The sequence below is a fragment of the Narcine bancroftii genome, chromosome 5 (genome assembly GCF_036971445.1).
Source record: "Narcine bancroftii isolate sNarBan1 chromosome 5, sNarBan1.hap1, whole genome shotgun sequence".
Classification (NCBI taxonomy): domain Eukaryota; kingdom Metazoa; phylum Chordata; class Chondrichthyes; order Torpediniformes; family Narcinidae; genus Narcine; species Narcine bancroftii.
The window spans coordinates 242,130,819-242,202,907 of record NC_091473.1 but is presented as its reverse complement, the minus strand read 5'-3'; the positions used below and the strand labels follow the sequence as shown (position 1 = coordinate 242,202,907).

Sequence of the window (72,089 nt, the reverse complement as noted above, 5' to 3'; positions counted from 1 at the left end):
AAGCCTGCAGAAGATTTGAATTCAGCCATATTAAGCAGCATCAGATATTTTCCCAGCTCCCTATCAGGTGAAAAAGAGTTCATCGGAGTTTATTGCCACTGATTGAACTACCCTAAATAATCAGACCAGTCTCTTGAAATACTTCCTCTATGCTTAGTTTGGATTTGTCCAATTCCACTGAGAGATTATTCTGTCAAATACCATTTAAATTTATTAGTTTGCAATCACATCAATGCAGTCTTTAAATTGTGAAAGTCAGATATAGAACTCTAGCAAAGTTAAAGGGAACTGGAAAAATACCATTTTTAAATAGGAATATGTAATATTGTTAGTTCAAAGTAAATTAAATTAATTCAGGCAAATATATACCATATATTTATATATATTTAAATCTAAATTTGACATAAGCGCTCCCGTCTCTTTACATTGCAACGTCTCAAATTTCAGATTTCAGATTTATTGTCAGAGTACAGACATGACATCACATACAACCCTGAGATTCCTTTTTCCTGTGGGAGCAGCAGAATTGCCACTAAGTGGTAGTGCAAAAAAATAAACAGCATAAACATGTAAACAATCAAAGAACTGTAAAATGATAGCAAATGTAAACAAATGCCATGCAGAGAGAGCAAAAAGAAAATCAATAAAGTGCACAAGTAAGAGTCCTCAAATGAGTCTCTGATGAACCTGGTGGTGTGAGTCTAGTGGCACCTATACCACTTTCCAGATGGCAGAAGCAAGAACAGGCATGTGCTGGGTTGTGTGGATCCTTGATGATTGTTGTGGCCTCTGACGGCAGCGTTCCCTGTAGATGTAGTCAATTGTAAGAAGGGTTTTGCCTGTGATGCCCCTGGACTGTGGCCACTACCTTTTGGAGGGCTTTACGCTCGGGGTATTGGTGATGCAGCCGATCAGCACACTTTCCACCACAACTCTGTAGAAATTTGCTTGGGTTTTCGGTGTCATACCAAATGTAGAGGCGCTGATGGGCTTTCTTCACGATGCCATTGGTGTGCTGGGTCCAGGAAAGATCCTCTGAGATAGTGATTCTCAAGAACTTAAATTTATTTGTGGTTATTGGTCTTTCTCAGTGTTATAGTCTGTTCCCGAGGATGAAAGTCTTCCTACTTCTGCCTTTGTCCCTTTGTGTTTCATTTTGTAGAATGTAGAACAGTCTAGCACAGTACGGGCTCTTTAGCCCATGGTGTTGTGTCAACCCATCTAAACCTGGTCCACATCAGTCTAATCTTTTCCTCCCTTTAGCTCATAAGCCTCAATTTTTTTTAAATCCATGAGCCTATCTCAGAGACTTTGAAATGTCCCCATTTTATTTGCCTTCATCACCACCCACAATAATGTGTTCCAGCCATCCAACACACTCTGTGCTAAAATTATAATTATCCATCTGAATTTAATCAATTCCTGCAAGATTATGCATGCTTCCTTTGCATGATGGCCTGCAATCTGTTTTACCCCATTCTTGCTGTAACTCCTCTGGAGGACTGTTTATTCTTCTAGATTAAATCCTGTTCCACTAAATAATGATCAATTCGTTGTCATTATGGTCTGGCATCCAGTTCAGGCTCCTCTCATTATAACACCTCAAGCTGGCAGTCAATATCTCTGGATTACAGCCCACATCACTGCATTAAGTCCTATCTGCAAGAAGGCTGCTGCCTTCTTGACTCCCAGGCCACATCTCTAGTGCCCCTCCCCCAACTACAGAATGAATACACACCTCTTTCTTCTTGCCCACTCACCACCTCCCACCTCCACCCTCTCATTCCATAGCTGGCGCTCTGCGGGCCTCTCTCCTTCTCTCCTGGCGCTGACTCCTTTTGCCCCAGGTCTTTCTCTCCCTGTGCTCGGTACCTCCCTCCCTCCATCCACCCTTCCCCCTCCTCCCATTAACTCTCAACTTATTAAAAGGCCGAAGCCAAGTAAAACATGGCAGTGGCGTCGCTAGGTTTGGTGTTACCCAGTGCGGTAACTCATGGTGACACTCCCCCCCAACCCATGTTGGTGGCAGCGCTGAGCGGGTAGGGGGTTAGTGATGCTAGAGGTGAGGCCAGCTCTCATGAGACCTCCTTGTCGCCTTTTATTTTGCTCACTACTGCCATCCTGATCTGGCCACAGCGACAGACAGCCCTTCCGGAGACCGCGACGCCAGAAAATTACTGCGCTGGCTTCTTCATTAAACTTTGCAGTAGAGTTAGTAATAACAAGGCTGAAGGTTCGGACCACCCCCTTTTTCCTCACCACCCCCATGAATCTTTCCACTGCCCCCAGAGGAGTGGCACTGCCCACTTTGGGAATTACTACTCTAGATTATGTCCAATCCTAAATCACTGGAGCCTTTCGCTCAGGATTTTCCCTATTCCTGCTAAAGTACAGTATACCATTGGATTACAGCATACCCATCTGATTTATAATCTACCAAGGATTATGGCCTGTTTGTAGAGTGTGTCGAAAGAACCAAAGACTTGTTGATCCAAACCAAGGCTCTTATTAACTAAAAAACTGGAGCATATCACAAGTGGGTCGACCAGTCCAGAATAACCTGCTCTGGCTAGGAGCAATCCTTTAAGACCTGCCAGTAGGTGTGGCTACACTCTCAGCCAATCACAGTCATCCTACACTACAATCTGCACATATACACATTGGTGATAGAATCTGTATTATCACACTGTTTTTCTGAGTTATGGGCTGAACCCCTGTATTATGATCAGTACCTCTGGATTATGTCCTAGCCCTTTAAACTGTCACAGTTTTGTTTTATTGACTTGCATTAGTTAACTGAGTAGATAACAATCATTTGAAGGCAACAGAACCTTCCAAGTCAGAAACATCTGGATTATTATTAAAACTGATGTCCCTCAATACAAGGTGTCTGCCTAGTTCACCCTTTTGGCCTACAAGTGGTTGTTGGTAATCTGGTTGATTCTAAACTGCGTTTGAGAAAGCTATTCAAGGGCATTAGTGTTTGGTTGAGTTTAGTTCAGTTTAGATTATCGTTAGGTGCACAGATATAATGAAAATTAATTTTTGCCTGCTATCGAGGCACTGAAAAAAAAAGTTGCCGCTCTCCAATATTATTTTGGATAGGAAAACTCACAGAAAGCATAATGTGGTGGAACATGGTACTTTGGGCATTTACTCACTGGGCTGGGCAGGCTGGCCCGCCTTCTGTACCTGTAGCCCCTCCCTATAAGATCACCTAATAAAGGCCGAGAGCCCTAGTCTCTTCCTTCATACCTGCCTTGGAAGTGTGTAGAGGAATGTCTGGGTCTTCTGAACAATAAAGCCTTTGATTGCGTGCTTCGTGTCTGCGAGTGGTCATTGATCACGCCACACGCAGTGAAAGCCAAATAACATGATTAATCGTGAAAATGGTCATATTGGGTTTCTAGCATTTTCATAGATCAGATTCATTTCCAGTGGCTTCTTGTCATTTCCAGGAACCACTCCACCCTCGGAAGGTAGAAAGGCATATGGCACAAACAGTCACTCCGTCCTCTCAGCTAAAGTCCTGGCATTGTCTAACATTACTCCAGCAATTAACAAAAGTAACTGACCATCACCTTCTCGAGGACAAAAAGTGAGGAGAACATTCTGAAAAATTGAAGAGGAAATTCTGACAGAAAATAGCTCAGAGTATTGTGATGGATGTGACATTTTTTAGGATGTGTTTGGGAATTTAGTTAAGCATGTAAGTTGGCAAGGTGGACACACCCAGGCTTTTATAGAATAAGGTTAAGAAGGCAAAATGTCGTCTTCTACATCATAGCACTCCTCATTTCTCTACATAAGAAAGTTGGCGAGACAGAATCACTTAATATATTCTACTGCAAGATCACTAATTCAGAGTCAGTAGAATTCTCTTTCCTCAGTGCTGGACTGGCTATTTCAAGAATTTTCCCTTTTTACTTCATATTTCCAGAATCTGCAATATGTTTTTTTTTTATTTATAATTGTTCCAACTTTAATCTGAAATATTTCCAAGCATGCTGTGTCCAGAACTGGACACATTTCCACTCTCCACCATTGTTCTATGTAGCATCAATTTTAGCTGGAAATCTGCCAAGTTCATCTACCCGTCTGAATGATTCTTATAGCCTATTGTGAATGTCAGAACTCTTTCAAAATACACCTTGAAATTATAGTGATCTGCCTTAATCCCAGGCTGGTCTCTTGTTCCCAGGCTTGTACTTATTGCCCTAAAGCTAAAGTCCAGGCTGTTTCCTGTTACCCTCTTCTACCCTACCTCCAGATGATCTCTATGCCAAAGCTGGTCTCTTCTTGCCACTGTTGCCTAGTATCAGCCTGGTCCCAGGTACATCGATAAAACACAGAACACTTCACAAGGAATGGGCACACACCAAAAAAATCTATAAAAATACTAAGCTCTCCCTATGTAATAACCTTCTATTCTTCTTTCAGGTGCCTGTCTAAAAGTTTCTTAAATGCCCCTATTGTTCCAGCCTTCACCACCACCCCTGGCAATACATTCCAGTCATCCACAGCTCTCTGTGTAAAAAAATTACCCCTTATATTTCCCCTAAACTTTCCTCCCTTCACTTTGTGTAGCTGTCCTCTGGTGTTTGCTACCCCCGCCCAGAGAAACAAGAGTCAGCTGTCCACCTTATCTATGCCTCTCATAATCTTGTAGATCTATATCGTCATCTCTCATCCTTCTTCACTCAAAAGAGAAAAGCCCTAGCTCTGTTAACCATGCCTCATAAGACATATTTTCAGATCCAGGTAACATTCTGGTAAATCTCCTCTGCACCCTTTCTATTGCTTCTACATCTTTCCTGTAATGAGGTGACTAGTACTGAACAATACTCTAAGTATGGTCTCACCAGATATTTATGGATCTGCAATATTATCTCATGACTCCTGAACTCAATCCCTCAATTAATGAAGCTCAGCATACCATAGGCCTGCTTAACTGTCCTATGAACCTGCACAGTGACCTTGAGAGATCTATGAATTTAGACCCCAATGTATTCCACACTGCTAAGTATCCTACCATTAACCATGTACACTGCCTTCAGGTTTGACCTCCCAAAATGCATCACCTCACACTTATCCAGATTTGACTCCATCTGCCAAACTCCGCATCCTGTCTATGTCCTGTTGCAACCTGCAACAGCCTTTAGCACTATCCACAACACCTCCAAACTTTGTTTCATCTTCAGACATTGACTAATCCCTCTACTTCTTCGTCCAGGTATTTTTTTTTAAATCAGAAAGAGCATGGGTCCGAGAATAGATCCATGCAGAACTCCACTGGTCACTGACTTCCAGGGAGACCACTTTCCATCCACTACTCTCTGCTTTCTGTGGACACGCAGCCAAGGTCCCATGGATCCCATGCCTCATTACTTTCTGAATGAGTCTCCCATGGGGAACCTTGTCAAATGCCTTACTAAAGTCTAGATACGCCACATCAATTCATCAATTTATTTTGTCACTTTCTCAAAAAACTCCATTAGGCTCATGAGGCATGACCTTCCCCTTCACACAGCTATTCTGATGATCCCTGAGAAGACTGTACTTCCCTATATGTTTGAGTCCTGTCCCTAACCATCCTTTCAAACAGTTTGTCACCAGACTTACCAGTTCATAGTTCTCTGGATTCTCCCTATTAATGTTTTTAAACATTAAAAACATTTAAACATCCCCCTGTGGCCAAGGAGGATGCGAAGATCATTGCCAACGCCCCTGAAATCTCTTCTCTCCCTTCCCATAGCAACCTGGGGTTTTCTAGTTTTATTAACGTGATAGGATTAAAAAAAAAGATTTTTGCATTCTTCTCTCTCTAAATGCCTCACAATTTTACATGAGGGATATAGATCAATCATATATCCTCTTCACTTTCTCCACTCCAGAGAAAGGATATCTGGCTCCTCCAGTCTCATGGCATAATTAAAGTGCTCTATCCCAAGCCGCATCCTGGTGACTCTCCTCCGCACCCTCTCCAACATGATCATATTCTTTCAATAGTGTGTTGACCATAACTACGTACACTCAGTGCTCCAGCTGAGCTCTGACCATTTGTTTTATAAACTTGGAACATTACTTCCCTGCTTTTGAATTTCAGTGCCCTGACTATTGCAATCCTATATGCATTTCTAACCATTTTATCCTATGCTGCCATCTTCATGAACCTTTGAATTTGCACATCAAGGATCCTCTGTTTTACAATATTCCCAAGGACCTTACAATGTCCTGACCCCGTGCATATTCCCAAAGTGCATTGCCTCAGTTATCTGGATCAAACTCCTCCTGAAATTCTCAGCCCATTTCATCAACACTTCAATATCCCTTGTAACCCAAAACTACCCTTGACTCTGACAACAAATCCACCAATTTTCATGTCACCTGTGAACAGTGATCTTCCAGTTAAGGAGGTAAATTGTAGATGGCATCACCAACCATTAGTTTTAAGAAGCTGTGACTGTCAGGAGATGCCTCAACTCATGTCACTGTTGCAAGGGACAGACAACTTTCCTTTCAGATACTGGAAGTCCCAGAAAAAACTTGAATGCACATCTTGTTCTTGACCTCTCGAGAAATCCTCCACAGAATGTACAGCCTGACAAACATGAAACATGATGTATGACTCTACACCAACTGTGTGCGATTTATTCTTGGGCTTATCAAAGGCCAACTCTAGATGTTAAACTAAATTTTGTTTAAACCCAAGGAGCAGTTAGTCATGTTCCTTAAATAGGTGCCAGTCTTAAAGTAATGATCATTGTTCGCAGCCAATATTACAAATATTGCAATTAACTATAAAGTATCTTTTGGCATATTGATAATGGATTATGTTATTTGATTCAAGTTGCTTCTTTCTAATGGGGCGACACCTGAATCAACTCACTGCAATGTTATATTTGAATTTTAAAACAAAGATTGTCAATTCTAATTTGTGCACCTGACTAAATATAGATTTAAAGCTGATTGTATTGCAATTATTGCAATATTTTATCAATACCATATATACAATCCTCGTTTTTACCAGCAAACTTGATACCAACAAGATCATTTTGTTGTGTCCATTGGATCAGGTCTAAATCTTACTTTCAAAACAATGCAGTAATTCATCAACTGAAGTAAACCTTTGGCCATATGGTGTGAAATTTCTTTGAAATGCAGAGAAAATTAACAATGGCCGGTGCCTGTGAATTAAGTAAACAGCCTCACAAGCCTTTATCATCTTTCTTCAATTAATGTCCTCCACTGATTTGCTGTGAAGAACCTGAAGAAAGTGGGATTAAGTGGGGTTTACAGTACAAAAGCTTGTTAATCCTGATATCTAGGTATCTGAAGCAGGATACTCTGTGCAGGAATTATCGAAGGAATGTATTTAATTTAGTCTGTGCAAAGGAACAGAGTCCTGGATTTTTTACCACTGTGCAAAGACAAGAGATTTAGAGAAACCCTAAGAAACCTGAGATAAGACATGCATTCTCATTATATGCTCACAGCAGGGTTTGAACCTAACTCCCCAGTCGGAGGCACACCAGAGAATTAACACTTTCGGACAGAGAGTGTTGAATGACCAGAGCTTGCCCAATGTTGATACAAACCCTTTGAGCCCCAGAGAAGTTGTTTCCCTTCGTTTCCTCACTTGTGTCATGTTAAAGTTCCAGCTCCATTTGGCTATGACGAAACAGAGCCAGTGAGAGCACAGAACTAAGGCCATCACCTTACTGCCGGCAACCCATGATGAAGAAGCAGGCTGTGTGCTTGGTAAACCCAAACTTTTAGATTTCTTCTTCTTCCTCCTTCCATTTTAAACCCATGCTCTCTTTTGTTTAATACCTCAATCAAGGGGCGGGGGGAACCCTAATCTACCTTATCTTTACCCCATAAATTTATCAATTTCCTATCAGGTTATTCATAAGCCTCCTTTGTTCCAAGGAAACAAATTAAGTTTATCTAATCTCCTCCCACAACTAAAGTCCTCCAATTCAGGCAGTTTTCTGGGAAATCTCCTCTGCACTTTCTCCATTGCAATCACATCTTTCTTGTAGAGTGGCGACCAGATCTGCACTCAATCCTTCAAGTGTAGCCTCACCCTTGTTTTGTAACATTGCAACATAACATCCTAAATCGTAGTCTATGCCCTAAAATATGAAGGCAAGTGTGCCCTTTACCATCTTTCCATCCTATCTGGCAGGTTTGCACTTTAAGGGATCTATGAACTTGGTCCCCAAAGGTTTGTCTATTAATCAACATTCTTTAGAACCTCACTATTTACTGTAAATGATCTACTGCTATTTGACTTCCCAAAATTCATCATCTCACGCCTGTTGAGAATAAATTCCATCTGCCAAAGGCCTGCTCAAATTCCCATCTGATCTACATCCTACCTTGCACTATCTTCCTTTTCATACACATGAACAATTTTCATATCATCCACATGGTTGGCATAGCCGTTAGCGCAACGGCTTTACAGCACCAGTGATCAGGAATGGGTTTCAACTCCCGCGTTGTCTGTAAGGAGTTTGTACGTTCTCCCTCTGTCTATGTGGGTTATCCCCTGGGGCTCTGGTTTCTTCCCACTTTTTGAAACGCACCAGGGGTGTAATTAATTGGGTGTAAATTGGGCAGCACGGACTCATGCGCTGAAATGGCCTGTTACCGTGCTGTATGTCTGTATGGATGTCAAATATATCTCCTAAATTCAAATACAGATGTACTAATCTTACTACCTATGTTCACATTTCCTCACCTCCCTCTCATCTTACTGTCAATTACTTCACAATTTTTTGACACTCATTCAGAAAAGTTCCAAAATATACAAAAAGTATTAAAGGTCAAAAACAAGTTAAAAGAAACATAATAAATTTTCAAAAAAACACATAAATATTTAAAAGCAGAAGTATATTCAATTGATTCAATAGCATTCAAATTATGTCTTATTTACTTCACAGTGTTCGTGCACATTGAAATGAATGGACTTGCAGTTACGGTGTTTGGCTTATTATGCTGTAGATTCAGTGGGAAGATCCTCAATAGTAATAGCAAGTGATTTGTGACCTGTAGTGTCCAAACAAGAACACTACTCTGGGACCAACCTAAAGAGTAGTTTTGAATGCAATATTCAAACAGCACAATTTGGGCAGCTGCATCCGTGAGTACTTATTTATATTGATATTTACAGTAAAACACCTGTGGTGATTAGTAAGTGTATTTTCCAGCTCCTTGAGACATACTCCTACAATGCCTAACTAATACATCTCCATTAAGAATGAAGAGTTTAAAAGACAAAAATACTATACTGTACTTACACTGAGCAAACATCCATTGCATGAATATATAAACCTGAAAGCATTTTACTTTATTTTCAGTCACATTCTTGAAAAACATTTAACCATCACTGCATCTGCAGGTTCCTCCCCCTCCAGGGAGCTGCCCAAAAGACAAACAATAACAGTATAAATAATTAACTCCCCTTCTCACAAGTTTACAGAAATGCATGTGACCGGGGCAACTCTTACTAAGCAGGGACAAAGAAACACTTTAAGGGAGTCACCTCAATGGTGAGTGGCATCAACCGGCTCTTCATCCTGGGTGATGCCATTGCTGTTTTGCACAACTGGTACAAACAAAGCGCGACCAAGACACTCGCTGATTATTTGCTCCCATCTTCACCAAAGATTTATGTGTTATTTCAGAGAACATTTACTTTTACAATTTTAAATGTATGTATTTTAACTATTATTTTATTCTTATTTATTTGAATTTATTTTTTAATTATTTTCCTCAATTTTTTTGCTGTTTGCTTGAGGCAGGCGGTTGCTTGAATTCCAGATTCCAGGGGTTTCGCTATATTACCTCTTTTTCTCTCTGATGGCACATTGCATTAATTTAATTTATAGTTATTGTTGGTTCGTGTTTTTAATGTACCTGTGCAGCTACTGCAATATATGAAAATTGTACTTATGTATATATAAAACTCTCATTATTATCAAGTGCTTGTTCCTCCCACTGGACTGAGATATCCCACATACATATCAGAATGTATTAGAGGATTCGCTGGTTACCAGCAACCCGGAAGTTCAGAACTTCCAAAATCATATAGAATTTAGTGGCACTTATTTGGAAAAGTGCCACCAGTTCAGCTCAGTGATGCACATATTTCCAGTAAAGTTTGAGTCCATTCTGCTATAGAAACTAACAGAAAATAATGGATCAATGTCTGCCATTTCCTTATTTTCATTAACCGTAATATTCCCATCTGTATCCAATACATCTTCTAACTTTTGTCGATACTTGTTCTTCTAATATAACTGTTGCATTAATTTTCATATTTTCCATATATTTCTTAAATATGTTGCCACTATTTCAAATGCAGTTGGTTAATATAGATATAATAAAAATCACTAATTATTTCATACATTACCTATTAAAATTGATACCTTAAAAGTTTGTTGATAATAGATTATGAATTTTAAAACAGTTCTTAAAAATTCTGTTATCTTATAAATTATACAAATTAATGATCATGCAAATATTGCTAATTAATTTAGTTGTAAGTGCTGCTGTGGTTGTAAAGTTTGCTGGGTCGATCAAACAACATAGAACTAACTGCATAGATGTAGATCATTTGCTCCAACAGGTCACACTTGTGTTTAATATCTACACAGGCCTCCTCCACCCATGCTCAATTCCTTCTAACAGAGTTGAATTATCTTTTATTCTTCATCTATTTATCCAGCTGCATTTATGCTATTCACCTCTATCAATCCAGGCTCCATATTGAAGAACATTCTACTCAATCCCTATTGAATTTACAGTAAAATCCCCATTATCCGGAATTCAAGCAACCAACAGCCTCAAGTAACTGGCAAAAAAAAAAAATCATGGAAAATAAATAGTAGGTTAAAAACAACCCCACAAAATTTAAAATAGGCATGCCTCGCCATTAGTTCACTAATCACTCTAAATGTAAACTCAAGCAACCAGAAAATACACTTATCCAGCATATGGGCCACATACCAGGAGGTTTTACTGTGCTTGTATTTTGTGGCTTTAGGTCTGGGATTTTGCTGTACATCTTCATAAGCCTGCTGTCTCAACTCATGCATGATTTTTTTTTATTATCACGAGCTTCCCTTTCTAGCCTGTAGAATCTTTAGAAAATACCCAAACATCATGCACAAAATTTTCGAATAAGTAGCCAGATTCGGAAATTGCAGGTTGAGAGCGAGAAATCTTCAGGAACCATGCCTTCTTTTCAACCTGAAAAGGGGTCATTGTTCACATTCTACTTGTCCATCCACCTGGTCTGATTCATGTACCTGGCTGAGACCCAAATCTTCCAGTCCGATTGGCTCCTTCGAGTCCCTCACCTCCAGTCCAGGAGTCACTTTTTAAACGCTGGTCAGTGAATGAGCATTGTAGCCACCCTGTTACTTCTCAAATCCCATTTATGAAATCTTCAGAGATGAAAGATCAAGAGAGTAAAAGAACTCTCATTTGAATTTCACAGAAAATTCTGCTCCAAATTTTTTTAAAATCTTCACCATTCAGGCTGGCGAAGATGTCGAACTTGCAATGACCTATTATTGCAATCCAAAAATATCATGAGGTTTTTATGGTGCATGCACAATAAGTGACTGTACTGATGCTGAAGACTGACTGTGTTCACTTAGTATTTCAATCTACACCCACTGAGCACACAAGTAGTGTGTTACCATTAATTTTGCCTCCTTCTGTATTCTATTATATCAGAGCTGCTAACCTTAAAGGAGCACAGTAAAACAAAAAGAAAAGCTATTTTGTAATTTTGGAACAATTGCATTTGTTTAGACAGCAGCAAACATTTTGATGGGCTGAATTGGAACAAGAGAATAAAATAATATAAACTATTTATTCATAATACTCCAAGGTAAAACACAGGAGAATAACGAAAGTTGAGACAGTGAGGAAATCCACTGCTTTCTGGAGACCGTTCAAAGATCACATATAAACATCCTGCACTGAAAGCCCACAGAATCCTCTACTGGGGAGTATTAGATTCGTACAGATTTGCAAACAATCTATTTGGATTGCAAAGGTTCAGTTACGATTCTGATCCTTGAGTCAATGGCTTCAATTTAGCCTTGACTCAGTGAGTGGAGTTCTCATCACTGTTTAGATGCTCTGGTTGAAATCCAGAAACTGGAGATTTGATATCGAAGCTAACATTTGTGAAGTATCAATAAGGTGTTGCTCTATTAGATGGATCATTTCAGATTAAATGTTAAAATTTGCTGTTGGAGTCCATAGAAGTTTAATTACAATATTTTAATCCCTATGTCTTGGCCAATATTTATCTCTTATAGAATCATAGAACATTACAGCACAGAAAACAGGCCTTTAGCCCTTCTAATCTCTGCCAAACTATTATTCTCCCTAGTCTTACTGTCCTGCAGCCAATGCATAGTTTTCCAAACCCATCCCATCCATGTTCCTGTCCAAATTTTCCTTAAATGTAAAAATTTAGCCCACATTCATCACTTCAGCAGGGCTTCTTGTTCCAAACTCCCACCACTCTCTGTGTGAAGAAGTTCCCCCTAATATTCCCCGTAAACTTTTCCCCTTTCATCCTTAACCAATGTCATTAGGATTGTATCTCACCTTCCCTCTGTGCAAAAAGCTTACTTGCAATTACTCTATCTACACTCCTCATAATTTTGTATAACTCCCATTCTTCTTCACTCCTGGAAATAAAGTCCTAACCTGTTAAACCTTTCCCTCTCAGTAAAGATTACTTTGCTAACCATGGGATTTTTAGAAACCGGCTATTAAATTATATCTGAGATTGTAAAAGATGCCTTGTAAATTCAAGTCTGACTTTCCTTCTCTGAACACCATTCTCCACAGACCTGCAGATCTCTAATGTTAAACTGGGAGCCGTGTTTCAGATGCAATAATCCAAATGGACTCATGTTAGTGATCTGTCAGATTTAATTCCTGCACTTGCATCTGCTAAATATGGACAAACCCTAATGGAGCATTACTGATCAAAGATGTGATTTTAAGTCAATCAAAGCCAAGTATAATTAAACTGGAAAGGGTGTAAAGAATATTCACGAATATATTACTGAGACTGAAAGATCTGAAATATAGGGAGAGGCTGGATGGTCTAGGGCAGGGGTGTCAAACTCAAATTCACGGAGGGCCAAAATTAAAAATTATTGAAAATTTTCAACAACATCTGCATGTTTTCTCTTCTTTCAACATATGTAATGTTAAACTTTTTCTTATTAAAATAAATGTTTAATAATAGTTTTGGATAAACTCTTTCATTGTCATTGTCACTGGCCCATTTCCTTTGGAGCTCTGAAACCGTGCACATGACGAGTCAATGAGGGATGATTAAAGCAGTGGTCTTCAAACTTTTTCTTTCCACCCACAGACCACCTCAAGCAATCCATTACTAATCACAGAGCACCAATGGCACAGGGACGCGAGTGGAAAGAAAAAGGTTGAGAACTGTTGTATTGTGGTAACTCCACATCTGATTAGGTTAATTGTTAGGCAAGTGGTCAGAGAAGGATCCCCCCCACCACCCCAAGAAAGGCTTAAATCACAGGAACAAAATAAGCTTCCGTCTCACTGCTCCCAATCTTACACACAGTCCTGATGTGGAATGTGGGGTCGCAGCTCCACGTTCACCCGAGTTCAGGTGCTGTCTGTGTGGAGATTTTACGCTCTCCCCTTGTCTTGGACCAACAGGTCGGTCGCCTGACGAAGGCACCCGAACCCCCCCATTGAAACGCCAGCATCCGGGGCGGTGGAGGAATTGGCTGAGAAGAGCGCGTTGCTCCCACCCCCCTCCCACGGTTGGAGAGGGATTAAACTGCGATCTCACGGCGCCGGGCTCGTCTCCAACAAAAGGAGCGGGAGGCAGGGTCCGCCGCGCACGGAGCGAGGGGGCAGGCATCGCCAACGAGACGTTCGGTCCGGCGTCACCGCTGAAGCGCAGACCCAGCGAGGATGGTCCCCAACTCCAGCCGCGTCTGCGTGTCCGGGAGCCGGGCGGGCTGAGTGCGGCGCTCCGATCCCCAGGATTCGGGACCCTGAGATCCCTCCACACCTCCAGCGTCTTCATTTTCACCTTCAGTGTGCATGCGCTATACTGGCGCGGCGGCCAGCGGGTCAACTCTAATATTTATTTAATATGATCTTGCGGGCCAAATATAATTATATCGCGGGCCAAAGTTTGACATGTGTGGTCTAGGGTGTTTACCGCAGAATGTTGGGAGACGAAGGGTGACAGTATAGAAGTTTTCAAAATCATGAGGGGGGATAGATAACGTGAACAATCCTAGTTTTTTTCCAAAGGTGGGAGAGTCTAAAACCAGTGGGCATAATTTAAAGAGTGGAGGAAAAGATTTAAAAGAAATGAGGAGTATCATTACACGCTGGCAAAGGAAGGAGTCTAGGCAGGGTCAATTATGACATTGAAAATATATTTGGAAGGATATATGGATAAGAATGGAGTAGAGGGATATGGGCAAATTAGACAAGCTTAGATGAATAACTTGATCAGTGTGGAGAGTTGGACTGAAGATCCTGTTTCCTTGTTGTATGACTCCATGACTCAATAATTTGCTCCAAGTGGCCCTGGACTATAGAAGAATACAAACATTTGCAAATTAAAACAAATCTTAAAAATTAAAAATCGCATACCATCTTAAATGATCCCTTACTAACCACAGAGCATCTATGGCATCCTTGTCAAAATGGCCATCGGTGGTATGTGATTAGTAAAAGATTACTTAAAATGGTATAAAAATGGGGAAAAAAGTTGAGAACCACTGGATTAGATGGAGCTAGGTGCTATGCTATAATCCCAATCATCAAATCACTTGTTGGCATTCAATCTCTTGGTTAATATATAGCTAGAGGCTATACTAATGAGGTACTCTACTGTTCCAGTGATGAGTTAACAGAAATAAAGGAATCAAAGGGAAAGTTTTGTCCCCTCTCCTGTAAATCCAGACAATGAACTGGTCCTGCTCCAAGTGTATACAGTGAAACATGAAAATTTGCAGATGCTGTGATTTTAGTAAAAATGCACAGAAATGCTAGAGGAACTCAGCTGGTCTTGCAGTGTCCATAGGAGGTAACAATGTATTACCCAAGTTTCTGCCTGAGGCCTTCTTCAAGGAATAGAGACCTTGGCCCTTATATTACATGAACCACGGTAGTTGTGAGGTTGGTTAATGAAAGTGACTAAAGCCTTCACTGGAAGCCTAATCCAAAAGGCTCAGCAAAACGCCATTCAATCCAGAAAGGGTTAACTTAACAATGAATTATCGGACATAACAAAAGAGGAAAAGAGAGAGAAAAAAAGTTTGTTGTGCTTCAGTTCAGACGATGCCTGTCACTAAAGGTCAGCATCTGGCTGCCCAGAGTCAGTAGGTCACGAGGAGGTTACAGAAGTTGTTTTGAAAGATTTTCTAAAGGGGCCCACTGCTGTTGCATAGTCATGCCTGAGCAGACATTTGATCAAACGAGGTTGTGTCTGTCCGTACAGACAGCAGTCATTATCGCAATCAACAGCTTGCCCCAATTATGGTTTCCTCCTCGTTATGCCCTCAACCCGCAGCATAACTACAAGAAAATTAGCACAGTCCATCATGTTGCATAACTTAATTTAAAATGACAGGGTGTGACATAGGACCTTCAGTCTTTCAATTTTAAGCCTTTCCTGCGGTACTCTGTGCCAGCGAATGCGAACGGCTGCCAAAACAATCTCAACAACACAGCTGGTGGGGCTTCAGTTACAGCCATCCCGTCCCATATGGTGAACATTTATTCTCTTTATTTCCCCTCGACCTCTCCAGGTTCTTTGTGTGCATGTGTAGATGTACATGTGTGTGTATGTGTGTGTATATTATACATACACAGATACATACGCACACACACACACACACACACACACACACACACACACACACACACACACACACACACACACACACACACACACACACACACACACACACACACACACACACACACACACACACACACACACACACACATATATTTCCAAGAGAGAGAAATATATATATATATATATATATATATAGAGGAAAGATGAATAAAGATTTGACCTTCTTAATAAATTGACTCCTGTTGTCTGAGAGTTTTCACTCGTTCCAACGACAATGTAGCTTGAGGATATATAATTACCATTTTTTTAGAAGGAGTTGGGTAGATATGGGATGTTGTTCAAGAACCTCCATAAAGAATGAATTTCAGTTTTAGAACTAATCAGATTCCATATTTCAAATTTATTGTCAGAGTACATACATGACATCACATACAACCATGAGATTCTTTTCCTTGTGGGCGAGGCAGAATTACCACTTATTGGTAGTGCAAAAAAAATTCTGTACAAAATGTACACATGACACAAATAAAGAAATGTAAACAAACTGACGCAGCAATACAGAGAGGAAAAAAAATTAATAAATTGCAAAAGCAAGATCCTTAAATGATTGCCTGATTGAGTTTATTGTCTAATGATGGAGGGGTAGCAACCTGAACCTGGTTGTGCAAGTCTTATGTCACCTATACATCTTTTCTATTTGGTAGCAGTGAGAACAGAGTGCTTGCTGGGTGGTGTGAATCCTTGATGATTGCTGCTGCTCTCCAACAACAGCACTTCCTCTAGATCTTCTTGATGGCATGGAAGATTTTGCCTGTGATGTCCTGGGTTGTGTCCACTACCTTTGCAGGGCTTATGCTCAGGGGATTTGGTGTTCCTATACCAGGCAAAGAGATAAATTGGATATAACCCAATGGTAGTTGCATTATTTTGTGGTCTTCTTGGTATCTGACAAATAAAGGAGTGTTTTAAAGTTGAAAGGGTCAATAGGTTAAGGTTATAGAGGAATGTCATTGTTTACTGGTCAGCATAAGGGAAGACAGAAACAAAAAGCAAAAGAACCAGGGCAGGGGGAGATCTGAAATAAAAGCAGAAATACCTGGAAACTCACAGCAAGTTAGGAATTAGAGTTCGGAACCTGGTGTTAGAAATCAAACGTGCAGAGAAAGGGGAGGGGAGGAGAGAACAATTGTAATAGGCCAGACTCCCAGAGAAATTAAATGAATGACATGTTGATGAAGGTGTTGGTTGAGTGCTTGGAGGTGATCAATCTGGGTGGTCCATAAAAGGAGGTGAAGTGAGAGGGAAAAAAAGCAACACGGGAGTCATGAGATAGGAGGTACTTTACTGATGAGACAGTGGACATGAAACATGGTCAACACCTTATGCAAAACAAGCAGGAAAACAATAAATTATTGAGAGTGTAAGGGGTAAAAGAGACAAACAGAAATCCTATCATTAAAAGAAAATGAAAGAGAACTTTTGGAATTCAAAAATCAAAAGGATAAAAAGACAAATGGCTAAATGGGTGGAAAATGTTGCTCAGTCCATTCCATCAGTTATTCTTGAAGACTTCCACAAATGCTAGCCATATATTGTATATGGCTGTTCATCAGTGAACAAAAACCTTCCTGGTGATCTTCAAACAGAATTTGCAGATATGCTATTTACATGAGACTTTTAGACCCTTTTACTGTTGCAGGGACAAAATACAGTGCTATTGTTAACTTAGTGAGAGCTTGAAGCTACACCAGAGGGAATCAAAGAGAGAAGTTATTTTGAATCCAACCACAGGTATGCTATAGATCAGCAAAGCTTGAGACCAGATGGTAGATTCCACAGGCTTGCTTGAATCAGTTCCGAAATGTGCATCTCACTGCAAAGTCTCAGTTGAAAAGCAATATCAAAAATCTTCAATTGGCAATCTATCATTATAAAATAAGAGGTGGCCCTAGATAACTCAGATTGCTATTTCCTGTTCTTGTTTTTTTGTCATGTTTTCCTTTCATACCCAGAGATGTTTGTGAGATGTTGAGTCTCTGTCCTATCCTCCTCTGGTCTAAGGTGGTGCTGATGTCACCATAGTCAATTATTTTAACTCGATTAAGTCAGCTGTTGAGTTGGGACAGGGCCGGTGACAAGGGGGGCATCCATGGGCATTTCCCACCCCTCAAGCAAGATGCTGTGCCCCCCCCATACGGTCACAGCCATCGCCCACCATCAGACCTACCCCTGCCCCCATCCCCTCCAGCGTCACTAGCAGCTAATGGCACTTGACACCATAAAAGCTGCACTCTCAGCACCTATATTGGTGGGGCAGAGGATGTTCCCCCCCCCCCACACTGAGCAAATTTATGATCTTTTCATTGTACCGCCCTTCTGACACATTAATGCCCCCCCTTTAACATTTGTTCTGGCGCCAATGCTGAGTTGGGACAAGTGGTTCAAGAAGCTGCCTCAATAATAGATGCCTATCCACGTTATCAGCTCAACTCATGTAACAGCATTCGTTTATGAGTGAGCATGTTTTACGTTTCAGCTTCCTTCTAGCACTGAGCTGGTTTTGTAAGCAAGGACATTAGGGAGAGAGTTGGACATTAATATTGGCATCAGTGTGGGCAAGAAAGATGGCATTCAACTTATCATATCCTGAACAGTCAAAGGATGAGGAGTCAGAACATGAACAATATAATTTTTCAGTTCCATTAATAGATTCAGGCGACTAGTGGTAATCATTCGGATTAAAATAAAGCCGTATATGTTTCTTCCAAAGCTTTACAGACAAGATAAAGATCCTAAACAACCAGTTGAAGAAGAAAAAGGAATTCTCCCTATTACCTCAGCCAGCATTCCTCCTTGAAACAACAGCCAAATTAGATTATTTAATCACTTAGTTTCAGTACTTGTGGATCTGAACCTGAAGGTTGTGGATTCAAATCTTGTCAATGAACACAAACTCTAAGCTGAGCACATCCGGAGTGATCACCAAGAAAACAGTGCAATGTCCAGGTGCTGCCTTGTGCACGAGTTGTCCAAAAAAAAAGCTCTTATCTTCTCCCTCAGATGGACTTTGAAGTTTTAGAGACAATATTTTATGCATCACGGGAGTTCTCTCTTATGTCTTTGCCAATATTATCCATCAACCAACACCTAAAAAGGATTATCTGGTTATTATCAGATTGCTGGACTTGTCCTGCACAAATTGGCAGCGGGGTTTCCTACATTACAGCACCACTTCATTGGCTGTAAAGTACTTAGGGATATACGGACTCCGTGAATGCAGTGTATAAATACAAATCTTTATTTTTTTCTAACTCGGTAAAGACTAGCAGTCGAAACTGAAGCTTGTTCTTGAGTTAAAATTATACAAGACAATATTAAGTTCTGGTTAGCATAAAATTATAGTAATACCTTGGTGCCTGATCTAAGGTAAAAACACACAGAAATTCCAAAGGAACTCGATCAGTCTTGCACTCTCCATAGGAGTAAAGATACATAATTAAGGTGCCTGTCTGGATTTTGCTTATAGTTTGAGAAGGACTCTTCAACGATCTTGTATGCTTCCTCATTGCCGTCTGTGATTGTACTGGCAACTGTGGTGTCGTCGGGCAAAATTGTAAATAGCATTGGAATTGTGAACAAGAGTAATCACATACACAAGATAATTTGGAGATCAGTGACCACAGGGTGATGGTGAGTGGAGCAATGATAGGAGCAGAGGCGACTGACCAGTTTGATTCTGGGTGAAGGGGTTGGCCGATGAGGAGAGATTGAGTCCACTAAGACTGTACTTGCTGGAATTTAGAAGAATGAGAGGGGATCGTATGGAAATGAATAAAAGGCATAAGAACTTGGGGATGTAGCCTCAAGATTCAGGGTAGTAAATTCGGGACAGACGAGGAACTGCTTTTCCCAAAGGTTGGGGAATCTGCAGAATTTGCTGCCCATTAAAACAGTGGAAACAACCTCAGTAAATCTATTTCAGACAAGGTCGGATAGATTTCTATATAGTAAGGGAATGAAGGGATATGGGGAAAAGGCAAATAGGTGGAAATGTGCCTATCACCAGATCAGCCATAATCACACTGAATGGTAAATCAGGCTCAATGGGCCACAAATGCCCTACTCTTTGCTCCTTTTTTTTTAATGTTCTTATGTTCTTAGAGCTTATAAAGTAGGAGGCTGAGCAGTGGATTAGTCAACTCTTGAGGAAGGAGAACCAGGTGGAGAGCAGATAGGCTAAGGGAGCAATGGGGAGAGGTGAAAACAGGCTACGTGTAGATGTGTGATCCAGAGCTCATCTTGAGGTCAAATATGACACCAAAGTTGCCGTCTTTTTTCCGTTGTTTTTGCCAAGGTGATGGATGGAGGCCATTGTTTGTAATGTACACTGATGCTCTTCTTAGAATTCAGCAGGGGAAAACTTTAATTGGCAATTTAGCAACAGTGGAGGGCTGAGGGACCTGATGGTGAGGTAGAGCATGCATAGAAACTGATGGGCACTTAAAATCGATTTAAATTCACTCGAGTGCTAGTGTCTTGCTGAGCAAAGTCATGGATTGTTCAACATGTAGTTGGATTGATTGTTCAATAAATCCTTTTGTGAATTTATTAATAGTTGAAAATAAAGTGCATATGTCCATTTATTGGTGTCTACACAGTACATCAAGTACTCCAGTTGATTCCAGTCCAAGCAACTGAGTGGTCAGGCAACTTTTTCGAAACACAGTCTACAAACAGAAACCTGATTGAATTACGCAGATCCAGGCTGAAGTGACGATTCAACTAAAATTGTTTGCAGATCCCAGGATTAGTACTTAATTTGAAACTTGTATATCAAGAACAGTAAAAATCCTTTGGGATTCAGGGAGTGCAGATTCAAGCCTTAGTCCATGCTATATAAACAAAACAAATTGCACTGTTTATCCCATTGTAAAAATTACTTCCTTTAACTTTCTTGCAGATTGCAGCAGTCTGTAGCTGTCACTGACACTCTGCAACAACATACTTAAAAGAACTGCTTCAATGGTCAACAAAAGTCAAACTGGTACTTTTCTAAAGTGTTAACACACTTTCCTGTGCATATGTTCGCTTTGGCGAAAGGAGCTCAAGGGAGTCCAGTCAGCAAACATTTGTCAAGTTCCAATGGCTGACAGGCCCATTAGTTTGAGCTTTACTCCTTGGCCTGTCCTGGGTTAATTAATCTATGCCAGGAAATAACTATGTTGCCACCAATGGTCGAGGGGTAGGGAGAGAAACACCATAAGGCCATAAGAGCAGAATTAGACAATTCAGCCCATCGAGTCTGCTCCACCATTTAAATCCTGGCTGATGTCTTTTTCTTCTCAACTGCATTCCCCTGTCTCCTGCTCTTGTCTTTAAATGACCCCACTGGATGAATGAACAGTGCAGAATAGATTGGTCTCAGACCTAATGAACTCTTTGTCAGTGTCAACCATGGCTCATTGGCATGCTCTTTCCCACTTTCCAGGTTAGAAAGTAAAGCATGAATTTAAAAAGTCAAGATGAATTTCAGTCTGACATTCAGGGTATGTTACCAAAGATGTACTGATCTCTTGGAGGGGGTTGATGCATTCTCCGCGGACGTATTGGAGGGCCAGTCCTGAGAATGTTCTAAGAAGTCATTACTAATTGAGCGCTGTAGTCTCTGACGTGCAACCCTTTAGATGAGATATCTAGTGAACACAAAATTCCTGTGGCAACCTTCCATAGCAGGGATTCCACACAAATCCCTGAATAATATCACTGGACAACAAAGAACATCAGGGTGAATGGGGAAGGGAAGACTACTCACAACTGTGGCTAGTGGATGAAATCATGAGAGAGAAAAAAATGCCATCAATTTTACTTGAGCATGCACTGTGTTAAATTAGTGCAGATTAACTGTGCATTATGTTTCTGCAACACTATTCCACCACCATCCAATGCGCCTTTAGAAGAGAATAAATAGCAATTAAATCTGGAAAGATTTGATCAGATAAAATTGAGGACCTTTCGGATTGAATGTAACTGGCAGAATAAAGTGATAGAGAGAAAATTGTTTCTGAAGATTTATAATTTCTCTGTGTGAAAATTGTTTTGTCTTCATTATGGATGCAGACTGAGTTTGCCAAGTGAATGACTTCCATTGGTACATTGGACAAGATGGTCTTCAGGAGACAGTATTTTTTTGTTTCAAATTTTCAGCAACTGTATGCTTAAAGAGACATTTTAAAGTTGACTTTTAAAGTGCATCTTTTTTTCAAGACAATCAACTGTCCCATAGGCCAATCCTTTAAAAACGATGTAAAGAATTTTCTTTGGATAAGCTTCTTGAAGTTCCCCTTTTATTCAATAAGCAAACATTGCACATCATCAGGGTGGCATGTAATTTAACCTTGCTTCAATCAGGAACACACAATGCGCCAAGATTTGTGGTACGGTATGAAACAAACAAAATAATCTTGGTGAGGAAATTCTCTGAATAATGAAGAGGGAAATGCAGAGATAAAGGGAAAAAATGGGTGAAAGAAAAGGATAAGAGAAAAGTAAAAGAGAGGAAGGAGGAAGGCAAGGAGTCTGTGGAATTTGGAGAAAGTCGTATGAGTGAGGAAGAGGAAAAAGAATGGAAAGAAAGGAATAAGAAGGGATAAAGAGAAGGAAGAAGGGTGAGAAAGGGATAGTCACAAGGAGTTGATTCATGATTCCTTTATTGTCATAATAAAGAAAGTGCAATATTACACAGAATTTGCTTTCGTCCGCCGTAAGGCAGACAAATCCGCCATTGCCAGAAACTCCTGAAGAGAAAGTGAAGCAGAAGCGTGTCCCCTCAGAGTCTCCAAGTGTCCAAGGATTCGCCCACATTCACATAGATTCCAGCCCAAACCATCAGCAGCCCGAACTCCCGATCCAAACCTCTGACAAAGAACCCTTCAGCGCCCCTGGCAGCCTCTTGCATCTGGCACCTGGTACCCCTTCTCAAGCCATTCTCCAGCTGTCCGCCACCTGGTGTGAACCCCTCAACCACAGTAGCCAGCAGCCTTCGCGGGTTCCTCACCTCAAGTCACACACAGGCCGCCGCCGCCTCAGCTGCAGAACCAAAGTAGTTATTGAGAAGAACTGATTAAGAAAAAAATCTATTTCAACTGACTGGAGACACAATCATTTGGAGCATTGACCAAGAAGTGAGACACATCTTTTGGAAATACAATTAAAAACCCATACCCAGAGTATGGTAAAGGATTGGAATGCTGTCCCACAAAGCCAGCTATTGCCAGTTCAGTGGTTAATTTTAATCCTGATATGTAGAGAATTTTTTTTCTGACAAGAAACAGTAACGTTTATTAGTCAAAGATAGGGAGATAGAGATAAAGTGATATCAAACTGAATAGAGCAAGATTCTTTTTTAATTTTTTTTATTTTTCACACTATAAACCATACTGATCAAAATACATACAGACATTTTTCTCTTGAATATATACAGTGTCATTTTCTCCCCTTTCCCCCCTCCCTTCCCTCCCTCCCTCACCCCCCTTTCCATTTATTCAAAGTTCAATCTATAAGATACATTAAACCCGTTAAACAATGTCATCACTTAATGAAAATAAACAAGAAATTTTTATCTTTTACTTTTATATACTGAGTCAGTTCATTTCATTGTCTTCTCCTTCTGTCATTTTAGGTGGTGGAGGTCCGTGGTAGGATTTCTCTATTGCATTTCATGTATGGTTCCCATATTTGTTCGAATATTGTGATCTTATTTCTTAAATTATATGTTATTTTTTCTCATGGAATAAATTTATTTATTTCTATGTACCATTGTTGTATTCTCAAGTTGTCTTCTAATTTCCAGGTTGACATAATACATTTTTTTGCTACAGCTAGGGCTATCATGATAAATCTTTTTTGTGCTCCATCCAAATCGAGTCCAAGTTCTTTACTTCTTATATTACTTAGAAGGAAGACTCTGGGTTTTTTGGAATGTTGCTTTTTGTGACTTTATTTAATATCTGGTTTAGATCTTCCCAAAATTTTTTCACTTTCTCACATGCCCAAATTGCATGTACTGCTGTTTGCATTTCCTTTTTACAGCGAAAACATCTGTCTGATACTATTGGGTCCCATTTATTTAACTTTTGGGGTGTGATGTATAGCCTGTGTAACCAGTTATATTGTATTATGCGTAACCTCGTGTTTATTGTATTTCTCATAGTTCCAGAGTATAGTTTTCCCCATGTTTCATTCTTTATCTTTATGTTTAGATTTTGTTCTCATTTTTGTTTAGGTTTACAGTTTGTTTCGTTATTCTCTTTTTCTTGCAGTTTAATGTACATGTTTGTTATAAATTTTTAAATTATCATTGTGTCTGTAATCACATATTCAAAATTGCTTCCTTCTGGTAAACTCAGCCTGCTTCCCAATTTGTCCTTCAAGTAGGTTTCCAGTTGGTGGTATGCAAACATTGTATCATGAGTTATATTATATTTGTCCTTCATTTTGTTCAAAAGATAATTATTTATTTCCCGAAAAACAATTTTCTATTCTTTTGATCCTTTTTCTCTCCCATTCTCTGAAGGAAAGGTTATTTATTGTGAAAGGGATTAGTTGATTTTGTGTCAGTATTAATTTTGGTAGTTGATCATTTATTTTATTCCTTTCGACGTGAATCTTCTTCCAAATGTTGAGCAGATGGTGCAATACTGGTGAATTCCTATGTTGCACCAATTTTTCATCCCACTTATATAATATGTGTTCAGGTATCTTCTCCCCTATTTTATCTAGCTCTAATCTAGTCCAATCTGGTTTTTCCCTTGTTTGATAAAAATCTGATAGGTATCTTAATTGTGCTGCTCTATAATAATTCTTAAAGTTTGGTAGTTGTAAGCCTCCTTGTTTGTACCATTCTGTTAATTTATCTTGCGCTATCCTCGGTTTCCCCCCTTTCCATAAAATTTCCTTATTATTTTCTTTAGCTCCTTGAAGAATTTCTCTGTTAGGTGAATTAGTAATGATTGAAATAGGTATTGTATCCTTGGGAAGATGTTCATTTTAATACAGTTTATCCTTCCTATCAGTGTTAGCGGTAAGTCTTTCCAGTGCTCTAAGTTGTCTTGTTATTTTTTTCATTATGGCTGATAATTTAGTTTATATAGATGGCCGAGATTATTATTTAGAGCAAGATTCTTGAGGACCAGTGAAGAAACACAAAAGCTGCTAATGTCAGAACCTTGAGCAAACAAAGAAATGCTGGAGGAACTCATCAGGTTTGACAAAGGTCTGGATAGAAATGGTAAAGAACTGGGTAATGCATGATCAAAGACTGAAAGTTGCCAAAACTGAAGGCTTTTATTTGCAAGAGATGGCCAATGTGTTGGTCACTCACACTGACCCCAACTCAAACTGGGGGTAGGCTTGTGGCATGACAGCCTTTATGGGGAAGAAAGGGGAGGAGTCACGAGCCAGCCAGTGAGAGCAGGGTCAACCAGGAAAGATTGAGTAATTTACATATGACAAATATGTACAATAGTGGTTTCACCACTGTGGGTAAAAAGAAATTGGAAACAGTGGGACCAGATTGGGGTGGAGGGGGGAGTTCCCAAAAATATGAAAAATCAGTGTTCTTGACATTAGGTTTAAAGCTGTCCAAAAGGAATATGATGTTTTGTTCCTCAAGTTTATGTTTGGCCTTACCCTGACAATGAGTGAGTCCAAGAACACATATATATTTGTAGGATGGATGACATAATCAAAATGGATGGTTCTAAACTCAATCTTCCTGCAGTCAAACAAATTCATCCTTTCCCTTTCATCTTGATAAAAGGGTCCAGACCCCAGATGGAGAAGAGATCCTGACCCATGGATGCTGTCTGACCTGCTGAGTTCCTCCAGCAATTCCTTGTATGCATGAGGCCAAAGTGGGTTACTTCCATTCCCCTGATCCTATTTTACTAGAGCTATTTAACCTTGTGGAGAATGGTGGGACCAGCGAATATGGCTTACATTGAAGGGTTGTAGGTTCAAAACTGAGTGTTTCAAACTATTTTAGATACTCCCTGGATAATAGTGGAAGCAGTTTTGGTGGTGTTGCTCATTCAAATGCAAATTAAGTCTTCTTTCAGAAAATAACTCCTTGGGATATAGCACCCAGGGAATTTGAATGAACTTGAATGATGTAAAGGTTCCATTATTGTTACCTAATACTACATTTAGAATGTAACATTCATGAAATTCTTTAACTTTTGTCTACTGTAAGGCAGACAGAGCATCACCATTTTGTCCAGCCCCCTCACAGAAACCTACAGAAACTAGTGTTCCTAGCTGGTCTTCCCTCCAAGTACTGACCAGTCCAGAGCCTACTTAGCTTCTGAGATCAGACAACCTCAGGTGTACTCAGGCTATTAGATGCTATGATATGGTACGTAAGACTAGGCTTGCAAAAAAACACAGGTGGCATTGGTCGTATAATTTTCAAAACATATTACTACTGATATTTTCCATCACTTTTTACTGAGTCTGTTGTAGACTAAATGGTTGATTCCTTTGAATAGTCAACAACCCTATTATCATTATCCCGTATGACCACCTGGATTATGGTTTTTTGAGCTAAACAGATAACTGTTGATTTGACATCAGCATTCTTATTTTCCAATACTGAAAGGAAGAGGGGGGGGATAATATATTTATATGAGAAAGAGAGAGAGAAAGAGAGAGAGAGAGAGAGAGAGAGAGAGAGAGAGAGAGTAGACAGCAAGCTACTGAAACCAAAAGTTGGATCTCATCCAACTAGGTCAATTTTCAAGACTGTTCCCAAGTGACTCAGAAATAGTGTTTGAGAGAATATAAGTGATGTAAAAAAGACAAGTCAGTCACAGGCTGCAATCAGCTGCAAATTAATGGTTAATCCCCAGATTCTGGTACTAATTGGCCTGTATATGTTATTTTAAATAGAAAGACCTACTTCAGGATAAGAAAGCTGAAAATTCACATCTGTGTATTTTTTGGGAGAAGTTGTGTGGATTCTGGATTTAGACTGAAATAGACTCAATTCTCATCAGGACAGTAAAACTTAATTGAAGGTCAGCTTCTGGAAAAACGGGTAGTGGGTATACTCCACTGAGGGGAAAGTGGTTGCCTATTTTTTTTAAATTGGGGGATGTGGTAGGGGAGGTCATTCTGCTCCTTCCAGGTATAATTTCAATGTATTTTTGGCCCTCTTAAATCTGGTTGTTCAGCCAATGGAGATCCACTTGTCCCAACAACATCAGTGCTAATGGCCATAAACCAGTCTATATCAAGGGGCATCATGTGTGTCTTATTAAATTAAAGTGCAATGGATATAATAACTGCTTGAGGTTCTGATGTTAGAGAATTATTTTCTGCCATAAACATAGTCTTTTCCAGACCCATGCTGGAGACTAAGGAGACCATTGAGCTTAGATCAACCTGTCACTGAACATCTGAATTTATGAGTGCAATGTGGTAATTTTGGATTAGTTGCAATATTGCAAATTTCTACAAATGTACCATGGAGAGCATTCTGACTGGATGCATCACTGGAGGTTATGGAGATGCCAATGCACAAGACAGAAAAAGAGTTGTGAATTTGGCCAGCACTATCAAGGGCATTAGTCTTCAGTCCATTAAGGACATCTACAACAGCCAATACCTCAAGAAGCAGTGTTTATCATCAAGAACCTTCACCACCCAGGCCATGCCCTTTTCTCACTGCCACCATCAAGAAGAAGTCGAACACCCAACAATACCAAAACAGGTTCTTTCCCTCTGCCATCAGATTTCTAAATGGTCAATGAACCACAGTCATTGCTTCACATTTCTCTTCTTCTGTCCAAAATTATTTATTTTAAAAAAATTAATTTATAAGAATTTTGCACCTGTAATGCTGCCACCAAACAATGGACTTCATTTCTGATTCTGATTCTGATATAATAATTAAATTGCCTTGCCTATTAGTAAAAAATGTGCTATAAATGTTGGTTTTGACATTAATATTTGTGCCATAGAGTCCTTGATTACTCCTGGAAATGCATTTTCCTTCACTTTGCTCACTTCTTCGCACATACAAGAAAATTATAGCATAGAATATTTTACCAATGTATTTCAATGCTCTGGCTGCAGTTTGACATCGACACAATAAGTTGGTTCCTTTGGATTGAACTTAGGAGTTGATGAACCTGTGATTCATAGTAAGGAAGGAGACAGAACACACTAGTTCTTCTCAATATGGGTTCCAATGACCCATATGATGTCATACAGACTACAGAAACTGTGGCTACAGGAGATAAGGTACTAAAGAATTACTGGGATACTGGACCTCGGCTTATAGATAGCATCATTGCTACGAATGATAGCCTATGGAAGACAAAAGGTTACCTGACATAATGGGAACATTTGCATGAAAAGGGCCATCTGGAGATTGAACTACAGAGGACATCCAGAACTTGGACGATAGCAGCAGGAAGATTAAGGAACAACATGACTTATTGTTAAAATGATCAGAGCTCAGGATAGTTTACAGGTCAAAATAAGTAGATTTACTGATGACCAAAGAATAAACTGTGCATCGATAGATCAAACCAATTTATACATAGACAATTGTACATGAAGACATTTCTGCGCACATTGGAATATACCAACAATTATTTCTTCCTTGTTGAGTGATCTTCCTGAAATGCCTTCCAGGCATGATTCAAGATAGCAAAATAGATATCAATCTAGCTTCAGACATACAACTAATATCAACAATCATTTCCATTTCGACCAAGAGAAATTGGCTAGGATCTTGATATATTGGCCAAAGTCACAACCACATTCAGTTTATTGCACTCCACTTTTGTACACAGCATGTCCCACAAAAGTGAGCGATCTTCAGATCCTGCAATCACTGTCTTCTTGATAAGACAGTATATAGCGTAAGGCTACTTGCGACCAAGGACTTATTTAACTGGGACAATACTGGGGACTGTGCAGGTACACAGAAGTGTGTTCCTCCCCTTTACCAAGCTCATCCACTTCCCTCATCTCCAAAGAGCCCTTTATGGTCCTGTATTATGACTTCCAAAAAATTGTTTGCTCTTTTCTTGGTCCCAAATCAGGGAAATTTTGATACTTACTGAAAATTGGCTTTCTCCTGACTTGATACATAGATGAGCACTGCACTACCTGTGTATCTCTGGAGCAACACTGTTATCATTGCCAACAATCGGGTCTGGGATTGAAATCCCATGCTATTAGTAAGGAGTTTGTATGTTCTCCCCATGTCTGCATGGGTTTTTTCCCGGGGTCTCCTGTATCCTCCCATCTTTCAAAAAAAAACCATACCAGGGCTGTAGGTGAATTGGGTGTAATTGGCCGGCATGGGCTCATGGGCCAAAAGGCCTGTTACCGTCCTGTTTGTCTAAATTTAAACAGTTCTGTATTCTATGCCGAAGCATGATTTGAAGCAACCATATTAGACACATCTTTTAACTCTAAATTTAATTATCTAAGCTAATCTTTATTCATCCAATTTGATAGATTGGTCTAATTATTACGATTCTATTTACTTTGCATTTACATTACTTAAAAATTATTCTACTTGCTACCATTGCTACTGATTTTTAAAACTTGGCATTATTCATTTGGCTTAAACACTGTGTAAACTTCTTTTCTGTGGCTTCTTGCTGTGAAAACTGCTTCTATTAAGAATTCACACCAACAGAATAGTTTTTATTCATGACCTGCAGGTTAGACGAGCTTGCTGAGGATATGAGCCTTCTTTTCTGGCAGTTAAAACATGATATCATTTCAAATTGACATACTTGTAATGGAAGACCTCTATCGCATGCATCAGAACAATTACACCAATCTCTGCACTTTTGAGAGCTCTCGACTTTCCTATTGCTGTATGGCTGTCAGCTGCCATATATTTGTACCTTTACCTTTAACTCTGCATTCTGTCTGTGGTGATATGTCATTACACCACTAAGTCACCAGGGGTCATCCCGGTGACCTGGTCTATAAAGCAGTCCAGAGCTACAGTCTAGCCTTCCGGGTTCGTCTTGTAGAGAGAAAAGACCTCTTAGTGTACATATTAGTTTATTAAAGCTGTCTTATACTCGCACTGCTGGTGTGGTTATTGTCAGTACTGTGTCTATATCCTGTTCTAACCTACTCCAGCCTTCATGTCATCTCATAAATTATTCTTGATCAGCCACATATTCAGAACTACTCTCAATCTCTGTGGTGTTATTTTCATGTTTTCTGTGCAAGAACCAGAAGACTCGCTGTAGGCACCAAGACTTCCAATGTAACCATCTTCAGCCTGAGCATCCGTTTGGACCTGTTCCCATAACTACAGTGGATTCATATGCTTTTTCTTTGGCTTGGCTTCGAGGACTAAGATTTATGGAGGGGTATGTCCACGTCTACTGCAGGCTCGTTGGTGACTCACATCCGATGCGGGCAGGCAGGCACGGTTGCAGCGGTTGCAAGGGGAAATTGGTTGGTTGGGGTTGGGTGTTGGGTTTTTCCACCTTTGTCTTTTGTCAGTGAGGTGGGCTCTGCGGTCTTCTTCAAAGGAGGTTGCTGCCCGCCGAACTGAGAGGCACTAGATGCACGGTTGGAGGCGATATCAGCCCACTGGCGTATGCACCCTACAGCTATTCAGCATCATGCGTCATTCATGACACAACGTGGCACACCAGAAAAACAAAGTTGGAGTTATGGATCTATTCAGTCAAACATGCAGCATCTGCATTTTGTTTCAAATGCAGGCCAAATAACAGCTTTGCAGACACTTCCACCCAGTCCACAAACATCACCACAACCTCACCTTAATTCTACCTCTCAGGCCCTCTTTGTGTCCTTGGCTGTGACAAAGCTAATGTCACCTGAGTGAGGCAACCCTCCTCTTCCACCGAGACACTTTCCTCAAAACTGAGATCAACAATTTTACATTATGAACAGTTCCAGAATTTTTATTTCAGGTTTTCAATATTCCTTCCATATTCCATGAATCGTTTTAGATAATTACTCCAATCAGAAGAGACTGATGATCCAGCAATTCAGAGACTTCAGAATCCATAAAATTGAGAAGAAATAAGTCACCCTTGATAACGAGGGGCTGCCTGAGTTCAAAAAGAAGTAACGTCAGTAGTCTGGAGAGTAGTAGCCAGAATGATTGGAATCATTCCTGATTTGAGTAGACCCATCTCAGTGTTCTGTAGTTCAGTTTATAGCTTAGTCTGAGTTACACTAGTGTTCAGAAATTTCACTTCAAATTATTTGCTATTATCGAGTCACACAATTGCAGCTCAGAAAGAGGCTAGTCAATCTGTGGAACAATTGTATAGTTATCTTTAAAAATAGTAACTGCATCTTCAGTATTATAAAGGCAAGGAACCTAAGACACTGAGAGCAGCTCAGATTTTTGGATGTCAGTTAAACACACGTGATTCAGTGGCGGTGTTTGTAACAGGGTCTCCAGCCCTGCAGAAAACTCCTGTGTTACCCACTCAGATTACCTGTCATCAAATGTAAGAACGTAAATTTATCAACTTATTTTCTGCATGCATTCCTACAGGGATAATAAAACCCAGAGTTCCTCAGCAATTACAGGGGATCCCTATGAGATCCTTGGAATAGTTTAATGCTTGCAAGGAATACTGCAAGGAAAATATTACAAGGGTATCGTTGTAACGTGGATTGTATTATTCTTTACAGAGATCCCTCAGGGGTGTACCAGACTCCCGAGAAATACATCAATTTGTATTAAGTCTCCAGCAGTGCTTTGATATTTGGAGTGGGATTGTATTTTCAGAGGAATGTATCAATATTGCGATTGGTTATTGAAGGAGATTGTTATGCTCCAATGGGTGTCAAAAAAAATTCACGAGAAAGACACCGGGACTGGTAGACATGACTTATAAGGAGAGGCTGGAGGTCGGATTTTTTTTTCCCTGGAGTTAGGTGCTTAATGTGGAGGGATGGGAGATGCAAAAGGATACAAATAACCTCCCAAGGATGTTGGGAAACATAGAGACTAATGCAAGGGAGGGACTGAAAGAAATCAGTATCCCTAAGGACATGGACTTGGGGAAATTGATAGGATTGAAGGCAGATAAATCCCAAGGGCCTGATAATCTACATCCTAGGGTACTCAAGGAAGTGGCCATTCAGATAGCAGATGCTTTAAGAATTATTTTCCAGAACTCGATAGACTCAGGATCAGTACCCATGGATTGGAGGGTAGCTAATGTTACCCCACTATTTAAAAAGGGGGGTAGAGAAAAAGCGGGGAATAATAGGCCGGTGAGCCTTACATCAGTAGTGGGCAAAATGATGGAATCCATTATTAAGGATGTAATAGCGGAGCATATGACTAGCAGAGAAGGGATCGGACGGAGTCAACATGGATTTACAAAAGGTAAATTGTGCTTGACAAATCTATTGGAATTCTTTGAGATGGTGACAGGTAAAATAGACGGGGGAGAGCCAGTGGATGTGGTGTACCTGGACTTCCAAAAGGCCTTCGATAAGGTCCCGCATAAACGACTGGCTTCCAAAATCAAGGCTCATGGGATTGGGGGCAAAGTATTGATGTGGATTGAGAACAGGCTGGCAGGTAGAAGACAGAGAGTTGGGATAAATGGCTCATTTTCTGAGTGGCAGGCGGTGACCAGTGGGGTGCCAAAGGATTTATTACTGGGACCCCAGCTGTTCACAATTTACATTAATGATCTGGATGAGGGGATTGGATGTAATATCTCCAAATTTGCAGATGAGACTAAGCTAGGAGGGGTTGAATGCACGGAAGAGGGAGTCAGGAAGCTCCAATGTGATTTGGATAAATTGAGGGACTGGGCAGATACATGGCAAATGCACTACAATGTGGATAAATGTGAGGTTATCCACTTTGGTAATACAAACCGGAGGGCAGATTACTATTTGAATGGCAATAGATTAAGAGATGAGGAAGTGCAGAGAGACCTAGGGGTACTTGTACACCAGTCTCTGAAGGCGAGCATGCAGGTACAGCAGGCGGTTAAAAAGGCAAATGGTATGTTGGCCTTCATATCAAGAGGGTTTGAGTATCTTTCTTTCTTCTTTGCTTGGCTTCGCGGACGAAGATTTATGGAGTATAGGAACAAGGATACCTTACTGCAGCTGTACAGGGCCTTGGTGAGACCCCACCTGGAGTATTGTGTGCAGTTTTGGTCACCTTATCTAAGGAAGGATGTTCTTGCAATGGAGGGAGTGCAGAGGCGATTCACCAGGCTGATACCTGGAACAGCAGGAATGACTTAGCAGGAAAGATTGCGCAAATTAGGATTGTACTCGCTGGAGTTTAGAAGATTGAGAGGGGATCTCCTAGAGACCTATAAAATTCTGGCAGGACTGGACAGAATGGATGCAGATGGGATGTTTCCAAGGATGGGAAAATCCAGAACCCGGGGCCATGGTCTGAGGATAATAGGCAAACCATTTAGGACCGAGATGAGGAGGAATTTCTTTACCCAGAGGGTGGTGAATCTGTGGAATTCATTGCCACAGAGGGCAGTAGAGGCAGGTTCATTAAATATATTTAAGAGGGAATTAGATCTATTTCTTCAGTATAAGGGTATTAAAGGTTACGGAGAGAAGGCGGGGATGGGGTACTGAACTTTAAGATCAGCCATGATCTCGTTGAATGGCGGAGCAGGCTCGAAGGGTCGAATGACCTACTCCTGCTCCTATCTTCTACGTTTCTATGTTTCTATGTAAAAGCTTATAGAGGTTCATAAATTCATCAGTGGCATAGATAAGAGGAATAGTGACACACTTTTTCTGAGGATGGAGAAGTCTAAAATTAGTGAGCATAGATTTAAAGTGAGAGGGTAAGATTTACAAGGCATCTAAGTGGTACCTTTTTCACACAGAGGATGGTGGGCACATGAAATGAGCTGCCAGAAAAAATGGAAGTTAAGGTAACAATTATAACATCCAGAAAACATTTAGAGAGGTACACAAATGGGACTAGCTTGGTTGGCATGGACAAGATGGGCCAAAGGGCCTAGTTCTAATCTATATGTTTTTTTTTTCATTTTTAAATTACAGTACGAAAACCAGTACGAATCAGCTGGTGGTTGAGTATAAAACCAGTACCTGAAAAATGGGCATGGAGTATATGCGCTTGTTGGTAGTCCCTGATAACCAGGACACAGAGTCCAGAGGGTTAAATTTAAATTTAGATGTACATGCACCTTACAGCCCTTGAACCCGTGCTGACCCATTATACCCAGTTGACGTACAACCTGGTAAATTTTGAAGGGTGGGAGGAAACTGGTACACCCAGAGGATATGGAGAGAGCATACCAGCTCCTTACAGAGAGCACCAGATTGGAACCCTGGCACTGGAACAGCATGGTCCTAACCACTATGTCAACTGTGCTGTCCATGATGTGTAAGGTTTTCCTGAAAGAGAATTCTACAGAGGCTTGATAAGAATGTATTAACATTTAGAGGTGGGTCTCGGTGAGATTTATAAGAAATTATAGGACATGTGATGATATGGTGCTTTGGATCAGTAGTTCTTGGTATGTATTCATATGTGAAGACAATCATCGGTGATTCAGGACTGACGATTTGTGGTCAATAGCCTAGGGGATCTAGGTAATGCTCCACCATAACCCCTTGCTTGTAACAAACTGCACTCAGACACTTTTGATAGTAGAATTTTTTTAATGACCTTATTTAAAGAACATCAAACGTGATTCAAGTGTAGTGTGGTGCATGTTGTTAATTAAGAATAAAAAACGATAAACAAAATTGCTCAGAAATATGACACTGGGAATTCACTGTGTCTACTCAAATGAAAGAATTAAAATAGGCAATAGAAAACCTAACTGTGCTGTTAAACAATGTCCTTGATAGGACCTTGCGATGTAATAGGAATCAGGGTAAATACCTAGGGCTCCCAGAGGGGGATCTGTTCTCGATGAGAATGTAGGTCAAAGAATAAGCAACCTAAGTTATTTAGCTTCATTTTCCAACAACACTTTGCAGCTCAGGATCAGGGTATTTACCCCAAAGTTAAAGGGAAGCAGCAAGGTCAGAGAGGGAATTTTATTATTTATCCTTTTAAATGAAGGGTCAAAGTGCATGATGTAAAATCCCATTGCCAGAAGACGATTTAAACCAAAGGTTAGTGATTATGGATTTAAAGGACTACCGTTTATAAGAATAACAAAGAACAACAACCATTGAGAGCCTGAGGGAAAAAAAAATAATTTGAATCAGGTGATTGTTACAAGTTATACAAGTTGCGGACTATTTGCCATGAGAATAGAGGAGAAAGGACGTGTCAGAAGAATTATTTGGAGCCCGAGAAACACAAGAATGGTAAAAAATTACAGGAAGAATATTCAGGAGTACCATTGGTCATGACTAATGTAAACAGGGAGAAGAATCACTCAAAAGGGATCCAGCATTCTCTTGTAGCGAAACACGAAAGTCTGCAGACACTGCAAGAGAAATGCTGGAGGAACTCAGCCCATCTCACAGTGTCCATAGGAGATAAGGGCATATTACTGACATTTTGGGCCTGAGCCCTTCCTCAAGGTATAAGCATAAATCAGGCAGGCGTCTGAATTAAAGACTGGGCAGTGGTGGGTGGAGGGGGGGAGGAGGTGGGGAAGGCCAGACCAACAGGCAAAAGGTGTTAATTGGACACAATAAGGGGGAAGATGAGAATTGATTTTGGCTCTGTGAAAAGAGACCGAGGGAAAGGAGAAAAGGGAAGAGATAGAGAGAAAGAACTGGAGGAAAGGAGACAGGGAGATGAAGATGGGGAGGAGGGGTTAACAGAAACTGGAGAAGTCAATGTTAACGTCATCCAGTTGGAGGGTGCCCAGATGGAAGAGGTGCTGTTGCTCCAATTTGCAGGTGATCTCAGTCTGGCAGTGCATGAGACCCTGGACAGTGCATTTTTACAGCATTCTCTTGTCTCCTGTTTGGGTTCAAGAATTATCCTGGAAATATTTAAAACTTTCTTCTCCCTCAAGTTCATTTAGTTCATTTTTTTTTCCATTTCTTGTGGTTAGTGATTAAACATAGGTTTTACCAGCATAAATGATCCAATACTGATGGATCAGAGAAGAGCTTGGAGAACTATGTCAAGTGAAGTTATTTGTCATCTTACTGCACAAGTACAACCCAACAAAACAGCATTCTCTGGATCTCAGAACAAAACATACCAACAAACATAACACACATACAGACAAACAATACATGCAGAACTAGTATATTCAAATATATAAATAAATATTGTTTCATGAAGATGAGACTCTTGGATGGTTAGTGCGAGCAGTTCCTTTTCTCATTCTGCATACTCACTGCCTGAGGGAAGAACCTGTTCCTCAGCCTGGTGGTCCTGTCTCTGACACTCCTGTATCTCTTCCCCAACTGTTAAAAGATGCTGTGTGCAGGGTGGAAGAGGTCCTCAATGATTTTGCACACCCTCTTCAGACAATGATCCCAATAGATCACGTCAATGGCGTGGAGGAAGATTCCAGTGATCCTCTCTGCCACTCATATGGTCCTGTGGATTGACCTCCAACCCATTCCTCTGCAGCAACCGTACCACACTGTGATGCAGTCAGCCAGGACACTCTCTATAGAGCTCCTGTGGTAGTTGGCATAATGGTTGCCGGTAGCCTTACCCACTTCAGTCTTCTCTGGAAGTGTAGTCACTGTTGTGCCTTCCTGACAAGTGAGGAGAAGTTGAGTGTCCTTGCTAGTCACTAGTTAAGTGAACTCCAAGGAACTTGGAGCTCTCCACTGTCTCCACTACAGAATTGTTGATGTGTAGTGGAGGGTGGTCATTCCTGGTCCTCCTGAAGTCCACGATCATCTCCTTCATCTCGTTTACATTCAGGCTGTTAGTCACGCCATTTCATAAGATTTTTCACCTCTTCTCTGTAGTGCAAGTCATCATTGTGGTTGATGAAGCTAAATTTGATCTCTCATTCAACATTCCAAAATAGATTATCTGTTTATTTCCTATTTGTTATTTTTTTGCTGTTTCCTTTTCACAAATTATTTGATTTACTAATACCGTGCTTTAACATTGAAGGTTCCTTCTTTTATACCCAAGAAAAAGCACCAATCCTGCTTATTTTCTTACCTTTATATTGATGTTCTTCTATTCAATGCTGAGCTATATTAAATGAAAAGAGTCAAGTAAGATGAATTAACCTTTTTTCAAAGGCCATAATGAATCTACATCAATGCCTAACATTTAACATCAGTCCTATACCCATATTTTCAATTTTATACAAATAATACCATTCATACGTTTATTTCCTTAACTTACTTTTAAGGACATTTAGGCAATCATTTTTAATGCTATGTTTTTGTTAAATATGATATTTCAACAACAGAATCAGGCTGAAATTATGCAAAGTGTCAAAGGAGATCAGAGCTGCAAGAATTATTAATCCACAGGGAATTTAAAATTACCTTCCCATAAAAAAAGAAATATTTACATCTCGCTGCATTGCTTTGTGCCAAGGCCACCCAGGTACCGTGGTATGAGTGGAAAATAGAGCTGGTGAATCGACTGCCGTTAACTGTGCGCCAGTTGGCTTTGAAATCGGAACAGCAAAATCCCCTATTCCCTGTTCTCATTTCAATGGCAAAGGGGAAACTTGGCTCAGCTCAGGTCCTGCTTGATGACTGAAAAAGCAAGTCAAACCTCAGCTTTCCCAATAACAGATTGTATTGGTTTACTCCTGGATGAAGTCTTGCCATCAAGGGACTTTCGGGTTTTCTTTTGGAAATAGGATAATTTAGCGCAACTGCATTTGTGTGGAAAATGGGCACAATATATAGTACTGGCCTAGCTTTGATGATTGTCTCGCAGCTTTTTGGAATTCTAGATGGCCCTTCCTGATGCAAGCAACTCGAGTGCTTGAAATGGAAGTTCGATTGAATCGAATGACCATTTTTATCATTTTTTATTGAAAATCGAGGCAATCTGAGGTGACAGTCAAGTTAATTGGGCAAAAGTGAGTCTGTTTTACTTGGCAATTAGCTGTGGCATTTGGATAAGTATGGCCACCCATGGTGGAAGAAGGGGAACCAGTCCTCAGATGTGGCAGGTTCTGTAATGAAGCCTTTTGTCAATTACTGCTCATTCATCGAAAACGGGAGGTCTATGCAATTATTCCACACTCGGAGAGCGTTGAATACGTCAGAATCATCTCATGCAATGAACTGGTACCAGCACTCAATGTGTTTCTTTTTACTTTAACACCTAATTCTACATCTAAGCTACCTCTCTGTATTAGATTTTGACTCAACTTTAATCACGCTGAGTGATCCGTAGTTCAGACGAGAAAGTAAAGGTAGAGTCGGAAAGAGAAAGGCATTTCTTCCACACTTCAAATTGAAACTGCCAGTCCACATTTTCCCTTCTCACTGGTTCCATAAATTATATTTATTTCTTGAAAATTGAACAACTTATAATCACAAAACTTCCAAACTCACTGTCTGATTCTCTGCTGGCTAAGATCTTGTTACTCCAACCTCCTGTGCTAATGAAGGACACTTGCATTTCATTGGGTAGACAAATCACATGATACATTGCTCGATAGTTATTGGTAACTTCCCCAAGGAAAACATTCCCTTTGAACATGAATTTGGTCCATCAACTCATTTTCCAGTCTTACTTGAAAAATAATCAAACAATGCAGTTAAAATATTTAAATTCTCTGATCTATTTTAATAGGTATTAATCCATGCTACTCTTAAATTCTCCCTGACTACCTGAAAGAAATCGGTGGTTCAACAATGGGGATTCACTTTCACTGCAATTTTTCTGGTAAAGGTTTTTCCACAATGCATTTTAGATGTGAGTTCCAAGATTTATACCCAGCAACAGTGAAGGACCAGATTGATATTTGTAGGTCAGGATGGTGGGTAACTTAGATGAGAACCTACAGGGAATGCTCTGCTTCCCCTGCCCATCTTGCTGGTAGAGGTCGAAGGTTTGAGAGGTTTTGTAAGAATAACTGGGTGATTCACTTCAGTGCATAAGGTGGATGGTGCACTCAGCAGCCACTATTCATCACTGCTGGAGAAAACTAATTTAAGAGTAGTCCAAGTGAGAACACGACACAAGACAAATGAAGGTTGAAGAGGTGGAAAGTGGGAGAGCCACTCAACGAGGAAAGGGCGTCAATGTAACATAGGGATGCGGAAAAATTTCTTTCGTCAGAGGGTCGTGAGTCTGTGGAACGTTGCCACGGGTGGCCGTGGAACCGAGGTCGTTGGGTGTATTTAAGGCAAAGATTGAAGGTGTTGATGAGTGAGGGCATCATGGACAGAAAGCCAGGAAGTGGGGCTGAGTGGGTGGCTGGATCAGCTCATGATTAGAATGGCGGAGCAGACTTGATAGGCCTACTTCTGACCCTATATATTATGATCTTGTGATGATCCCCTCATCTACCTGTGTCTCCACTTCTCCCAGCTTCATTTGTCCAGTGTCATATGACCTCTTGCCCCTCCTTTTTAGACTTACTATCCTCCTCCCTTCCCACCTCAGCCTTGAAGAGGTGTCCCGACCCAAAACGTTGACCGTTCATTTCTCTCCATGGATGCTGCCCGACCCGATGACTCCCGCAGCTTCTTTTCACTTGTTCCAAATCCCAGCGTATGCAGTTACCTGTGTGCCCGGATTGATACTGTTCATCCAAGTTAATCCAGATGATGTGTTTCTCTTGGAAACTATGAACACAAGGTGACAGAGTTGTAAGAAAAATGAGAAAAAACTGCAGTAAATTAGATTTAGGAGGAAAGTAGGAAGTATGATGGAAAGAGTAGATTCACTCTCATAAAGGAAACATATCAAAGCTTGGAAGTATTTGGATATTATACACTATTTTTTTAATATATATTTAAAAAATCTTTTTTTAATCTCTCTCTCTCTCTCTCTCTCTCTCTCTCTCTCTCTCTCTCTCTCTCTCTCTCTCTCTCTCTCTATGTTTAGTTTCCCACTGGATGGGGAATCAGGTTTCATAATTCAGTGAAACACTGCACCTGTGATACTGTGATTGACGCAGACTCCAGGGATTGAGGACAGTCAATATAAACAGTGCAAACTCGTTCCTTCACATCCTGAAGCACTCATGTAATGCAATCTGCGGTGGCTGCAGTCCCACTCTCAGATACCAGAGGCTTTTTTCCTTCTCTCAGTGTTCAGACTGAAATTGGCTACCTGCTCTCCTGAGACGCTTAAAAGTTCAATGGAATTTTAGCCGCTTTGTTTTGGGTACATTGCCGATATCGACGCATGTCTGGAGCCTGAGAAAGAGCCAGCGAGAAGGGAGTAGGTGAGGAAGGATTTACGTCAAAGTTGGGAGGCTTAGTAAAAGGGATAAATATGTTATATGGAGAAAAAAGGTTTGCATTCAGATGTGGTTTTCGTTCCCTCAAAAGTCTCCCTAAGCACTTTACAGATAATTTTTGAAGTGTAAATTATTTTGTAATGTGAGTAACACACCAGCCAGTTTGCACACACATTTAAAAAAGTAGAAAGAGCGATGAGATAATAACCAGACGATCTGTTTCAAGAATAAACACGGCTGAAGGCACAGGCTGACCAATACCTCTCCACCATCCCCCAATATTTTACTAGCTCCTACCACTTCTATCTCTTCTCCCAGCATCCTGTTCTTCTTCAAGTGTCATGACTTTTTATTGATTAGACAAGCCTTAATGTCTCAGTAAAGGAATCCTTTTCAGCATTTCCCTGAAAGTTGCCATACAAAAACACTCTCAGATCTGTTGCTTTAACAATGTAATACTGCTAGTACTACCTTTCTGACAGTGTCGGACTCTCTCAATAGGCTCTTTTAACTGCAGTACCTGGGTAGACCTCCTGGAACGCAGGTGCGATTACTGGGGGAAAGGTGCTGGAAGCACCTTTTAAATTGCAAGGGGATCTATCCATTATATTGCCAACCCGGCGATTTAAGGGGATCCCTCCTCAAAAATAACGTGTCACGTACTTGCCGGAAGTACCGCCGGATGTTCAGATGCTGGCTGCTCAGTGACGTATACACGCAAGAGCTGACGTCACCGGAATAAGCGGGTCAGCCATTTTTGTTTTCAAATCACCTGTGGATTCAACCTGGGTAAGTTTAACTGGATTCCCTGGCTACCTCTGAGGTAGATCAGGGACCCAGTTGGATTCTGATGGGGTTGACCGGATCAGACCCTCTCTAACTGCCGCGTAACTGGGGCGCTAACTGGGCAAATTGCCCGGTTAACCCCAGTTTGTAAGAGTCTAACATTAGCTCTCAGATAGTGTAGTATTCTCTCAATATTTCCTTTCTGAAGGACTCTTTCTGTGCTACCTCTGATGGTGTGATACTCTCTCAATACTACCTCTCTGACAGTGTAGTACTCCATCAGTACTACCACTGAGAGTGTTGTACTATCTCAGTCTTACCTCATTGAGGAGTACTCTCTCAGTACTCCCTCTCTGACAGTGTAATATTCTCTCAGTGCTATCATTCTGATGACGTAGCACTCTCTAAGTACTACCGATGATGGTGTCGTTCTCTCTTGATACTGATCTCTCGCTATGTGACACTGCTTAGTAATGTCCTTTCGCATAAAGCATTCTCTCAGTACTGTTTCATAACTGTGTACTATCCCCTTAGGGCTGACCTTTCAACAGTCCAATATTCATACATCACAACCTGGGGAATTTTACCATGTACTGAAGCCAAACTAATAACAATGTTGTCTTCATGGGGCATCTATACATTCCTCTAAAGGTTATTAATTTTAAAAGAAATGATTGAGGTTAGAATAAAAGTATAAAAGGTAGTTAAAACATATTATTATTAAAAGCATTGAACTAAAGTGAAATTATTTTTTAAAAAAACAATCTTGCTCTTGGTCACCTAATCCACAGCATTGAAATCACCAATAAAATGAATGTGTTTTCTAATCCTTCATTGGATCTGAATTCATGTAGAATTGGAGCAACAATTCCCCATGCATCATGTTGGAGAATTCGAGCAAACTGGGCACGCCATGCGGAGTCTAACATCAGAGTAGTGACTTCTGAAGTTTCAACGGCTAAACAATTAAAAACCATTTGTCTCAATCCAGGAAGATTTTGCCTATTATTTATCCGACTTCTATCTCCTTTCAAGCCATGCAAAGCAGATCACATTAATGCATAGAGTCATAGAGTGATATGGCACTCATTTAGGCCTCATGGTCCATTGAGTCTGTGCCATCCATTAACCATCTATTCGTATAAAATCCTTGGTATGTTAAGTTCTTATGCCAATATTCTTTATTTCTCAATATGATTGCTTAATAAAGCAAAGAGTCAACCATCAACTATGGTGGAGAAATCAGAAGGTTGGAATACAGTGTAAAACAGGTCATGGGACGTGCACAATTTTACCTGATGGCAACTATGTGGAAACTGAGCAGGTGTATTTATCATTTGGTCATCTACCTCTGTTTGTGTTGTCTTCAGCTGTTGCCAGTTATTGGAATCAATAAATAGAACAAAAAAAAATCACACCTTTAGTGGAAACTAATGTGGTGAGTTGTTTGGGATGTCAGTAAAGGCATGAGGAAGGTAAAGGAACAAATGGATATCATGGATTCCTTCCTCAAAACTATCTTCTTTGAGCCTCTACTTAAAACCCAACCTCAAAGCTTTTGGTGTCTTCAAGTCACATCTCATTGATTGTATTTCTCATTCCATCTCTCTGAAGACTATCAGGGCCTTCATGTAATTTATTGGTGTCATCGGGTATGGATTTGGTTTGGGCACACCCAAACTCAAATGCCAGTCACTTAGGTAGAAAGGAGCAAAAAAGCTGTGAGGTTGGTGGGGTGGGGTGGGGTTGGGGGGGTGGTATGCAGAGAATACATCAATGGATAGACTTGAACTTTGCCAGATACTGCAGTTAAACTGGATCCCAGTGACAGTAAATCATCAAAAATCTCTTTCAACCTCTTCAAGATAGTAATGAAAGATTTTTTTTTCTAGTGGGAGAAATCTAACAGAAAGGGACATAATATTTGGCTTTCTACAATATTCAAAAGAAGTTCAATGGAAGGAGTTGGCGGAGGAGCTAGTGGAGTTGTTCATGTGAACCGGTACGGACTTGAAGGGCTGACATGGCCTGTAAACGGTTATATGGTTATATGGAATCTTGAAGAACTGTTATTACTTCTCCCAATGAGCCATATTGCAGCCTTCCTTATGTAATAATGTACCAGCCTTTTTCATCTGATTGTCAATTCCAGTCTTGGGCTCTCACATTTCCAGCAGCATTTTTTGCAACTTCATTGACTTTTCCCAGCTATGATGAACAAACACCAATCTGGAAACTGAGTTCCGTCTTTCTCTCTACCAATGCAGTCTGCCTTTTTCCAACACCTGCATTTTTTCAAATAATAATTATTAATCCAGCTCACATAAGTCACACAATGAGTTTATGATACCTGTTCCTCACTTCTGAAAAGGCTTTGACCACCAATGGTAACTGCTGTTTTCAGTACTGAGGTCAACAGACTTTGATTGAATAAGCCATTGGCATAACATTTGGGTCAGTCATAACATTGAGCAACAATTTTTTTTCCAAAAGTTTTGCTTTCTGAAAAAAAATGGAGATTACGTTAGACAACTTAAAGCTCAACATGAAGATAACCAGATTTGCTCTATCTCAGAGAAAATCCGAGAAACATTATATAAACTTTTAATGAATTTAGCATGTTGAATCACATAATGATGCTGACACATTGCATTAGTTCAATTGACCTAAAAATGTTTTACCGCTGATTTTCACTTGTACTCAGCATCTGATGCCTCTCATGTCAGTGTCCATCAATAGTTGGCCAAGATTGATAGATTCCAGTTGCCCTGATATGGTTTTTTCCATAGTTGCAATGTCCTGGTGAAATATTTTACTATGTTCGTCACTGACTGCACAAAGATCAGCAGGGAAGTCCTAATGTGAACACAGAAAATTAATTTTCAATGACATGTTACACCTTCATGGTTTTGTATGCTTGAAGCATGTTGTCAATCAACAGGTCTCATGGCTGAAAACAGTTTGGGTATTCAATAGATTTCTTATTTTTAGCAGAGAAGACAAATGCATCGGTCAGACAGAAGTAACAGTCCATCATGTGATCCTGTTCTCGCCATATCTTTGGGACTGCGAATGGTATTAACTTCCAAGTAGCTCTGAGCTAAGCTCTCAGGTAGACTGCCCATATTGCCCAACAAATATGAAGAGCCCAGGGTTTGTCTTGGTCACCATTTCTACAACCGAAGCAGAGCTCAGAGGCTTTCTTAATAAGTGCAGTCATGCTGTGTCTTTGAGCCTTAAGCATATACTCGCCACAAGTGTAATAGAATGCAACATTGATGAGCCATTTCTGCTGTTTTGAATCTTCCTGAAGACAATAAATATTCGTTAGTTTCACTTAGTACACTATTGCCTGAAGAACATGTGCGTCAACATGTATTCAATTTATATCAATGTAATATAATTTCATCCAAGTTACCACACATTTTAATCAAAAAACTTATATTGTATTTTATTATTAAAGAAATGGAAAATCTAAACCCACTAGCAAGAAAGAAGCCTTTGACCAAAATAAAATAAGATAGAATTCTTATCAGGGTGATAAATTACCTCAATAGTCAGCATTTCTACCTTCATAACAAATCAAAGATTATAAAAGTAATTCAGAAAGGGTCCCCACAAATGTTTAATTTTTTTTAAATTCAAATCAGAAATTGAGCATCTGAATTTAAATTTAAACATGACATGGCATCATGTGGCCATTGAGCATTATTAAGTGGGGTAACATCCCTCCATCTGAGCAACACTGCCCGCCTAGACGTAACAGAAATAAAAGCCAATCCGTGCAGCTCGGATGCTGTTAAAGTTATGCCACTCTCTCCAACAATCCCAAATAAAGCAGTGATCAGAAAGTTTTAGGGTGATTTTCATGATCAGCAGCCCAAAATCCATAAAGTACACCCAAAAGTGTTCAGGAAGCAAAATCTTCATTGCTCAGTGTAATCGAATTAAATGTTCCAACACGATGAAGATGAAGACTTGATCTCCTCACTTCCCACTTGAATAATATATCTTGACCTCATCTTGCATGTAAGCTATGTGTTGTCTCTCAATGGCACCTTCCCAAATACATGAATACCAAAGACATCTAGCCGTACATCATCAATACTTCTTGTCTTTCTTCACTATGCCAATTTCCACCATTTTGTTAGGCAAGGTCAACCCACAGCAATTTCCCAACAGAGTGCTCAGGGAATGTGCAGGTCAGCTAGCAGATGTTCTCACTGACATCTTTAACATCTCCCTCAAAAATGCCGTGGTGCCAATGGGATTCAAAGACGCCAATATTGTCTCCATGCCGAAGAAGTTCTCTGTGTTCTGCCTCAATAACTTTCGCACTCACAACTACCATCATGAAGTGCTTCCAGAGGCTCGTCATGGGAGGGGGGGTGGGCAAGGTTTTACCCATGATGTCCTGGGCTGTGTTCACTACCTTTTGTGGGGCTTTACGCTCAGGGGCACTGGTGACCCCATACCTGACCATGATGCAGCCGATCAGTACACTTTCCACTACCACACATCTGCAGGAATTGGCCAGGGTTTCCAATGTCATTCCAAACATCAGCAAACAGCTGAATGGATAAATGAATGCTCTTCTTCTTGATCTTGCCCTCAAATCACTTGCTTCCAAATCCCTAATTCATGCAGTTATTGTTGCATGGAGGGGAGGTCAAATTTAGTTATCACATGACCAAGCTTCTCTAATAAAAAATGAAGATATTGGACTTTCTAGCCTAGACATGGGTAGAGTATAACACTGACAACACCACTGGATAAAATTGTGATTAGGATTCATATTGTACCACCACTAAATGACCATCAGTCAAGTAAAGGCAATATATTTGTACCATATATGGTTACACTAGTTATACATGCGATGGGTAAACATCCATTGAATATGACAGAAATGTCAACAGCACTCAGGCAAGATAGCAGAGGGAGGGAAGAAAAGAGCTGAATACATTAGACACACATGTTACATTACAAGGATTTTCTAGTGTTTGACATACATTATTATGGTAATAGGTTTATTCTCCAAGAAATCCATTGAAATTTAAATTGGAGCAGAAGGGAAAAATAGAACCAAAGTTCAGCCAAAGGCAGAAGAATTTAGTAAATCCTTTTCCAGATAGTTACAGGCTAATTTGTAATAAAGTTAGTGCATCGCGCCTCTGCTCTAACACAGGTGGTCTTGAAATTCAGGCAGTGTATATGATCGGCTAGTATTTCTCATATGCTGTCAAAGCTGTTTTTCTGCATACTTAAAAATCCTATTGTTCATTAAAGTAATTTGATCTTGTGTTTGTTTGCCTGGCAATTGCTCCATTCCACTGAGAGAAGTCAACCAGTAAATACCTGGCCAATAGGAGCCGCTCCAGTTTGGGCTCACTGTGTGTGGCTAATCAAAAACACATTTACCCCTCGCACCATCTCAGTACAGTATATGAATTCTTCATCAAAATTCTGAAACTGTCTGCTTTTCTCTGTCTGACTGTCTCTATCCTTATCTTTCTCCTTGCATATTTCTATTTCCCTCTTCTTATCTGCCTCTATCTTTCGGCCACTTCCAACTCTTGTCTTTCATTTTCTTTCTTCTTGTGTCTTTCTATCACTCATTCTTTCTCACTCCGCCCGAAGAGTCTGACTGCCACTTTTCCACAAGAGCACATCTGCCAGGTTCTACCCATCTGTCCGCGTTATCCATCAGTCCTGTGGCCTGCCTCCCTGACAAGACAGCACTCTTTCAGCATTAAACTTCCGACAGTGCACCACAATGACACAACTGTAACAGTCCAGCACCCCCTCAATTTTCTTCCTCTGACCTGGCAACATTCCTGACAGTGTCTTTTTCCTATCTCTCTCCCTCCATCCCAGTTCTATTTACTTTCAATGGACCAAAACCCCGGGGAAAGTCAATTGCCAATCTATCCGGACCCTTCCCCTTTCCATTGAATTTAGATTGTAATTAGCCCCTGATACACTTCAACGTTTCTCTCTTTTCCAGGGACAATAATCAATCCATCATGTAAATGGTGTTTAACAACTCTGTTTATGACTTAGTATTTGTCTTCACCTCATCTCCTCTTTGAGAAGGAGTATCTATCTGCCTTCTCACTCATTGCGTTTTGAATGCCAAAAGATTATAAAACAATGCTATCATCTCATGGCCAAAAAAAACGCCTCTGTTGTCACGCACTACTTGAAAGAAGATATACACACGCAGTGTAGTCAGGTTAAGCTCCGGGTTTTATTAGGGCTCAGGCCCGACTTTTATACTTGCACTGTTCCCGCTTGGCTTACATCACAACATGCATAACGAAAGCAGATTTCCCATGCGCGGCTACTTTCTTCCCCGCGCGCTGTCCCTGGCTGTTGGCTGCGCAGCAAGGTCAGCATCATTTTGGGATCACTGGCCTTTAAGCTGGCCTTGCCATTCACCCGCTGGTTTGCTTGTTGGGGTCATTGCCACTGCGCGCCTGCTGGCCTTTGGTTACACTAGCCTATTTTCTGCCATGGCAGGCTACCACACCTCTTTATTTAAAACTAAGCAAGTTTTGTACTTTATTAATTACATTTGCAGCATAGTTGATTTATTTTACAGAGACAAGACTCCATTAATGCTGAACCTCAAATAATTGAATACTCTGTCATACTGTCGCTTGGATGTATGAGCTCACCACTGACTTGGGTGACATGGTTAGTGTAATGGTTAGCGAAATCCCGTGCTGTCGGTAAGGAGTTTGTCTGTCTCCCTGTCTCAGCATGGGGTTCCTCTGGGTTCTCCTGTTTCCTCTCACTGTTCAACAATGTACCAGTGGTGTAGGTCAAATTGGTGTTTTTGGGCATGGACCGAAAGATCCTTTTACCATGATATATGTCTAATTGTTTTTTTTTTAAAACTGACTTCCCAACAGTGCAACTCTTCCACAGCACCTCTCTTTCAGCAAGGCAGCTTTCCCTCTGTAGTGTTCCTCTGACAGTATATCATTTCCAAACTCCTGGATACTAGTTGAAGCAACAATCCTCAATACTGATCTCGCTATGTGAGACGTTGAAAGAGTGGACAACCTCTCACACCATCTAACCCCCCCCACCCCGACCCCGTTCAAAAGGCTACAGTTCCCACATTGATTTCTTTTAACAACCCATACTCCATAAAAAGTGGAGTAGAAATAAGCCATCCTCAGTCCTGACGGACTGCCTAAGAGGACAGAGGGAATGGTGGACCTTTGGAGGAGTGGACAATAGTGGGTTGTACTGCCAGAGGCTCAGAAAGAGCATTACTCTTAAGTCCTCTACGGATGCAATATTCCTCCATTACTGACCAACAAACATTCCCTTGCCGTTGATGTTTTGACCACGCCTCACTCACTCTGATGGTGTACAATTTTCTTGGTCCTGAACTCAAACAGAACAGAATTCCACCGTATCACCCTCTAACAGAATAGAGTCCCTGACTACCCTCCTGCAGCCCCTCACTATCACCCACCAACAGATCAGGACCCTCTCAGAATTGCCCATTCATTGAAGTGGAGCTCCCTCAGTTGCGAGAATGGGGCTCAACCTTCTGATTCAGGCGCCAGACCTGTCAACTGAACCAAATTGACAGCACATCACAAACACTCAGGTTTGGTTTAGGGTATGCACAGATCACAGCCAAGTTGGCCACTTGCACCCAACTAAGAGAGGGAGTAAAAAAGCCACAATTTTCACTCTCAGCCACAGATGGAAAACATGCATGTGTCCATTCAAGGTGAGGCACAGTTTAGGTCTTTTTTACTGCATTAAAGGCATTACCTTAAAGCAAGTTATTGTTGTTGGCTGTGATTTCTGCCTTCTGGTAATAATTCTGTTGGAATGATGTGCTGGAGATAATATTTCCTATTTCTTTTAAGTTGAAGTCTTGGCTTATTCTTTGTGGGGCTTTATCCAACTCTGATTTTCAACTAATTCAGACACCATAACTGGTTTACTCATCCTGGAATAGAATCTTCTGGAATGATCACGGAATGTGTCCGCAGAGTGCCAGTGACATCATCGGGCATTGCAGCTCACCATGTTATTTAATGCAGAAATGGATTGGCAGAGTGAGATGTTTTTATCAAATCGTCTGATGAAATTGATCACGATACTATAAAAATACTTTATTCTTTATTTCTGTTCCATGTAACAAATATTCAAAATTGAGGAACTGCAAGTGAAGTTCTTAACTCATGAAGTCCTTTGTGTTCTTTGCAATCTTTCAAAGCAAGGAAATGACGTGGAATCACAAAATCATCGCCACTTTGTAAAAAGCCCTTCAGCCCATTGAATTCAAAATCATTACTGCATTCTGTGTTAAAAAAAAGTTGCCTCGCATCGGCTCAATCTCCTGCTCTTCACTTTAAACCTGTATCCTCCAGTCCCAGATGCACCTACTGCTGGGAACTCTAGAGCTCAATTCACCTCATTAAAAACCAGCATGAACTTGTTAATCTATCTAATTTTCTCTCAACCTTTTTTTGCTCCAAGTGAAGCAACTGCAACTTCACCAGCCAAACCTTCATCCCTGGAAGCATCCCAGTCAGACTCTGTGGCATCCTCTTCACAGCAGTTATTCATTTTGTTGCAGTCCTTGACTAACCAGGTGAGGTCTATCCTGTGTGCTTGTGTTTTCACATCACGTGACCATCTCCTAGTGTACAATAATGGTTGGCTGCTGAGAACCTCTGTCTCCGGGTGCTCCAGTTTCCACTCATTTTACAAATGCCTCTGGTGTGCAGGTGAGTGAATCTAGCAGCAAAATATCAAGGCGCCTCCCGGAGGAAAAAAAACAAAGTTCTGTCCCCTGGTGAAAGGTAAAATCAATCTCATGTTTATGTGAGGCAAATGCAATAAGCAAATAAACAAAAGATGAGTTTAGATGGATGAAAATAATTGGCAAGTGGGTGAAGGAAATTAATTTAGAAGGCTTTTCAGTGACTTTAGCTTCTGATTGGTTCCTAGTGATGTCATTCCGCTCAGGGTGCACTGCAAAAGAATGTACTTTCTCTTGCTGCTATTCATCAAAGCTACTGTTGGCCTTTACTGAACCAACAAATTAACAGAAGAGAGTTCTCCATTGAGTAGGTTGGTTCAGTATTTTTCATTTCAATCAATGGCATTTTCCACCATTTCTCCTCATCTGAGATACCAGTTCTTTCTGCCAACCTTTGGCTTCCCACACTACACCTTACTCATGAACCCTTCTCTTTCTCCATCTCATTCTGTCTCTCCTTCAACAGTTACCCACTCCTCTTCTCTCAAATGTAACTATTTGGCCCCCAATTCTTCAATTTATTTTTTTTTAACATTAAAAAAATATTGTTTGTAGCACGGTAGAAGCCGATTTTCACTATTAAGTCCGTGCCGCCTAATGAAACCAAAATTAATCTACAACCCTGTGCGTTTTGGAAAGTGGGAGGAAACCAGAGCACCCAGGGTAAACCCACACAGATATGGGGATAATATACAAACTCCTTTCAGAGAGCACCGGATTCAAACCTGGGTTACTGGCACTGTAACGCTAACTTCTCTTTCTCCATCTGCTTATTTGCTACTCAAGTCCAGTCACCCATTTCCAAAATCCCATTCACCCGCTCCCTCTGCCCTGGAAAAAAAAATCCTTTCCCCAGATTCCATGAGCTGTCTGATCTATACCTATGTACATCCCCACAACCAGACCTCCTCAATGCCTTCCTAGCTTCCCTTCAGTGCCCCCCACCCCAACAGCATACCCTAACTCCAGCCTCTCCACCACCCACAGCCCCCTCAGTGTCCTCCCTTTCTGTCATTTCCCTATTCCCTCCATCCCACCTCCAGCCCTCCTGGGCTGCAGGCAGTGAAGTTGAGCACGAAGCAGATGCATAAACACATACTTGTCAGGAGCTGGGAATGTAAATCCTGTCAGTAAGTGAAGTGGCCTTAAAAGGAAAAAGCAGAGTTTTTGTAGATTCCAGCACTGTAAATAAAGCCCAGTAGAAAATAGCTGGTTGCTGTTTATGAACAGTGGGACACAAAGATCAGTCTAGGAGATTAAACACAGCCTTTCAATAGTCCCAAATAAAATACAATTTAGATACACTGCTAAGACAAACCAGCTGCTCTAATATATTCTACACTCAATTTCACAGTCTGTTAAATCCCATTCAACTATAATCTGTTCTTTAAATACCATGGGGCAGAAACTGGAGCTCTGGCACCTGTTTTATTGGTATATAAAAGGTCTATAATGGTATATAACTGGCCCAGTTTCGGAGTCCAATGTGATGAAGCCCAAGGACACCTGAAATTCCTCAGATACACAGTTGCATCAACCTACTTTTAACAGGAATCCTTGGCAGCCATTTGAGACAAATTATAGGTGCCATAACTTTATAACAAGCAGCATAATAAGTGTTTCAGGCCCTTGCAAACTTGCCACAAATGGCATAGAAGTTTAGGCCACCCCATTCAGGCTACAGAAGAGGAAAGTTTAACAAACCCTTCCCCCGGAGCAAACTCCTCCCTCTCCCCCATGACTTATGTTGTTGCGAGTAAGCTTAGTGGTGGATTGCAAATCGAAACAAAACTGTAGATGCGGGAAATCTGAAATAGAAAAAGAAGTTTGTGGAAACACCCCGTGAGTCAGGCAAGTGAAACTGTTAATGTTTCAGGTCTAGGGCTCTGCATCAGGATGAGGAAAGAAAAATGGTAGTTAGTTTTAGGTAGCAGAGAAGGTGAGGGAGAGATAGGTGGCAACTCTAATATAATGAGAGCAGACGACTCTCTATAGCCATTAAGTATATAGATCATAGAACTTTCCAGTTCAGTAAAGTCCTTTGGCTTTCGATGTTGTGCAGACCTATACAATTTTTTCATCCATGTGCCTGTTTAAGAGTCCCTAATGTTTCTGCCTCCACCACCACTCCTGACAATGTATTCCAGGCACCCACAATTCTCTCTGTGAAAAACTTACCAAAACTTTCCTCCATTTTTTGCAGATGTCCTCTGCTATTCCTGCACTGGGGAAAAGGTGCTGACTGTTTACCTTGTCTATGCCTCTCAGAATCTTGTGGACATCTATTAAGTCACCTCTCATCCATCTTTGCTTCAAAGAGAAAAGTCCCACCTTTGCTAACATTGCCACATAAGACAGTTGCCAAACCAGGAAATATCGTGCGTAATCTCTTCTGCTCTGTCTCCATAGCTTCCACATCCTTCCTATAATGGGGTTAACTAGAACTGAACACATCCAGATTGAAATCCATCTACCACTTTTCTGCCCAACTCTGCAACCTGTCTATATCCTTTTGTAGCCTACGACAACCTTCAGCGCCATCCACAACTCCTCTATCCTTCATATTTTCCACCCTTCTGCTTCTTCGTCAAGGCCATTTAAAAATCACAGAGAGCAGGGGTCACAGAACAGAACCCTGGAGAACTCCACTAGTCACTCTGGGCAGAATACACTCCATCCACTACAACTCTTTGCTTTCTACATCCAAGCCAATTGTTAATCGACATGGCCAACATTCCATGGATTCCATTCTCATGATTTCTGAATGAGTTTCTCATGGGTGACGATGTCAAATGCTTTACTAAAAATCGATCTAGACCACATCTACTGCCCTACCTTCAACAATGTAAGTAGCTATTAATTGTATCCAAGTAATTTCTATCAACTATTATCAGCTGTATTGAAGGCTAATTCCCTCCACTGGGAACTGACATATAAAGCCACTGAAACACAAAATTGTTCGGCCCATTTAGTGCATTCTCTCTCCTTAAAGAACAATCCCATTCATCACATTACCCCATTCTTTTCACACGGTTACCTAAATTATTCCCCCCTCAAATATTATCTAATACTTCTTTCAAGGATCTGCTCATTCTGTTTATGCCACCCTAATTCCAGATCATTATTAACCCTGCGAGCAATAATAGGAATTCCTCAGAGGTTACGTGCATTGTTTTTTTGCCTGAAATATTAAACCTGGCCTTTGATCTATCTGTTGATGAATATATCATTCCATTATAGATACTAAAAAACCCATTTGGTAGCTAGTTCAGGAATATTGGTGCCAGCTTACCTGGAGGCACAATACAGAATGTTAACCTCTTGAATGACAAATTTGTAAATAATGTGGGGTTTCATCTTAAACAGAGGAGATCCTGAAAATTGCACTAATAATCCACAACCCTTGTTTTAACATTAAATTCAAATTTATTGTCATGACATCACATACAACCCTGAGATTCTTTTCCCCTGTTGGCATGGCAGAATTGCTCCTAGCTGGTAGTGCAAAAATAAACTGTGCACAGCGTAAACATGTAAACAAATAAAAGAACTGTGAACAGATAATGAATGTAAACAAACTGACTGTGCAATTTAGAGCAAACAAAGAAGTAAGAGTCCTTAAATGAGTCTCTGATTGACTTTGTCATTGAGGATTCTGATGGTAGAGGACTAGCAGCTGTTCCTGAACCTGGTGGTGTGAATCTTGTGGCACCTATACGTCTTTCCTGATGGCAGTAGTGAGAATAGAGCATGTGCTGGGTGTGGTAGGTCTTTGATGATTGCTGCTACTCTCTGACAGCAGTGTTCCCTGTAGATGGGGAGGGTTTTACCTGTGATGTTCGGGGCTGTGCCCACTACCTTTTGGAGGGCTTTACACTCAGGGGTATTGGTGTTCTCAGACCAGACTGTGATGCAGCCAGTCAGCACACTTTCCACCACACCTCTGTAGAAATTTGCCAGGTTTTCTGATGTCATAATAAACCTCTGCAAACTCCTGAAAGATCCTCTGCAATAGTGATTCCCAAGAACCTAAATTTGCTCACCCTTTCCACCTCTGATTCCCCCAATGTTCTCTGGATTGTGTACTCTGGCTTTCATTTCCAGAATTCAACAATCTGGTACTTAGTTTTGGTGACACTGAGTGAAAGATTGTTGTTGGTGACCATTCAGCCAAATTTTCAATCTCCATTCTCTATGCTGATTCATCCCCTTCCTTTATACGACAGGCACAGGGTGATCACACATAAATGAGACCCAAGGACCAATAAGGTGGTTGCATTTGAGCCTTTTAGCCTGAAATGGTTGCACCTGCACCACAAAATCTGAATTAAAAGCAAGAGTAGATCTAGTTCAAGTGTGGTGTCCTATTCACTATTTTGTGATCAACTTCTCATGTGAACTGGACCCATTGGCTAGGTGCTTGCAATTGGCTTCCATCCCTGAAATCCATCTACTGCCAACTACTGAGGAGGCCAAATTAACACCAGGAGTTGTTATTCAAGCAGTCCTCAGCAATCAGAGAGCGGAACAAATACCATACTTGTGATTTAAAACCAGTAATGATGGAGTTAAGCATTCTAAAATGCAAACAAAAGGTGTTGAGAAACATCTTAGAAGAAAGAGAGAAGGGGAGCTTACAACTAAGCAACTGGAATTACCAGTGAAGAAGCAAGAGAATTTAAGAATCCATGAGAGTAGACTGGAGGAGTGCAGAGACCAAGGAGAGTTGAAAGGCTAAAACAGATTACAGAGGAGGGGCGCTGGGGAGAAACTGAATACAGAATGAAAATTTCTAACTTCTAACTGCTTTGGTCCTGGAACCAATGCAGATCGATTAATGAGGGACGATGAGTGAAGGTCTGAGTAAGGTAAGGGTTTGAATGAGTTAATGCTAAAGCAGCTAAGTGCATAGCAATTGGAAGTGACATGTGCCCGAGGCAAAAAGGAGGGTTTCAGTCACAGCAGAAGCTCACTTGAGGCTGATTGAAATGACAGATCGGAAAATAGGCAATTGAGAAGATATGAGGTTAATAATTCAACTCAAGGTCAAGTAGAACACTAAGGTTGTAAACAGTCTGCTCCACCCAACATTTCATAAGAAGCCAAACATCTTAAAAGATACTTGATTTTTCTTAAAGATAGTTAGAAAAAGGTGACATTTCTGCTTAACAGTTTTATGATTCACATGCACTATAATAAATGGCAGTACACGTGGTTGCAACGGCCACTCCAGTTCCAAAGAAAGGTGCAATCTCTTGTTCTGTACATCTTGTCTATGATCGGAATGTAAGGAACCCTAAAAACTGTGGGTCTACCAGGCCAGAGGACCAGATCATGAAGGTAATGTCTGAATATGATTTAGTGAGGGCAGTGAACCCGAACACCAAGCTGAAGCCTAATGCTGAAACTCGGGGAAGCCAGCATTCGTGTTTCCACTCAAATACTATTTTAAGTAATCACTTACTAAGCACAAGTGGCAATGGCGGAATGTGAGTTGGGAAAAAAGTTGAGAACCTTTGATTTAAGTGATTGTTGTGTGTCTTTGACAGTGTACCATATCCCAGAGAGGCACTGTTTCAACAGTTTGTTATATATATATTATAAAATGTGAATGAACTTGAATTAATCATTGACTAATTTTAAATTTCAGAAGCTCCGACACAGAGAGGTTGGTAAAACAAGAGAGACTGCAGACATTGAAAAATTGGAGTCACACACAAAATGCTGGAGGAACTCAGCAGGTCAGGCAACGTCCATGGAAGGCATTAGATAGTCAACATTTCCAGCCAGATCCCTTCATTAAAAATCAGGAGAGCTTGGTACCTCAGTTCAAGGGGCAGCATTGAAATGAGTAACTGAAACTTTAAAAAAGCCCTCCATTCTGATCCACTGACGCTCAAGGTGAAATCTCCGACTGGTGTTGAATACCCTGGAATCTCAAACAGCGGAGTCCGCTCTGCCTTTTCAAAACATGGAGTACCAGAAGCTGGTCCATCAAAGAGGAAATTGTGACAGATGGATCGAAGTGTCTGCTGCTCTGCTGTGTGACATAGGGTCATTGACTGATAGGTTCGGAACTTTGAGTACCTCATGCCTTAATTTAACAAGTTAAGATCTGAAATGAGGTGTAAATTGGTTGTTAAATACCATAGATCCTGTAGAGAATGCAATGCTCATTTTGTGAGTGAGTGTTGATGCAGGTAACATACCAACCATGAAGGGTGGCTGGTTTGTCTTTTCACGAAATTGGTTGAAGGCTGAGAGGGGATTTGATAGAGGTGTTTAAGATAATGAGAGGGATAGATAGAGTTGATGTGGAAAGGCTTTTCCCATTGAGAGTAGGAGAGATGGATACAAGAGGTCATGGGTTGAGAGTTGACGGGCAAAGGTTTAGGAGTGACATGAGGGGAACTTTACTCAGAGAGTGGATACTGTGTGGAATGGGCTTCCGGGAAAGGTGGTGGAGGCAGGGTCAATGTTGTCATTTAAGAAAGAGTTGGATAAGTATATGGATGGGATGGGGATGGAGGGATATGAGCAGAGTGCTGGTAAGTGGTATTAGAGATTAGTGCGGACTAGAAGGGCCAAATTGGCCTGTTTCTGTGCTGTAATTGTTATATGGTTACATGGAATAGCCTAACTCAGTGCTGAACAACTCTATATTTCTATGATTACATCATTCAGTCCCCAGTGGAGAGACTTAACCTTCAGTGCAGCAGAGAATAACTGATAGAAATCAAATGGATACAATAAACTGTCTCTTCACATCAACATCAAGACTTCTCTGGCATGTACACATATGAAGAAGAAACATTTGGACACCAGTGGTTCTAAACCTTTTTCTTTCCAATCACATATCCCCTTAAGTAATCCCTTACTAATCACAGAACACCTATGGCACCCTAGGGATTTTTGGTTGGCATTGCGAGGTTGGGGTAAAGGGTCTGTGACTCCATCACAGACTATGAATAAGGATGGAGATCAAAAAAAAGGGAACCCGACCAATCTTGAACTTCTTTGTGCCTGCATCTTTTCTGGAGAATAGTGTTCAGAAGAGGCAGGTGAATTTGGCTGCAGTCCAGTAGTGGACCAGATTTCCAATCATACTCACAATGGAATCTTCAACATTTTTGGTGAGTGAGGCATCTCCAAATGTTTCAACCCTCCCTTGCATGTCAACCTCTCCAACCATGAGTTCAAGTCCAGTGTGTCCAGTCCAGGAACCTCTACTTGGCACTTAATGCCAACACCGCACTTCCAACACTTGCAGATTTGAACTGCCATCTGAGGTATTGTTGACATGACTGAATATTACGCACAACAGTTCATTGATAGCATGTATTTCCTGAAAGAATGTATAGTTAATGAGCAGAACAGCTCATAAAGTTTCTACACGAAGCTGTCCATGCGCACAGAACCTGGCTTCCTGCATCCTAATGAATGTTGCATCCCAGCAACCACGACTCACACCTTCATTCCCCCACTCAACCCCCCCCCCCCTTCCAAACCTTCTCTCCGGGACAGTGCATTTTATTTCATGGGTTTCACATGCAAGTATAGTTTGTATTTAAATTTTACGCCTTTATAACTGAACTGTAAATGAGTTAGATATAGTGATATCTACCTGTTCATACTGTAAATGGGATTGACCTTCTGGACCAATTTTGCTGAATGATGGATTTATGCCATATGTACTCCAGCATGGAGATAAGAGCTTCTGGGTCAATAAAACTACAGTGACCTTAGCTATTGCTCTCCAATTTGTGAGAAATTTATGACCCCAAACAAGGAGCTTTATTGAGATTTAGAGTGCTAACATTCGCGGATCTAATTAACACAGCGCTCTTACCAACACTGACCTGCTACACAGCCCCTTACATCAAGCTCGCCTTTTTTTTAATATACAGAGCAAAAATAATGTTGAAGATGATTTGCCCTGTATGATGCTCACTGACCCTTGGAACAATTACAGTCAGTTCCAAGAACCAGTATACTGAATACCAAATTTCTCTGTCACAGTTTGAGAGAAGAAAAAAATCCTTTGGTCTCTTTGCTCATTTCCATTGCTTGCTGTTGGCAAATCTGGTCGATGAAAATTGAGAGGTATGCTCTTTACTCTTGGCAATGAGGCCAGCACTATCTTCAAAGAGGTCTCATGGTGTATTGTATAGAAAGGCAAAGGAAATTTGAGAGTAATTTCAAAGAGCCAACACAGGCAAGTATCATCTTCTTCTGAGCGTTATCGTTCGTAGAGTGCAGAATTAAATATTATAGGACCAACTCTTCTTGAGTCTCTTATTGTTGGAAGTGCAGTACAAATTAGGAGCGAGCTCTTCAAGGAATGTTGAATACACTGACAGTGGCAGTACAGTAAAAGAGAATGGAAAGACCAAAGATCAGTACTGCTGGCCTGGTGTTAAGTGACATTACTGAGAAGGCATAGGATTGGGCTGTTGGAGATGTTATCAACTGGAACAGATGGAACCCAGGCTTCGTCCACCTCTCAGGCAAAGATGCCCGCCTTCTTCTGCACGATGACAACAATGGCAAGGATAGAAGTTCAGGTTAATTATCCCTCAACCATCATTGTTGAAGGAAAAGACCTAATTATTACTCTAGTAGTTTGTTGTGTAAAAATTGGCTTTTGCATTTTCCACATTAACAGTGAGTAAATTTTTAGAATATTTTCTTGGCTGCATGGCACTTTTCAACATAAGTACACTACATTATAAACCGACATTGGCCACTTTGGCCTCTAAATGCCACAAGGCCAATTACAATTCATCACCATGAGAAAAAGATGCTTTTCATCATCCATTGACTTCAAATACTTCTCAGCTGCACAAATCAAAGCATATTTCATCCACAGCAAACACTAAATTCATTTTTATTACCACTAGACCCTAAACACATTCTATCAACATTAATACAGAAAACATTACAGATCAGCAAGAGTCTAGGCAGAAGGCAGATCAGTGGAGCAAACTGGATTTCTCCAACATCATGTAAAAATGGAGTTGACAGCCCAAAAGACTTGTTTCCAAACTAAAACCATTGTGTGATTTTTGGGGATCTGTGATCATGCCGGATGCCAAGTACACTTCACTGCCGCTCAACAATCAGACTCCCAGTCACAATTGGACAGCAGATACGTTTTATCCATGATCTGCAAGCAACACCATCCAAGCTCATTTCATCAAACCTTAACACCCAAACCAATGTATCACCAACTGACTTCATTGGCATTAACAACAAGTATTTCCATCATAACTAGATCGCAAGAGCATTATATCACAATTAAACACCTATCCCATTTCGTCACCTACAGTAGACATTTCTTCACCTCCAATTAACATCAAGTGCATTTCATCGCAATTAGGCAATAAGCATGTTTCATTCACAATCATTCTTTTTATTTACAACACAGAGAAGGAGCTGATTCCAGCCATTTAAACTCATGCCACCAATTACACCCAATTAACCTACAACTCCATATGTTTTGGATGGTAGGAGGAAACTGGAGGTCCAGCGGAACACTCATGCAGAAAATGGAGAGCATGCAAACTCCTTACAGTCACACTAACTGCTGCGCCAACCGTGCTGCTCAACACATTTCACCACACATTTTATCATTCATTTCATCAATAGGTGACACCAATACATTACATGATAATTTGACGACTATTAATAATTGAGACCAAACATATATCATCAACCCTGCATTCCATGCACATTCCATCAGCACGAGACTATCAATAATAAACTAAAATCATTATTTGCTGCTGAACTATGTAAAGAAGACAAAGGACTACCACGAACTGGTCGGCTTACATTCCATTAGGGTAGGGAATCAAATTCCCAAATGGATTGCATCCTGGATGGAACGATTTTGTGAAATGGTGATTCTGGTCTCAATGCTATGCCCACAATAATTTCACTAATAATGGCACATTTCTTTAACTCCCACCACCAAATGGATTATCTTAGCAATTGGCAAAAATCTAATCTCATCACTGTTAAACACAAAACTCACTGTCACAATCACATTAAGTTCGAGTTCAAGTTTAAATATACAGCCAGACGGATTACAAATACAGTTTAGTGCATTTGACACCAAACTTATTTCATTGATATGGAATGCATTTAATCAGTTCAAGACACTAAAATCTAAGAAATTGAATTCTGCCTTAAATTTTTGCAACACTGTAAGATAAATGTAGAAAATAGATGAAAAATGAGGTATGGTTATCCCATAAGTTCCAAATGAAATTAATCAAATATTCAGAAGGTACTAAAATCACCTAAAATAGAGCTATTTTGGAATGGTCATTTAACACAGCTTTCCTTCATCCTCTTCATGCTTGAATTTTAGTTGTCATTTTCCCATTTGATCCACTTGCTGCATTTGTACTGTGTGGAATTAGAAAGGAAAGAGAAGTTGTATTGTGTTCACAAATGAGCTTTCCTCATTATACATGTATTCCTTTAAATAAACACAGCCTGCAGTTCCTCTGTCTGGGCCGGCCAGTTTCAAGTTACTAACACAACACTGTACAGAACTAAGCCAACAGCAGCCAATGAGAGGAAACACATTCCACTGTGAACCCAGGCAGACGGAAGCCAGTCTTATGAACTTTAATTCTTCAACATTCCGTACTGTCTGCCTCACTGGCGTTAATCATTCAAAATATTACACTTTAATTTTTATACAAACAAAGTTCTAATCAACCAAGGCTCAGGCAATTTAACCCTGTGTGGACAGAGCTACTGAATGCAATATTCAATAATTGAAAACACAGGGCCGCTTCCCACTCATGGCCAACCAGCTGTTATGTGGAGAAGCGCCAGCTAGCTGCGGTGTGCATGTCCACTCTCTCTAGACATCCACACCTGTACACCTCAACTCAGACCCAGCACTCAGTCCAAGATGTTAAGTGAGGGGATAGAAATCATTCATCTTTATGCTACCTATGGTGGGCACATTTAGCACAGTCCATTCATTTGAATTTAATTGCCAACTTTCATCAAGTCAAGGTGTGTGAAAGTAGATTTTTAAAATTTCTTTATTTTAATTGATGTGGTAACTGAGTCATTCACCATGGAAACAGGACATCAGGCAAGCATCAACAATCAAGATTTTGTTAACCCCATTTTATTCTCCCCAGGTTTCCCTCAATACCCTCCCAGGTTCTTCACTTCTCCAGTCACCCACGTGACGGGGTGGGGGTAGGCGGGCGGGGTGGGGGGGGGGGAGAAGACAATTCACAGCAGCCAATTAACTCACTGACTTACTTATTTTAGGATGTGAGAGGAAACCAGATCACCTGAAAGGAACCCCCACAGTTGATCTGAGAGTGTGCAAAGTCCACACAGACAGCAGATTAGAATTTAAAGAGCAGTGAGCCAGCAACTCTGAACTCCTGTAACAGCACTGATTTTCCTCAGCTTGCAAACAAATGAAAAATACACTCACTCATTTCATTCAGCACACCTTGAGGTCGATTTTCTTTTATTATTCGCTGGACACAACATTGCATTCTTCAACTCCCCAAACACCAGCCACCCAAACTCCTCTGACCTACTCATTGGTTCACTGCCACATGGGTAATCCTGACACTCTCACTCTCTTCCTCCTGCATCTGAGATTCATCACCCATATACTAAGTCTTAACACACCCACGCATGCGCACTATTACCCCCACGGGTCTCATCGCTTACCTACTCAGCAGTGGCTGGCACTCCTCCTGACGAAGATAAGTACGTGATTGCAACACTCTAAATGCTAATATTAATCATTTTAATGAATTTACTTAAATTGGATGCAAGTTTACTATTATTTAATTTTCTTAATGGTAATTTTAATTCTTATTATTTAAAATTTTTTCAGTTGTTTGTACATGTCATCAGAGACATGGTGAAAAGGCCTTCTCACAGCACTGATTGTCGGAGGCCTTCAGCATGGTCCGTGGGCAGGCCCTTCAAATCTTCCACTTGTGGCAAGGTCACTCCATCTCACACAAGAGCAGTGGCAGGGAGAGCAATTGGATGTCGTAAACCGCAAGACACAAAAACTAGTTCTAGCACAGTCTGGCTCATTAATATAAAATATGATGTTTCCCTAGTGGTCGGTCATCCCAATCAAGTAAATAGTGTCACTGCATGTGTTACATGCTTGTGAAGGTATAGTGTGTTTATAAATTGTCATCTGATTGCACAAGTACAACCCAACAAAACAGTGTCTCTGGTCCTCAATGTAAAGCTCATAGACACACAACGAGACATAACACAGACATAATACATATGCAGGACAAGTATTCATATATACCAATAAACAAATATTGTTTTGTGAATATGAGAGTCTCGGATGGTTAGCATGAGCAGTTCTTTTGGTCATTCAGCATTCTCACTGTCCGTGGGAAGAAGCTAATCCTCAGCCTGGTGGTGCTGGCTCTGATCCTCCTGTATCTCTTTCCTGACAGGAGCAGCTGAAAGATGCTGTGCGTGGGGTGGAAGGGGTCCTCAATGATTTTGCACATCCTCTTCAGACAATGAGCATGTCAGTGATTATCCCTGCTGGGTTCAATGGTGAGTCTAGCAGCAGTGAGAATTCAAATGCATCGGCATTTGATCTCCAATTCGACTCTTACTTCCATCTTTGAGTGAAACAAGGAGCTGTACATAGCCAACAAGCCAAGGGTTCCCTAAGGAATTGTCAGCTGTCAGTCAGTCAGTTTAGCCCAATTACTCAGAGTGATTTCGCCTGAACCAGGACCTGTGTTTTGCCATTAATATTATACACTTGAAGAAACCTGAGGATAGAGTTGAAGAAAACAACCAAAGCTTTTGGATAATACTTCAACTGAACAACAATCATTTACACAAGCTTGTATCTTTTTATGTGGTTCACTGTCAGATTCTCAGAGAAGCCCATCATCAGTTTTTTGAAAATTAACATCAAAAGATCTGAAATATTGTCTTCAAAAATTATAAGAATCTGCACTCAGAAAAATAAATTGTACTTTCATTGTTAGTTATCTAACCTCCATATTTTATTAGTCTTAATAAATAGAACATTTCCAAATTTTAACTGTTGGAAAGAGCAGCTCCAAAATGAACAACCCAAATTGAAATTAAGCTGAAGTTTCATTTTATCATCTATGAATTGATTCACAACTCTTTGCGCTGAAATAATAATCCAGTGCTTCCATTTAACTATTTGCAAAGTTAGAAAATACAGATGGAATACATTCTAACTCAGTCCATTCAGACATAACGGGAATAGTTGCAACCCTCCCCAACAATAAATCCTCGTTGGACTCCATTAAATCGTTTGATAGTTGTAGAGAAATAAGAGACGAGAGATGCTGGAATTTGGAACAAAATGCCAACTGCTTAAGGAATTCAGTGGTTCAGTGTCTATGAAGGCAAAGGTTCCTCCAGCTGCCCGCTCTTTGATAGTTTGAGTACCTGCTCATTTTATTTACCGTCGCATGTATACAGCCAAGTTCCTAACCAAGTCAATGATTTGCCTTCAATTCATTCAGTTCATTAACTTAAGCTAAAAGCCTGATCATGAGGGACTATATTGCATACCTCTGGAAATACAAAACAATTATATGGATATACCATATCATGGCCTCTACTCCAATTATATAGAATCATACAACATGAAAAAAGGCCCTTCAGCCCAACCTTTGAATGCAAACCAAGGTGCCTACCTGTGCATGCCCCATTTGCTTAATTCCTATTTGACCTTTCATCCCTCTGATCCTTTCCCATCCATGTTCCTGTCTTTAATGTCTTCTAAATGCTGTAACTTTGCTGTCCTCTACCATTTCTATTCCACCTACCCATCACCCACTGCATGGGTAAAATTGTCCTTGTCCTCTTTAAATCTTTTCTTCTCATCTTCTATGCCCTCTCGCTTATGATGGTACTGGCCTGCAAAATAGGCTATAGCTATCCACCTTATCTATGCTTGTCGTGATTTTATATACCTCTATAACATCCATCCCTTTATTACAGGGGAATCAGTTCTAGCCTATCCAGTCTCTCCTTATAACACCAGCCCTAAATAGCGATCCTGGTAACATCGTTATGAGTCTTTTCGGCACTATCTCTAACTTAATTACATTCTTCCTATAATACAGTGACCATGTGATACTCCAATGTCCTGAACACCTGTAACATTCCAGAAAATAATAGACATCTCATTAATAAGATTAAGCTAAATGTTTTTTTCTCTATAACACTACACTGAGCACTTTTGTTTCATTTTGCACAATCTGTGGTACTTCAGTATGGGTGACTTGTCTGGAAACCACACAAAACAAAGGGTTTCACTCTATCTCAGTGAACATTATAACACTTCAATTCAAATCATTTCAGTACCTGACATCCCAACTCTTCAAATGTTCCAATTCAGCCAGATTCATTATCTTCATCTTCCCTAGATCTGTAACGTCCCTCTCATATCAATTGAAAATACAGCCACTCCATCAATTACAAACATTAAGTTTGTGCTGATGTGTAATAATAGTGGGATTGTATTATAAAGTCGTACTGTAACAATATAATTGTAGTTAATATTGTAACAGATATTACAACTGTGATTGTAGTCAAACTAAAAGTTGGATCACTGTAAAATTTTTGACAGTCTTTGACCTGAAGCATCATCTCTCTTTTCTCTCCACAGTTGCTGCCTTACTGACATTTTCTATTTAGATTTCAGATTGCCAGCATCTGCAGTGTTTTTTTAAAATTTAAAACATGGTAAGATTTTTGTTACCTATGCGGAATTAAATGGATTTCATAGCATAGAATCAGGTTATTGGCCCATCTAATCCATACTAGTAGTTATGTTCCTCACCTACTATTTCAATGACCTCTTTCCCACAAGTGTATTCTATCACAGTAATACCCCTGCTATCTGGAAACTATGGGGATTGGTGGTTGCCAGATAAGTGTATTTTCTGGTTAATTGAGACGTACTCTTAAAATGCCTAACCAATACACCACAATCAGTGAGGATTGATAAGAACATCTCCATCACACTCTCCATCAGTACCCAGAGCACCACAGGGCTGTGTTGTTAGCCCCCCCCCCCCCCCTGCTTTGCTCAGTTTATACCTAGAATGTGTGGCTCAGTATGACCATTACACCATCTACCACAATTGTATAAAGAAAAGTGATGAGTCAGCATGCAAGAGGGAGATTGAAAACTTGAGTGGGTGGTGCTCCAACAGCATCTCTGCACTCAATGTCACCAAAACGAAGGAAGGGAAAGCCAGTGGTATATGATCCAGTGATCTTTGGAAGATCAGAGGTGGAGACAGTGAACATATTTAAGTTCTTTGGAGTCACTATCTCGGAGGATCTTTTCTGGACCTAACAAACCAATGGTATCATGAAGAAAGCACACCAGCACCTCTACTTCCTTAGGAATTTGCGGAAGTTTGGTATGACACCAGAAACCCTAGCAAATTTCTACAGAGGTGTAGTGGAAAGCGTGCTGACTGGCTGCATCACGATCTAGACACCAATACCCCTAAGCCCTCAAAAAGTAGTGGACACAACCCAGGACAAAACTCTCCCCACCATCGAGTACATTAACAGGGAACGCTGCCATTGGAGACCAGCAGCAATCATCAAGAATCCACACCAGCCAGCACATGCTCTGTTCTCGCTGCTGCTGTTAGGAAAGAGGTATATGTGCCGCAAGACCTACTCCACCAGGTTCAGGAACCTGGTTGCTACCCCTCCACCATCAGACTCCTCAACAACAAACTCAATCAGGGACTCATTTAAGGACTCTTACTTGTGCACTTCATTGATATTTTTATTCTCTCTGAATTACACAGTCAGTTTGTTTACATTTGTTATCTTCTTACGGTTCCTTATTTGTTTACATGTATATGCTGCGTACAGTTTTTTTGTACTACAACCCACAGAAAAAAAGAATCATGTATGTCATGATGTCATGAATGTACTCTGACAATAAATCTGAATTAAAAATAAACAGTTTAAAAAACAAAAATACAAAGACTGAATAAATTTTATTTGCATAAATACATAAACCTTAAAGCATTTTACTTTATTTTCAGTCACATTCTTTAAAAACATTTACTCTTCACTACATCTGCAGGTTTCTCCTCCTCCATGGAGTCGCCCAAAAGATAAACAATAACATAGATAATTAACCCCCTCCCTCAAGTTTATAGCTAAAGCTTCTAACTAGGGCAACTTACTAAGCAGGGAAAAAGAGGCACTTTCAGAGAGTCACCCCAACAGTGAGCGGCATCAACCAGCTCTTCCTCCTGGGCGACATAATTTCATTCAAGCACAACTTTATTCAAACAGCTACTACGAACATAGCACGACCAAGGTGCTCCGCTGGCTGAATATTTGCTCCCCATCTTCCCCAAAGGTTTATGTGATTTACTGTGACAATTTTAAAATTATGCATTTTTACCTATAATTTTAATCTTATTTATTTTAATTTTTTAAATTTATTTTCTTTGATCTATTTTGCCAGTTGCTTGAATTCTTCGTAACAGGGGTTTCACTTACCTTCTCCCTCCAGTATGCATCTAACTTTGCCTGAACATTCTCTTTTCAACCTCTCTTTATGACCGTGCGTTCTACATTCTCACCATTCCCTGTATAAGAAAACACCTCTAAAGCCATTTAAAAAAATGTTATCTATTAGTGAACACATTTGCAAAATCTGGAAATCAAATCCAGACCAAGTGTGAGGTGAGCAGCTAGATTCAGCATGAAGGCAATATTGCTGGGTTAGTACTATAGAGTGTTTTATTGGACTGACAGCTCTGTGTGACAGGAGTAGTAACCGTCTGAGAATGCTTTGACTTTCAGCTACGCTACTCCACTTCGTACCTCTGCAATTCTAAAACCTAAATTCACAGTAGGCCCAATTTAAGTAGATGAGATTAAGCTGATTGGAAACTCTAAGAGTGACAATGACTGTTTACATTGGAAAATCTCCCTTTCCAGCCCCCTCTAAACCAGCATTTAAATGGAAACAAAAGAGGCAGACAAGGTCAGTAGGGGCAGACAGGGTGAAAGATGAAGGTTCACTTAAAGGACATATAGTTTGAGGCATATATTAAGCACTCTCAAGACTCTGTTTAGGTTTACAAATGTTTATTATTCTAAAAGGGCATCATCTAATAGGCAGAAAAATTCCAGTTTCATATCTTATATATTTTGATCCCCACAAAACACAAACATTTAGGAAGTTCTACAGTGTCAGGTGGCAGAAGAGGGCAACGTGCAGAATTAAATGTGTCCTAACTGTTTAGCAGCACGGATGTACAATCAACATTTTTTTTAACTATTAGCCTGTCCATAACCTTGGACTTGGGAATGGGGTGTGTTAGTGGGAGTATTTGTGGGTGGGGTGGGGGGGAAGAAAAGAGAGAATGGGACAGGATGGGGTGAGATAATTAGGGAAGAAAGTGACGGGGTGGGAAGGAACAGGTATCTTGTTGGGAAAGCTGGAGCTAAGCTGCGGAGGAGGAGGAAAGAAATGGTCAGGGTGAGTGTAACAGGCACCTGAGAGAACGAAGCTGATCTCCAGGTGGCGGGTGAAATGGGGGAAGGACCAGAATATTCAATTTTCGAAGAGTAGCTATGAAGTATTGAACTGCATGTTTCACAAACATTTCTACGACTGATTCTGCCTGCATTGAATTCGTCCATTGTTATTGAATGAAGATCTACCGGGACCAATGCCTGAAGAGGGCGCATAAAATCAGTGAACCGGTGCAGACTCGAAAGGCTAACATGGCCTGTTTCCGCTCCGTAAATGGTTATATGGTTATATGGTTATATGGAGGACAGTGGGTTAGGCCAGAAAGGTGCAGTGGTTCACAGCAGGTAGCTGTGATGAGTGAGGCAGTTAGTGAGCCAGGGGTCAACATGTTCAGCCTGCCTCTCTATCCCTCAGAACTATAACTAATGCATGGCGCAAGTTAGCGCAACACAGTTATAGCACCAGCAACTGGGGTTCAAATCAGGGGGCTGTCTGTAAGGAGTTTGTAGGTTCTCACTGTGTCTGTGTGGGTTTCCTCCAGGTGCTCCGGATTCCTCCCAATGTTAAAAGCGTACCGGGGGTTGTAGGTCAATTGGGGGTAACTGGTAGGCATGTGCTTTTGGGCCAAAAGGTCCTGTTGGATGTTGTCAACTCATTTGATTGGTTGCTAAACTCCTTGAGCTCTCTTCAGCATTCAGTCATATTCTAATACCAGTCACTGAGTTCCTTTCCTCTGTTCCTTTGATGTCAATTTAATGCCATGCCAAAAGCCAGAAGGCCATTTTGAATAGAGCTGCGTTGTATCTGGAGCTACTTCTATTGCCTCTGTGGTGATATGTTTCCTCCATTGTATATAGGTATTGTTGGCTACTGTATATATGGAGCTGGCTCACCCACTGATGACTCATACCCTATGACTCCTCCCCTGTGGCCCTGGGCTATAAAGGTCAAGCCACCTCTCCCTTTCCTCCATTCCTATACCTGGACCTGGGCCAGCAAGGTTCTTCTGTACATTAAAGCCTATCGTTCGCTCAACCTAGTCTTGGTGGTCACTGACAGTAATCTACACTCTGATACTTGCAAGTCAGCCACAGTTTAAATTCTAATGTAAATGTGACCCAGGGAATGGAGGAGTTAAACAAGAAAATATGCAGTCACTCTGATTGTCCTTTACACAAAACTGCTGGGGAAAATCAGCAAGTTATGCAGCATTCTTTATTTAACAAAGGTAAAGATACGTAGCCAAGATTTCAGGCCTGAGGCCTTCGTCGAGGTATGATCAAAAAGGAGGCAGGTGCCTGAATAAAATGGTGAGGGGTGGAGAGCACAGAGTCACAGGCAAGAGGTCAAAAGTGGTTATGGGTGGGAGGACGCAAGAGAAAAAAGCTGAGAAGTGATAGGGGTAGCTCTCCGAATAGAGAGTGAAGAAGACAGAGGGATAGGGCAAGAGAGGGAGACAGGCAGTGAATGACAACTCAGAGGGTCAGGAAAGACAAAATGTCTTTATAACGGAGCCAGCAACTGGACAGGAAAGTGTGGGAAAATGTTAATTTAATCAGATATTAATAACAGAGAGAGGTTCAAGTGGAAAGAAGGGACTGGGGGTAGGGGGGTGGGAAGGGATCAAAATTAGAAACTGATACACAGAGAGGGTGCGCATAAGACCATAAGACATAGGAACAGAATTAGCCTATTCAGCCTATTGAGTCTGCTTCTCGGAACAAATCACTATCAAGTGGCAAACTTGTTTCTTCATCATGACCCTGGGCATGAATGGACAGTTAGAAGAGCATTTCAAAAAGTGCCATCAGAACTCAGATGTATGACAGACCTTGGCTAAAGAGAGGATTGAAACTTATTGAGAATCTAAGATACGAGGGGAAACCACGCTTACTTGAATCAACTTTACTGAAGGAGATGTAGGGGAGTGTTGCTACTGGAGAAGCCTCACAATGATAAACAGAGCAAGAGTGATTAATAGGTTGATTATTTCAATGGACCAGAGATAAAATTTATAGATTATGATATCCTGTTTGAGCTAATTTTTTAATCTCGGGCTGGCGTTGTTTCTCGGTTGAATTGTGTGTGGTGATGCACAAGCTATGAGGCACAGGCGAGGTAGAACAGCAGGTCTTTTTCTGTTCATCATTTATACTTTATACGACGATGCACCCAGCATCTTGCATTCCAATGATGTTACACAATGAAACAGAGGTGGACTGAATCAGAGAGTAGACTTCCTTGGTTAGTCTATTTTAAAGTCCTGTGGCCGCAGGGTCTGGGCCCAGGATGGCAGCACCTTTGTCCAGCACTAGCCTTGAAATGTTGCAGACTCCAGGGAAGCAGAGGACCCACCCACCCCCCCCCCCCTCCCTTCCCATTTGAGAAGGAGAAGCAGAGGAGATGTCCCTTTGGGACGGTGACCATGGCAGCGGACCAATGAAGGGCTCTGGCTGAAGAACATACAGGCTGTTAGCAACTTGAGGCAAGGATTTCTCACAAGCTGCCTGCAACTGCAGGCTGAGAGCTGCTGGCAAATGCAGTCAAAGGATTCACATCAGTTGGAAGTTTGCATCTGGAGCTTGGGTTACCAATGGTTTGGGCTGATGTCCATGTGGTTGCGGGAGCACTGGAGGCGAATCCATGGACACTCGGTGACTCTGGAAGAACTCTTTTTTGCTTCTCTTTCTCTGACTGTAAAGGACACTGGGCAATTTCTGCTTTTGATGAATCTTTGTTTGCCTTACGGCTGACTGAAATCAATTTAGTGTAGTATTATACCTCTTTTATTACAAGACAATAAAGGAGTATTAAATCTTGATCTGGATATTGCAATGAAAGCTGAGAAACAAGAAAATTAACCATTTGAAGTTCCAGACTTTTGCATCTTTTCATCAAAGTGAGCATTCCTACACACCCAAGTTGTGGAAAATCACAAAGGTTTGGGATTTAATGGATCAATCCCACACTGCTCCTTTGTAATGTCCTTCCCACTTTTTGAATCTGACTGAGATTGTCAACCTTGCACTAATAAACACAAGTGGCAGAATTGGGCTGGAATGCACCCTAACCACTGTCCTGTGGTTCCTGCTAAGTATTGGTAGCGGATTAAGAGAGCCATGAACTTGGACTCTGGGAATCATTGATGAACTGATTGAACATCAACCTACCTCTTACCAGACCAACAGGAAAGGGAAACAGGAATTCAATCTGACGCTGACTTGCAGAGTTCCCTCCAGATGGTAAGTATATCAATTTGGTGGTGCTTTGGTCAACCAGCTGGGCAGAGCAGCCATATCCTGTATCTCCATTGTTGGAATCACCCAGTCCTTCTGTATACAACAGTCCATTCTGCTTTGAGAGAGCTACACATTTCAACCTATTCTCCAGCCCTTTCTTGTGAGTAGTAACCTGAGTCTCACATGGACAAGACGAAGGAGATGATCGTGGGCTTCAGGAGGGCTAGGAATGACCACCCTCCACTACGGATCAATAACTCTGTAGTGCAAAGAGTAGAGAGCATAAAGTTCCTTGGAATTCACTTAACTAGTGACCTATCATGGACACACAACATCTCCTCACTTGGTCAGGAAGGTGCAAAAGCGACTGCACTTCCTGAGAAGAAGACTGCAGCTGGCAAGTCTACTGACAACCTTCTATAGGAGCTCTATTGAGAGTGTCCCACCAGGCTGCATCACAGTGTGGGACAGTTGCTGTAGAGAAATGGATCGAAGGTCAATCCACAGGATCGTAAGAGCGGCAGAGAGGATTGCTAGAATCTCTCTCTTCCCCCATTAATGTGGTCCATCAGGATCGTTACCCAAAGAGAGCATGCAAAATCAATGAGGCCTTTTTCCACCCTGCACACAGCATCTTTCAGCTGTTTCATCAGGTTGTACTTATGCAATCAGATGACACTAGATTTGACTTGACTTGACTTTCTCGGAATCCCTAATATCTAATCATTAGAAAACTGAAAGTCAATTTCTCCATCTTCTGACATTGTTCACCAGTAGGAATGCAGAGGGGCCTATCCATTAGAAGCAGCTCAGATCATTTAAAGCTTAACGAACTTAAGCTTTCTGGATAAGCTCTTGTAAATACAATTTCATTCTGATAAAAGAAAGCTAATGTTAAAATATGACCTTTGCTTTTGCCATTGAATAGTTTTGAACTTCCAAAATGAGATGGCGTGGATTTACACAAATATCCCAGGAAACTTTGTCTTGGGAATCCATTTAGTTTCCAGTCAACTACCCCAACATTACAGCACCAAATTCTGTGGTATAATTCTCCAGGAAATTCACAGTCAGCATGTCAAACAGAGGAGTTCAGTCAATTGAAAAGTGTATTCCAAAGGCAGAATTCAGAGGAGATAATACAATCTCTAGCATAAAATTACTGATATTCAATAAATTCCTCATATTAATTTTAGAAATATTTTTCACAGGTCCTTCATGCACTTGATTGTTCTGCAAATATCAAGAGGGATAAAATCTGGTGAGAGTTCATTGGTTTACGTTCTGACCTGTTCTTGCCCCATTATTTGACGAGAAGGTGTTAATAGAAAAATTGAAAAACCTTCCTCACCCCTTCACAGCATCAGCCAAGTCAAGTGCTACCTTGTCATCCCACTGAAGTGTGAGTTGTTTGGATGGAGAT

The 72,089-nt window shown here is 40.7% G+C and overlaps 1 long non-coding RNA gene across 1 annotated transcript; it reads left to right on the top strand.

Annotated features, from left to right (window-relative positions):
• Positions 1-31,288: 31,288 nt before the first annotated feature.
• On the top strand, positions 31,289-57,563 carry LOC138762962 (uncharacterized). The gene is made up of 3 exons (XR_011357267.1): positions 31,289-31,440; positions 42,969-43,078; positions 55,524-57,563. It is a non-coding gene; the product is annotated as an uncharacterized lncRNA (long non-coding RNA).
• Positions 57,564-72,089: the final 14,526 nt, after the last annotated feature.